Source organism: Diabrotica virgifera, chromosome 2 (assembly GCF_917563875.1).
Source record: "Diabrotica virgifera virgifera chromosome 2, PGI_DIABVI_V3a".
In the NCBI taxonomy this organism is placed as follows: domain Eukaryota; kingdom Metazoa; phylum Arthropoda; class Insecta; order Coleoptera; family Chrysomelidae; genus Diabrotica; species Diabrotica virgifera.
Window position 1 is genome coordinate 181,031,654 of NC_065444.1, and position 72,089 is coordinate 181,103,742.

Genomic DNA, 72,089 nt, shown 5'->3' on the forward strand with positions numbered 1-72,089 from the left:
ACAGCAAAGCTAAGCGAAGACCCAGTAGAGGGAGAAGATCAATGGAACTGTTTCGAATCGCAGCTAGCAAGGTTATGATTGCTAATATGATTTCCAACATTCGAAACAGATAGGAATCAAAAGAAGATGGCATGAAAGAAAATGAAAGTGTATTACCTAATACTTTTCAAAATCCACAAGGAAAAGAAAAAGTTTTCCTGTAGTTGGCTGTATACCATCAATCACAAAATTGGAAAGAAATCCTTTGTAAAAGGTATAAAATTTTTTATTAAAAAATCCCTTAAAAGGGCTACGTCACAACAAAACGTTTTCGATTTTTATAAAAAATCATCATCAGTGTTCGATAAACTGGATGCTAGCTGAGCCACAAAAGAAAAATATCTGGGTAAAAACCCTTTACATAAAATATAGATGCCTTAAAAGTGCAACTGAGTTGCCATTAAGTCATTGAAATGTGATCAACTCAATTTGGATCCCACGTGTTGGGAAACCTGTATACTTTACATTAGGGCATTATCCTGTTTGCCATGTGACCATCACAGGCCTTTTTATTGAAGTATGCACTTTTAAGGCATCTATATTTTATGTAAAGGGTTTTTACCCAGATATTTTTCTTTTGTGGCTCAGCTAGCATCCAGTTTATCGAACACTGATGATGATTTTTTATAAAAATCGAAAACGTTTTGTTGTGATGTAGCCCTTTTAAGGGATTTTTTAATAAAAAAATTTTATACCTTTCACAAAGGATTTCTTTCCAATTTTTTAATACTTTTCACTTAAAACTTTATAGATTCTAATCTATAAAAAGATTCAATTTTCAAATATAAATACTTAAGCCTTTGTTTTATTTTGTTAACCTGTTGTTATATATCTGTTGAATTGAACTCTATTTTGAATCTAGAATTTTAACGAATCCTAACCTTTATTAAAATTTATTGAAATTACCTCTTTATATCTATAATAAAAAATATTTATTTCTATACAAAAATGTAAAATATATTGAGTTTAATAAATGAGTTAATGATATTCTATGTCTGATCACTGTAAGTAGTAACACTTTAAAATTATTTACATAATATTCCTTTTTATAACTTTTTGTAATAACTCTAGCTTCAATAAAATGTTCTTTTTTATATTCGTTTGGGTCAAAAGTCAAAACATCAATAATCTATATCTGAGAATATTACTTTAGAGTTCTTTTTAATAAATAAAACCCAACATACAACTTTAATGATGAAAGTTTAATCAAATATCAATCCCACAATAATATATAAATTATTAATCCAAAGAAGCGACAACAGGATAAATTCAAAATACAAGTGAAGTTAGAGCTATCATATTCTTCTAAAGTGTCCAATAAGAGTATCCAAGCAGTTTAATTTGAGAATCGAACTTACAAAATTAGGAGTACCAAAGAATTCCAATGTTCAAAATATATTGCAACATCTTACCCATGAACAACTAGAGGCAATGCTTATTCATTTAAACATTAACAAAATGGTAAATCAAGGCAACATTTTTAGATTTTCATTTCAGTGTTGCAGCATTGATTAGACAAAGACGAGCTGCAATACAATCAAATGTACTGACAGATGCACAAGTATGCACGCCAAGAAAGAGAGTAAGAAGAAGAAGGAACTTTTATTAAAGGATCGATGTTAAATAGGGTTTCGATATCTCTCTATAATCTAATAAAGTATCATAGTATCATCATAGATTATAATTTATAAAAATGGATTTATCATCAAGTTCATCTTCTGATGATTTGGAAGATATAATATAATGCATATGCTACCAAATATAAGATCTGTAAGAAATCGCAATGAATTGTATAGTATAATAAGTATAATGAAGATGAATTTAAAACAAGGTATATTTTCCCATATAACAAGCTAATATTTTCCCATGCAATGGCTTTTTGTTTATTTGTCACACCATCTGTTTGTTTATTTTCTATTATAAATTTATATTTAATTGCTAAATCTAAAATTATATCTTTCTCTAAACTAGAGAAGTGGCTTCCTTTATTTTCCATCGTAAGTATGATAAGTATAATACACAATACAAAACAAAATTGCAAGAAAAAAATGTACAATCATTGATTAAAAACACCCATAGATAGCTCACCTCTTGGTAACCGAAAGACGTATCAACAACTAGATGGCGCTACTCGAAAACCGTATCGAGATTTCTCATTCTCTCTCTGACTTGCGAGGAGGTAGGAGTAGTGTCAGGGCCGAACTTACCCTATAGGTGTATTATCTGTGACAGGCAGGTGTTGTGACAAATTAGAGCGGAATTTTATAAAAAAAAAGGACTCATATTTTAGACAAAATGGCCTCTGTAACTTGTAACTTGTGTGTTTACGCGGGATGTTTTGAAAGAAACGATGGAACAAATAATAATATATCTTTCTTTAAATTTCCACTGAAAGACGTAGAGCGTACAAAAATTTGGCAAAAAAACTGCGGGAACATTGATGTTTTATTGATGGATATCACTGACCTTAAACAGAGGGTAATTTGCCAGCATCATTTTGCAGTGGAACATATTTACCAAAGTGGCCAAAGAAAGTTATTAAGGAAAAATGCTGTTCCTCTAAAATTTACACAGTTAACAACTGATTTAGGTGAGTACTCAATTTTATAAATATTTTTATGTTTGCCTAATGCGCTTTGTCAATGAGAATACTACTATTAAAATATATTTTATATAAAATCAGTGGATATTGAATGATTTAAATATTTTTATACAATTAAATCAAAAGAGATTTTTTTTAAATATGAATGCGTTGTTACTATCACTCCAGAAATAATGATGATGCTTGTTTTGCTTTAATTAAAATTACACATACATTTCAATGATTACACCTATTTTAGGTGATATCCCACCAGTATGCTCTACATACGTTTATTGCGGTACGAAACGTAAAAGATCTACAAGTGACGATTGTATGGTTAGGTCAACTCCATCGCCTAAGAGATCAAGTAGTAGTCTCAGTGATATTTCCAGTTTTGAAATTAATTTGCCCACAAAACTTGAAACTGAATTGACGGAGAAGGTAAAAAAATTGGAGTATCAAGTAAATGCTTTAAAGAAGAAGTGCCGTCAGAAGAACAGTCAGCGTTGTAGAAGAACAACAAAAAACAAAAAATCGGCAACCAAATTCATGTTACAGGTACTGTTAGAAAATAAAAGCAAATACGTGCACACATTTGTTAATATGCAGTTTTCACACAAAACTCGTTCACAATGGAGTCACAATGAAAAGGATTTAGCTCTGGCTATTTATTATAAGTCTCCTAGTTGTTACAAATTTTTAATTAGATCTCTTAACTTTATATTACCTTCAGTAAAAACAATTCAAACTTGGTTGCGTGTCATAAAATTAAGAACTGGTTTAAACACTTCCTTAATTGACAAGTTGAAGAAAAAATCAGAGACAATGGATGAGTTGGAAAAAAATTGTGTGTTAATGTTTGATGAAATTTCTTTGAAAAAAAAATTGGAGTACAATAAATTAGATGACATTATAGAAGGGTTTCAAGATTTAGGTGCTTTAGGAAGAACAAACAAACTTGCCAACACAGGTCTGGTTTTCATGATGCGCGGCTTGCTACATAACTGGAAGATTCCGATTTGCTATTTTGTTACAGGTGGTCCAATACATAGCGACAACTTAAAAAACATTGTAGTTGAAGTTGTTTCAAAATTACAAAATATTGGGTATATACCAAAAGTGTTAGTGTGTGATCAAGCATCTAATAATAGAGCTTTATTTAAGCTGTTAGGCGCATGTAAGGATCAGCCTGCAATAGAAATAGGAAATCAGAGGATTTTCACTGTTTTTGATACACCCCACTTATTAAAAAGTCTAAGAAATAATTTTCTTAACAAAAAGTTGACGTTTTTTGCCGATTCTAACCAGATATCGTGGCAAGATATTGAATACACATACAACATCGATAGAACCAATGTGACAGTACGATGCATGGTGAAAATAACAGACGTTCACATAAACCCTAATAATTTCCAAAAAATGCGTGTAAAATTAGCAGCCCAAATTTTTTCCAACTCAGTTGCGTCAGCAATATCAACAGCAAAATCTGTAGGCCAGTTACACACCAAAACGGCTCCTCATACTGCCGAATTTTTAAAAATTATAAATAATATTTTTGATGGTCTTAACAGCAAATATTGTAGTGATAGTAACCCAAACAGAAAGCCAATGTCAACTTTAAGCAAGTCAACTGAAAACTTAAAAGCAGGTTTAGAATATTTTAAAAAAATTAAAGTTTTTGAAAATCAGAAAGAGAGAAATAATATTCACTGTCTACACGGCTTTCAGTGGACAATTTTGTCACCCGTGTTGAGCTGCCCCCCCCCCCCACTTGCAAAAATCAAAAAACAAATAGCCCTGATTTATGAGCTATTTATGAGCTCTCATATTCCGCAAACTAAAAATTTTGAGCTCGTTCCACTGAGCAGGAATTTGATACCTTAGTGGGGGGGGCTGACTCAGCCCCCCCCACTACTTAAAAATAGGAATATTGAATCGGTGTTTGCGGCAGAATTACGAGCTATTTATGAGCTCTTGAAATTATATAGTTTCGATTTTTGAGCTCATCCCCTTCACCCCCAAACAACCCTTTAATTGATTTAACTTCAGAGAAAAATGCTGAGAAAACTTAAAATATATCGTATTGCGGATATAATTTTTATAGCTTGTATACTCTAAGAATAAACTATTAAATCACGTGCATTTAGATTATTGAGCTACAACCCCTTCGCAAGAAAACCACCCTATCTTTCCGGCTTAAGGAAAAGTTGTACTTAAAATGCATTAAACTAGTATTTGGCGAATACATATCATTGAATAATTTATAAGCTTCCAAATTACGCGCATTTAGATCAGGAAATTGCAATTTATTGTGTATAGTGCAGTCACTGAAGGTAAAAATCAACGATTATCTTCAATTTCGGTGAACGTTCATCGATTTTCACGAAAATTGGTCAGTGGTTAGAGGATACGTCAAGAAACAAAGGTGACATGGTAACACATTGCGCCTTTACCCTGAGGGTGGATACCGCCCCTTCTCGGGGGTGAAAATTACTTTATTAAAAATAACCCCACAAATCGAGAGAGGGACAAATTGTAAGCAAAATTTGTTATATAATGCGATTAAAATATATCAATACTTTTTGAGTTATTAAAGATCAAATATTTTAATTTTTGTGAAAGAAATTGCATGCTTTAAAGCGATTTTTCATAAATTACTCAAAAACTGTAAATTTTGACAAAAAAGTGTTCATGACTAAAATTGAAGCTAATAAAAAATATAATAAATTGCTTACTTGAAAAACCCTTTAATGTTAATTTAAAGTAAGTTATTGGTAATTAAATGCATATTTTTTTCTGCGACTGTTCAAATCTAAGGATTGAAGCTTAAATAACGCGAAAGAGATGCATTTTATAACACTTAGGTACTAAATACTTGTCAAAGTACTTAGAAGTACCTATCAAAAATTAGCTCCAGAAAAAGTTGATAGCATCAAAATCCGCTCACCAATTTTCGTGAAAATTAATGGAGATTTACCGAAATCGAAGCTCATAGTTGATTTTTACCTTCAGTGACTGCACTATAGAAAGAAAATGGCAATTCAATAATTGAGATGCGTATATTTTGCGAGCTCATAAATTATTAAACGATATCTAGTCGCCAAATAATTTATTTAAATTATTTTAAGTACAACTCTCTCTTAAGCCGGGAATATGGGATGGTTTTCTTGCGAAGGGGTTGTAGTTCAATAATCAAAAGGCGCGTGATTTAAGAGTTTGTTCTTAGAATATAAGCTAAACGAATAAAACTACTATTAACTTTTTTGTAAAAACTTACAGTTTTTCAGTGATTTACGAGAAACCGCTTCAAAACATGCAATAATTTTCACGAATAATTAAAATTTTTGATCTTTAATAACTTAAAAAGTATTGACTTATTTTAATAACTTTATATGATAAATGTTGCTTATAATTTGTTCTTTTATAGATTTATGCAGTTATTTTTTATAAAATAATTTTCACCCCCGAGAAAGGGCGGTATCCACCCTCAGGGTAAAGGTGCAAGGTGGTACCATGTCACCTTTGTTTCTTGAGGTATTCTCTAACCACTGACCAATATTCGTGAAAGTCGATGAAGGTTCACCGAAATTGAAGGTAATCGTTGATTTTTACTTTCAGTGACTGCACTATACAAAATAAATTGCAATTTACTGATTTAAATGCGCGTAATTTGGAAGCTTATAAATTATTCAATGATATGTAGTCGCCAAATAAATAATTTAATGCATTTTAACTACAACTTTCTCTTAAGCCGGGAAGATAGGGTGGTTTTCTTGCGAAGGGGTTGTAGCTCAATAATCGAAATGCACGTGATTTAATAGTTTATTCTTAGAGTATATAAGCTATAGAAATTATATCCGCAATACGATATATTTTAAGTTTTCTCAGCATTTATCTCTTAAGTTAAATCAATTAAAGGGTTGTTTGGGGGTGAAGGGGATGAGCTCAAAAATCGAAACTATATAATTTCAAGAGCTCATAAATAGCTCGTAATTCTGCCGCAAACACCGATTCAATATTCCTATTTTTAAGTAGTGGGGGGGGCTGACTCAGCCCCCCCCCACTAAGGTATCAAATTCCTGCTCAGTGGAACGAGCTCAAAATTTTTAGTTTGCGGAATATGAGAGCTCATAAATCAGGGCTATTTGTTTTTTGATTTTTGCAAGTGGGGGGGGGCCAGCTCAACACGGGTAATTTTGTCAGTTTTGTGTTTGTGGGAGGAACTTCAAAAATATAATGTGTCATATCTTTTAACATCTTTTCTGAACCAAGATCCTCTAGAAAATTTTTTCTCTATTGTGCGCAATCGGGGTGGTTACAATCCAACACCTAGTCAGGTCAGTTAAGAATTGCCATTAAGCATAACACAAATATTAAACTAAAAATTGCTTTAGACAATGGAAATTGTGAAATAGCACAAACTGATAATTTAGATTTAACCCACGAAGTAAACAGCGTCGAAATATCTGACGAGTCCATTGAAACCCAAACAGTTCATGTAGAACAATCTTTAGACATGCAAAAGGAAAATAATGACAACCAAATTTTAAGCAGGGCACATTCCAGCAAATGTAGCATAACAAATTTAGAAACGTGTGCTGTTACATATGTCGCTGGTTATATTTACTATAAGATTATAAAGAACTTGAATTGTAGTAAATGCCAGGAAGACTTGCTAAAAGACAACAAAATTCTATTACAGAAACACGAATTAATGTTACTTTTCAGAGATTATGGCGCAAATGAAGAAATAAAGTTTCTTCAGAGACCATCAGATTTGTTTGTTACTATTACTACAATATTGTTAGAAAAGTTTCACGAGGCTTTTAATTTATTTAAAGTAGATAATGCAGTTTTCGAAAAAATTGAAACCTATGTGACTAACCATATTTTATTAACTACTAATTGGCTTAAAAGCTGCGAAGACCATAAAAGGAAAATTATAAAATTTTTGGTAAAAATCAAACTTTTTAAAACTTGTCAGTGGTATAACGTTAATGAAAGCAAACAGAAAACTAAAAGGGAAAAGATTCACAGAAAATTACTTATTTTCGACAAAAGTAAAGGTAAACAAACATCAAAATGCAAAAATTCGACAAATAAACAGCAAAAAATTCAACAGACTGACAGCCACAAAAGTAAACAAACCAGAAACGTCACAAATTGTATTTAAAATATGAAAACGTCTTTTTTTCTACCTAGATCTTTTCAATGTACTGAGTTTAGTGCGTTCATAAAAATAACATGTGTTTTTACTTAATAGCAGGCGGTAGCTGGTTTGTCTTTAGTTTCATGCGTGGAAGAGAATGATGCTAGATAAAAAGTATATGTTTTATCTCGCCGGGTATGAATGACGCACGGGTAAATAACCGTGGACTTAACTGTATGTTAAACTACACTATTAGCTTTAGTCTCTATATACAGTAGATATTAACAAGTATTTTATAATATCAGGAAAACAATATCAGTATGTCTTAAAACCTTGGAATCATATAGAAAACTTTTTTATTAAGTTTAGGGAAAAATGTATTATTAATAAAAACTTGCATGTCTCAAAACTAAAAATAAAAGAATCAGATGTCAGATATTATGAGTCGTATACCAAGTTTGTTAAAAAATATTAATTCTTCTCAAGAGTCATATACCTTCATTTTTAAAGCACTTTCATATAAATATTAACGTGGTTTTTAATTGTTCTCAACAATGAAAGTACTTCTTCAGAAAAAGAAATAATAAATATATATCTTTTTTCCCAATATTTTAATTTTACAATCTTATCACAGTATATAAAGGTTCCCTCTTTATACTGTGATCTTAGTTTGAAAAGAATTAACATTCAAATATACTTATTTACTTTGTTTTTAAATATGATCTCCTTAGTGATGTTTTAAACTTTCTAATCCTGTCTGTTTAATCCAGCTTTTACCTATTGTTCCTAGGCAAATGGCCTTCAACTATTTATATGTTGGAAATTCAATGTCACTTTATCAAGATATGTATGTACTTACATTATTCATTTTGAACGTTGGGAATTTGTGGTATTTTTTCACAGAAAGATAATAATCTATTGTATTTGGTACTCACCACTACTTTTTTTTTTAAAACATCGATGTCTTAATTCTAGAAAGTCCTTAGATAATTTTTAAATGTAAAAAGTATGCGATCGAACAGTAAATCATATTGATTTTAGTTCACCTCTGTACAATTTCTTATTTTGCACAGACTTCTAGATTGCCTTTTCTAGATAAATTGTCAATTTTTTGTAGTACAATGTTACTATCAGAACAACATTTATATCCTCTTCTTCTTGTCGAAGTTCCTTCTCATATCGAAGGTTGGCCATCACTACAGCTATCCGTACCTTATTGGCGCCTGCTTTGAAAATATCTATTGAGCTGCAACTATACTACTCTCTTAAGTCTCTCAGTCAGGAAATTCTTCTTCTACCTATGGATCTTTTACCCTTAATTTTACCTTGCATTATGAGCCTAATATCTCATATTTCGCTCCTCTGGTAATTTGGCCTAAATCCAGCTTTCTTGTATTGATGTTCTTTATCACCTCGCAATCCTTTTGTAACATTGTAACCTTCTTAATACTTTTGCATTTGTAACTCGTTAGATCTAGGTATTTTCAAAATCCCTCTATAGCACTACATCTCAAATGCTTCCAACTTATTTATATTGTCTACTTTTAGTGTCTAGCTTTCCATTCCATGTAACAAAGTCGAGAACACGTAGCATCTTAAGGCTCTTATCCTCAGCTACAGAGGAAGATCTCGATTAACAAACATTTTTTTCATTTTTATAAATGCTTGTCTTGCAATTTCAATGCGTGTCCTGATTTCTCTAATAGATACATCATTGGCCATCGTTTTTATTTACCCAGGTTCCTAGATATTTGCAGTTATTTTGTAAAAATTTATAGCTATATATTAGGTTTTATTTTCGGTAAATTAATTATGTAGATATTTGAATACTTCAACTATTGCGATTAATTTAGCTGTAGTTATAGTAGAATTATTGTCTAGTTTTATAACATTTTTATTTATTTATTTAATTGGCATTGGTAAATGCCATACAGCCAGTCACAACATGATACAATTTTCTAAATATAATCTTAACTATTATAAAACTATAGCTAAAACTATTTTATAAAACTACAGTAGAAAACTATAATAGAAACCAATAATACCATTGAATCACGGTTTTTACTCCAAATTTTAAATAACCGCTTGGGTTGACACGAAATTTTGGAATACATATAGGAAAGAAGAAAAGTAATTCTAAGCAAGTTAATACTTTTCGAGGAATTTGCGAGTAAAGATGTTCATTTTTCAACAAAAAAAAACACTTTTTAGGTGGGTTTTTGCAAATAACTCAAAAAGTAAATATGTATTTTACCGAAAAAAAGGTTTCCAGTAAAAATATAGCTTCTAAAAAGAGAAAAAAATGGTGTATGTATGAACTCTCTAGACCCAGTAGAAGCAAAGTTGTAACTAATGAAAAATAGTTTCATATCTGTCAAATTTCAAAGCAAATATTTCAACGTGAAATAACCAAAAAAGTTTACACTTTTTGGGGAAAACTCAGTACGACTTTTTTAAAGTGTTCAAAAAAATATTCATTTTTGTTTTTTAATAAGTTTCTAGCATAAAAAGTAAGTTACGCTCAAAATAAAGTTGGTCAAAAAAACTCGGGAAAATCAGCCCCCAATTAGCATTTTAAATCAAATTAATCGTTACCGCTTCCCAAGTTACTTTACTTGTGTATTATTTATACTGATCTGTAAGTTTCATTTGTTCAAAGGGCTTATTTTTTAACAATTTTTTTTATTTTGAAAAAAATGTTTTTTTCAAAATAACTTAAAATTTATTAGTGACACCAAAAATCACAAAGAGTAAAAAAAATTTAGGTTTTGCTTTTCTGAATATTTTGGATTTTTTGTTTTTCTGTAAGGCAAAAATTGGTTAAGATGTGGCTGTTCAAAATTTGCATGCACTCGTGATTTTTGACTAGTTCAAGCCCTTTCAACTAGAGCTCCTTCAAAAATTTCCACTTTGAACCGATGAAACAATACATACACGAGTAAAGCAAGTTGTGATCTTGTGAAGTTGTAACGATTAATTTCATTTAGGATGCTAATTAGGGGGTGATTTTCACGATTTTTTAACAAAAAAATAGAAACCAAATATATTTTGATCATAACTTGCTTACTTTTGACGCTAGAAACTTAACAAAAATAATGTAAATAAACCTTTTTTAAACACTTTAAAAAAAGTTGTAATGAGTTTTCGTCGAAAAGTGCTTCATTTTTTTTATTATTTCACGTTGAAATATTCAACATGGAATTTGACGAAAAAGAACTTATTTTTCAATAACTCGAAATAAGTATTGACGTAGTGAAAAAACTCTATAGAACAAAAGTTGCTTAGAATTAGTGATTTTAGGCACTTCTGAACTTATCTTGAACATATATTTTTTCACTCCCGAGAAGGGGTGATACTGAACCATAGGGCCAAAGCATACATCGGTACATCATTTGTTTTTCTTTGACATCTTAGCTAGGCGTAAGCCAAATTTCATGTCAATCCAAGCGATTCTTTAAAATTAGGAGGTTTTTTGCAATATTTTACCGTGAGTGAATGGACTAAATCTGGAAATAAATTATGTATCTTAGCTTGAAATATTTTAGTTTGCATCAATTCTGGAAAATAATTTGTTTGAAAAGTTACAAAAAAGTAATTTACATGACATGTAATTTATCACTGCTAATTTTATTATGTATTTTATATTTTGTTATTCCTTTGTAGTGTATTGATAAATAAATAATTTTTAAAAATCCTCTACTGTTTTCATTAATCAATTTTTAGCGTTTTTTCTGAAGTAAAATCGGAATTCCATAATATAGATTACAAGCACGTTAAAATTATTTGTGAAAATGCTGAATGCCACCCTTATATTGTCGTCTATTGCACTGGACAATGGCTGGAGCAGGTAACTCAAATTTATTTTTCAATCTTGGCAAAGATTTCAATTAATGTCGCCACCATACAGTCAGGTAGTACTTAGGCTTGAGGGGTAAAGAGGTGTAAGTAGGCGGAGTTTAACACTGAATTCGTTTTTACCTTAGAGTGAGGTATCTATGTGTGTGTTTATAATCAATGGTACAATGTAGTAGTTAAATTCAATTGACATAACCTTACAAACTACAAACAAAAGTTTCTTTGACAATCTTTTTTGACAGACGACACTCGGATTCGAATGAAATAATCGAATGAAGTCCGATGTTGCCACTTATATATTGTCGGTTTGCAAACCAACAGTTTTTTTGAATGGTGCAACCCGTTTGAAAAATAACCATTGATCATTGATTTAAATCGTCGAATTGACGGTTAGCAAATCAGTTGATTTACAGTCTGTTGGTGCAACTGGGCATTAGTGTGCATCCAATGAAAGATACAACTACCGGTGAAGACTTCTTTAACGCTGTTGAAGAGTGTTTAGTTAAAGTAAATTTACCTTGGAACAAAATAGTAAGCATCACTACGGATGGCTGTCCTAGTTTAACAGGGAAAAATGTGGGCTTACTAAAACGAATCAGCGACAAAGTAAAACAGTTGCAGCCAGAACAAGACATATTATTTTTACACTGCATTATTCATCAAGAAGTGTTATGTAGAAAAGTTTTAAAATTGAATCACATCGTTACTGTTGTGACAAAAGTTGTAAATTTTATCCGGGAACGTGCCTTAAATCATCGACAGTTTGTTGAATTTTTGAAAGAAATTGAAAGTGACTTTTACGAAATTCCTTACTACACTGAGGTGAGATGGCTTAGCATCGGTAAAGTTTTGGACAGATTTCAATATTTGCTTGATGAAATAGTATCCTTCTTGTCGATAAAAGAAAAACTACATGATTTTCCTGAATTGCAAAATGAGGCATGGCTAAACGATTTGTCGTTTTCTGTAGATATTGTAAAATATTTAAATGAACTTAATGTAAATTTACAAGGGAAAAACCAGTTCGCTTTCAATATGCACTCAAATGTCAAAGCATTTATGATAAAACTAAACTTATTTGCTGAGAACTTTAATAAAAAAATATTAAACCACTTCCCATCATTACAAACACGACGAGAATTATTGAAAAATTCTGATTTTCTTAAATATAGTTCAGTAACACAAGACCTGCATACTGAATTCCAAAGAAGATTTCAAGATTTCAAAGCTATTGAAAAACCTTTGTCATTAATTAGTCAACCTTTCAATTTCGATGTGCAAGAAGCTCCTGTTGAAATTCAGCTAGAATTAATTGACTTACAGGCAAATAATTTATTAAAAGAAAATGTTCAATCAAACGAATTGAGTGCTTTCTACGGTGCTTTGAATACAGAACATTTTAAACATTTTTTAAACTATGTTCAAAAATACCTAGTCTTATTTGGTTCGACATATATTTGTGAAAGAACTTTTTCGTTGATGGTTTCCACGAAAAATAAATATCGATCACAAATTACTGACGAAAATCTACACTCGGTATTAAGGATTGCTACAAGTGATTTGGATCCCAATTTTGAAGAAATAATATCACATGAACATTCGCGATTTCACGTTTCGCATTAACTATTATAGAAGTTATACTTATAATGAGTATTCTATTAATTTTAACGTTTAATGTTTGTCTTTTTTTTTATAATTTTATTTAATATTAGGTATATTTACAAAATATGTATCAATATAAATTAATTTGTATCGTTAAAATATAAATAAATAAGAAAATAAAATCTTTCAATAACTGATTTATTTAATTACCATTAATTTATTATTATTCTTCTAACGCCGACTCCACTAATGAAGGTTGGCTAAAACACCATTGCAAATTCGTCTCTATTTTCTGCTTTTCTTAAAAGCGTCTGTGTGTTTAACCCGGTCCAGTCTCAAATGTTTTCAGTCAGAATATTTGTCGTCTACCAGGACCCCTTTTTCCTTCGAACAACTCGTACATATCATTTCTGAGCATGTGCCGTAAATATGCTGTCTGTCTCCTTTTAATGGAGGTCAAAAGTTCTCTGTCTCTTTCCATTTCGTGCAACATCATTTTGTTCGTATATGATCGGTCCATGGTATTTTCTAAATTCTCCCAAAAAGCCACATCTCAAAAGCTTCCGGCTTTCTCATTAAGTCAGCATTAACAATCCAAGCTTCGGCACCATAAAAAAGAATAGAGTGGATATACAACATTTTATCAACTAATATCAGATTTGCAGATTGAGTCTTTGGTGACTCAGAAATGTCCTCATCTTCAAAAAGTCTACCCTCAATTGCTCTATTCTTGATCGAATTTATGATTTCGAATTTAAATCTTCCGTAATCCAGACTCCTAAGTAAGTATTTCATTTTGTCCACTTGCTCAATATCTTCATTTTTTATCTGGTTCTTTTTCTGGATCTTCTTATGATTTAATATAATGACCGATTTTTTTTCAATTACGTGACATATTTTACTGGGCACAAGTTTTTCGCATGTATTCCCAAGTAGGACAATTTATTATTACCATTTTCTAATTATTAACAGTCAAATTTTTTTGTCCAAATGCTTTAAAATAATACTTATAGTATTTATTTCTTGGGCAGGGAATAAACTACACCAAAAAAATTCGCGTGGGCACAGCGTACATATCCGGTATAGTCCTCCGGCCCGAGAGACATTTTGAAACTTTCATTTTGGCCCGCGCTTAAAAGTAACTGCCCACCCCTGATCTAAGCGGTTTTTTAAAATTTATGGGTTTTGCAATATTTTACCGTCAGCGAACGGACTAATAATAGAGGATCCGATATAAGGCCGATCTGCATCGATCTATTTAATGGATAACGTGTGCGTAAAGTAACAATGTATTTTAAACGGGATTTACTTTTTCGCACTGTTTTTGGCACACTTTCATATAATCAAATATCCTTAACTTTCGCGTTGTCATGGTGATGACATAATGAGCAATAAATTACAAAAAAAATTTGACAGTTTTGTGGTTTGAAAGAAATTAGAATGTTTAAATAAGTTCTAAAAATTGTAGAATAGGAATGAATTCCAGTGATGAAGAGTTACAGTTTTTTTATTTGTTTATCGTAGATAAAATATTGTATGAAACTGTGCGTGAAGTGCTTTTTGCGAACTTAAGCGATGTATAGCACTCGCTCCGTTGTCGCTTGTGCTTAAACATCACGTGCATTCGTAAAAAGCATACTTCACGAACTGTTTCATAAATAACTATTTTCATATATTAAAAAAAATATTTCGACCCGGGTAGATATTATTCCAGATTTTCAGATTTCAGCACAGTGTTAGATGGTTGGGGCATATATGGAGAGCAGGTAGCGTAACAACTATAAACTCAATTTTACAATGGAAACCCGGAGTTAGAAGGAGACGCGGAGGAACTAGAATAAATGGTTACAGGAAGTAAAGGAAAATTTATATAGGGCAGGAATTAGAGACTAGCAGAAAAAGACAGAGGATAGAAAGAACTGGAGAAGCACAGTCAATAGTATCGAGTAGCAGACTGGGACTAATCTGCTCTAAAAAGATGGATCTAGATAGCTTTTTAGCAGCTCAACCCCACCTGGTGTATTTAGCCATTTAATTTTCTTATTACACATTATTATTGGTACATCAAAAATTAAAAGGACGGTGCCTGTAATAAAATCTAAAATTCAAAATTTAATCAAGAAAAATAATAAATATTAAAATTTCCTATAAGTTCAAATTTATTAATTAAAATTTTTGATATAATTTTCATAAATAAATTACTTACTAATAACACTTTTTTAATTAATTCCAAAAAATCCATTTTGCAGCAATAATAAAATATTAGTATTTATAAAATAAATATCAATCATATCATAAATAATACAGGTTTACAAAAAAAAACTAAATTTCGGACTATTTGACGAAACCATGTTACAAGGGGGTTTTTGGGGTGGCTGATCACGAATCCGGGGTCCGCTCACCTCTTTCACGCCAGGTAAAGGTCATTTCAAGGTCAAATCAAGATAAATCGACAGTCGCTCTGAGAAAGCATATTAGGGCGTTTTTGGTGTCGCTGATGACGAATCATTAGTCCGCTGACCTCTATCACGTCTAGTTCAAGGTCAAATCAACATAAATCGACACAATCGCTCTGAAAATATAGGGGTTTTGGAGTCACTGATCATGAAAACTGCGGTCCGTTGAGCTCTACCACGTAAGGTAATGGTCATTTCAAGGCCAAATCAGGACAAGTCCACAAAACTGATTTGACCTTGAAATGACCTTTACCGGTCGCGGTTGAGCTCAACGGACCCCAGTTTTGTGATCAGCGACCCCAAAAACCCCCTAATATACTTTTTCAGAGCGATCGTGTCCATTTATCTTGATTTGACCTCGAAATGACCTTGAGCTAGACGTGATAGAGGTCAGCGGACACAAATTCGTCATCAGCGACCACAAAAACCCCCTAATATACTTTTTCAGAGCGACTGTCGGTTTATCTTGATTTGACCTTGAGATTACCATTACCTGACGTGATAGAGGTCAGGGGACCCCGGATTCGTGACCAGCGACCCCAAAAACCCCCTAGTCATATGGTTTCGTCAAATATTCCGAAATGTATTTTTTTTGTAAACCTGTTTAATCAAAAGAATATCAATCTTTTAATTTAAATAGACAACTTTAAAACATAGAACTGCATTCACAACTGTATTCACAGTAAAAGTTTCAAAAGATCACACATTACGCTTAAAGTAAGAGGTAAATCAGCAGACGAGTCGTTGTGACTTCCAAAATATGACAACACCGCTGGAAGTGACAACGCACCTTGAACTACCCTATATATGGAAGCCATAACGTATGCTGTACGCTTCGGTATATACGTATATATATACAAAATTTATTTTGGTAAATCCTTTCCCCTCAATAGGTAGACCCATTTTATAAGCCCCCCTTTTACCAAATACACAATTTTTAAAAAATAATTCCTAGTAGAAAAGGTGGAAGTCGGACAGCCTCTTCTGTATACCGGAAGTCACAACTTAACGTGCATCAATATATATATATATATATATATATAGACCGGTCACTCTAGTATAGAGTATAGGTCGCTCAGGTTCATGAGCTCTTTTAATCCATTTCATGCGGTGGATTGGTCCGCATAATTCCTCTTCATTATCCTTTATAGATTTTCGTGTTTTTTTGCTTTTTCTGTAATCTGTTTCCATTCTTTCCTATTCTGTATTTTTTCTCTCCAGCCTGTAATTTCCATATTGGATATATCCTCTCGCAGTTGGTCTTCCCATCTTATTTTCGGTCTTCCTCTAGGTCTGTTTATTACTGGCGTCCAATTTGTTATCTGCCTAATTAGTGCATCTGCTTCTCTTCGTTGGATGTGGCCAAACCATTTTAGCCTTTGTGCTTTAATGAATCTCACTATATAGATTTCTTATTTCGTGATTCATCAGAATTCGTATTTCTCCTTGATCTGTTTTGATTGGGCCATGTATTCTTCTAATAATTTTTCTTTCTATTATTCTCAGTTTTTCTTCATCTTTTTTTGTAAGGCACATTGCTTCTGCTCCATAAGTGATGACTGGTCTAATGGTCCGCCACGCGTGTAGTTATGTTATATTTTGATGAGCGGGTAGTTAAAGGTTAAAATTCTAAATATTAATTAATTATGACAATAACAAAAAATATTATCAATCATTTAATACATGCAATAATGTACATGATATTTTTCGTTAGTTCATCTAATAAACATAAATAAACTGGATGGTTTGCCAAGGCGAAGGCAAGATTTTTGAAAATTGCGTAAAATTAAAAATTCATATTTTATCCAATTTGAGTGCAAAAGTTGATCTGTTGCACTTTTCTTTTATGAAATTTCCCGTTAGTTCTTCTGTGCGCAGAATTTTGCTACGGCTTACGGTAAGCTATTTCGGAAACGGACTGCGCTAATTCAGCAGGGAGTCTACCTGCCAAATTTCATAAAAATCGGTCAATTCGTTTCGGAGAAGTATGGCAACAAAGATGTAAAATATTTAAATGGCTTTTAAAAAATAACGGTTGAAGATAAAAAAGTGAAAATTTAGGATTGTATGTACCTTTTGCTTCTACATTATACAAAATAAAGAAAAAACGGTTTATCAAAAAATTTAAAAAATATATCAGGGGGACAAGCCCCCTTATGACGCACGGGCATGAAATCAGAGCTATGCCTATTCCCAGTCCGGTAGAATATACGTGTAAAATTTCATTAAAATCTGTTCAGCCGTTCTCGAGTTATAAATGGCGTAACTAACATAACTCGACTTTCTTTTATATACATAGATATGTGAAATATTTAAATGACTATTAAAAAATAACTATTAAAGATAAAGAAGTGAAAATTTAGGATTGTATGTATATTTTGGTTCTATATTGTATAAAATTAAGAAAAAAGAGTTTGTCCAAAAAAATTTAAAAAAATTTCGGGTGGGCAAGCCCCCTTTTCACTTAGGTAGACTTAGGTAGCCACTTCAGAAACCATCCCGGGTTAATGCACAATAACTTTGATTAAGGTCATAATACGATCAAATGCATAGTTTGCGAGTCTATAAGGTACATACATACATACATACATACATACATACATACATACATACATACATACATACATACATACATACATACATACATACATACATACATACATACATACATACATACATACATACATACATACATACATACATACATACATACATACATACATACATACATACATACATACATACATACATACATACATACATACATACATACATACATACATACATACATACATACATACATACATACATACATACATACATACATACATACATACATACATACATACGTACATACATACATACAAACATTCATTTTTATTTATATAGATTCTCTATCTGGAACAATCCTATTTTCTTAAATAGACGTCGCGGTAGTGTCCTAATGGCAGATTCCAATCTATTTTTAAAATTCTCATTAAAAAGACAATCTCGTTTCGTTTTGATTTAGAGGCGGGCACGCATCTACACTGATGAAGTTCTAAACAGAAACAGCTGTCTGTAGATTGTGCAGATATAATTTTTTTTTCAATTCACTTATTTTTGTACTTATACCGGATGAAATAAAAAAATGTTTATCTTATGAAAGTTTGAGATACTCTGTAGGGAGGACGAGGTACAAATATACATCGGACGAGGTATACATCGGAATCGCATTGTACTCTTATGTTTTGTGAACATTTTGTTTTTGAGTATCCCTGATATCTTCAGAAACAAAGAATATAGGTGGTATTAGTTATTGACGTGTGCTTTGACTGAAACCAAATTAAATTAACAATAAAAAAATAAAAGTTAACAAAAGTTTAAAAACAGCAAGGCACATAACGTAAACAGTTTTTATCGACACCTATAAGAGTTATTTGTTGACCAGGTAAACGGTATGCACAGCGCAATATAAGAGATACGAGATTGTTTATTGGAGGCTGTGTGATGTTTTGAGGTGTAATTTCCTTGAAAGTAAGTACGGATTGGTGTGTACGTGGAGGCTGTTTAAATAACAAGAGGGACATTACACAGATTTTTTTTCTTTGAACACTCTGGTCGTTTCGCACTATATATAGAAAATAATTTCATTTTAGTGGTATGATAAGTCATGGCCTCCTCACGTATCGTCCGTTAACAGACATTAAAGAGTAAATCCGTCTAGTTTCTCTGTTAAAAGATATCAGCGAAATTAAAAAAATTAAATGTTCACATAAATGAGACTACAACATAATATCGATGTATATTGTATAATACCTATGTACATTTTCCTCCCTACAGGGTGTCTCAAGCTTTTGTTTCGGTTAAATCCGTCTTTCAACGAAATCTATTCTTTGTTCTTTCATTATTCTATTCATTTCATTTTTGTACTATCTTCATTTAGCGGAACTCATTCAAATGTTAGAAACGCCCTTGAATCATTCAAAAATAAATAAATGTTATTTATGTGAAGTATCAGTTTTTTATTAATAATTTACAACCAAGTTAGTGACAATTTTTTTACATACATACATACATACATAATCGAAAAGCTCTTATACCCATAGATGTCGAGGTGTACAAGCTTTCTTAAATTTTGTCTACAAATTTTGTCACTCTCTTCTGTCTCTAGCTAGTACGTTCTCCTCACTCCATGTCTTCCCTCTACGGTTTTTTCCTATTTTTCTCGCTTCCCATATCTTCTTCACCTGTCTAGTTTCGTTCATTATGATCATGTGTCCCCATAATTTCAGTTTCTTTCCTTATGCTTTAACCTTTAACCTTTAGTGATTTCGTTTCTAATTCTTGTCTAATGTCTTCTTTTTTTCGTCTATCTGTTTTCTAACACCCAGCACTTTCCTCAAGTATTTCATTTCACTTGCTTGCAGTCGCTATGTTTGTCTTTCGTCAAACACCCAGTTTTCTGCCTCGTAGGTTAATACAGCTTGGTACACTGTTTGGTATACGATCATTTTAGTTTTTGTTGTTATTTCTTTTCTGTTCAAGAAGTTTTTGTATAGTGCATGATATAATCTAGTTGCTGAGTTTTTTCTTGCACCAATCTAGTCTTCTTGTGTCCCTTTGTTATTCAAACCCATTCCTTAGTACTTGAATACTTCTATCTGTTCGGTTATATTTCCTTCAATGTTATTATTTATTTTTGTGCTGTTTTTTGTTACTACCATCACTTTAGTTTTCTTGGTGTTTACTCTTAAGTTGTATGGTTTTAATTCTTCTGTACACATTGTCATGTTCTCTTGAAGGCCTTTTCCTGTTTTTGCTATAAGAACTATATCATCTGCAAATACACATGCTTCTAATTTGACTACTTGCATATTTCTGTATCCTGCAATATATTTTTTTTTGTTTTTGGTCAGCAAGCTTTTATTAATTTGTCCATAACGCTTATAAAGAATAGTGGACTCAATAGACCACCCTGTCTGACTCCATCGTTATTTTTGGAGATTCTTGAAGTTCTGCTTCTTGTTCTTACTTGGTTATTTGTATTTTCATGCAGACTGCATACCACCTTCAACAGTTCTTTATCTACATTATTGTTCTCTAGGCTCTTCCAGATTCCTGCCTGTCCACCATATCCAACGCCTTTTTCATATCTAAGAGTGCAAAATAGATTTCTTCTTTTGAGTCTAGAACTTTTTCAATTATTTGTGGCAAAGTAATATTGTGGTCTTGTACACTGTGCGCTTATCAAAATCCACTTTGTGCATCTGTTAATCTAGGTTCTACCATCTTATGTAATTTACTTTCTATTATTATTTCGTATATTTTTAATCCTGCGCATAATAGAGATTCCTCTATAATTTTCGCAAACTGTAGTATCTCCTTTCTTATGTATTGGCAACATTTTTGCGATCTTCCACTTCGATGGAATCTTTTTAGTTTTCCAGGCAATATTTAGTATTTCCAGCAATTCTTTCTTTCCATCTGGTCCTAGGAATTTTAATAATTCTGCATCTAGCTGATCACATTCTGGTGCTTTACCTACTTTAATTTTACTCAAAGCTTCCTCGAGTTATTCCATATGTATTCCGGATTCATTTCATTCGCTTATGTTGTCTGCCTCATTTTCTTTTCCTTTATCAATTTTTTATTTTCACTATTTAGTAGCCCTGTAAAGTATTCTTGCCAACGCTCGATAATTTTTTCTTCGTCTGTTATGATATTTCCCTGTTGATCTTTTATTTGATTAAGATTTACTCTTTTTTGTTTTTTCATGTTTCCCAGTGTTCTGTAAAATAATTTTTTTATTTCCTTCACTATTTTCCTGCATTTTTCTTCAAAACTCTTCCCAGTTTTGCCTCGTTGATCATTTCTTTACTTTATTTTTTTGTATTTTGTACATATCATATGTTTGTTGACTTCTACTTTGTAAATAATTTTTCCACAATTTTTTCTTTTCTTAAACTTCTTTCTGGATATTTCCGCTCCACCAGCTTGTTTGTTTCTTGGTATTACTACTTTTACTATATCCAAATATTTGTCTTGTCACTTTTAATATTAAATCTTTGAATTTATTCCATTTATCCTCTTAAATTCGCCTTTTGTTCCTCTCTGTTGCAGTTTTTGTATTTGCTTTTCCGTTTTTTCCACATATCTTATTTTCTTCTATATATTATAAGATTTTTACAACAAAAAAGAAGTGTTCACTGTTCTACATACAAACAAGCAGTAAAGGGTTAATATACTAAAATTGTAATCGAATATCTTAGCACAATAATTAGAGACAAAGTGTGACGATTCAATCATCATAAGTAAGAAACTAGCAAGGAGGTTCTCTTCAAAACTCTATTTGTTTTCTTTCACAAAGTCCACAAACGAATTACCTTGATGAATAGCAAATATTTTCACAAATATTTCTCTCGAAGTTCCTATTCGAATCGGAATACGAGAATACGCTGGAAAATGTTTTCGGTTACTTACTTCTTGTTTTTCTTTCATTCAGATGGATTTTAGATAAAGTTAGTGACAATTTTTTTACCAAGTTTTACCAATTTTTTTACCAAGATTAGCCAATTAGCTTTTCTTAATTTCCGTGTTAGCAATTAATGTTTAAAGTATAAGTGTAATTGAATAAATGCATATGTAAGTAAGCAACGGAAGTAAGTAAAGAATATTTCTAAAAATATCTAACGTTTCAGACTCCACATTTTGCCAAATATTGCTTTGGGAAAAAAATTTGAGTTTGAATTAAATTGTAATTTTAAAAATTAAACAAACTATCTTATTAAAAACCACCTTAAAGACATCAACAGTAAAGTTACAGATTACAACAAGTCATTGGTATTAATATTTTAGTCTGGGCAGATTATCGGAGAATAGGCCGTTTTTGGGAAAAGTTATTTACCAGCAATTTTATTGCTGGAATTACTGGTATAACTGTCAAGTGTCAAGTATAAGTCAAATTATTAATGTAAACATTGTTAAATCAAAAGAACAATTTACTGTTTTTACCATTCTGCAAAGTACAGGGTGCTCTATAAATAAACGTTATAATTTATAGATACTTACGTAATAGATAATAGAATATTGTATAGGGCGTCAATAAGTTATTTTATCAATGACATACCATGACATCACTTTTATTTTTCCTCCCTAAGGAGGAAAAGTACTTTTCCTCCCTAGAGAGGAAAAGTACGACTTTGTTCCCTACAATCAGGTCAGGAAAAGTATACTATCGGTAGAGGTAGGTGGAAAAAATGTTACCAGACCTTGTTCACTCGGCTAGAAAAACGCTATGGGGATACCCATCTATAACAAGTATACAAAGCACAACTGCGAAGTAGAAGTCAACGATCAAGTGAGAATCTGCAAGAATTTGAAGCAGATGTAGCTCGTGTGGTGCGGTTGGCTTATCCGGAGGTGGAGGTGCCAGACAGCGTTTCAGAAGAAATTGCGGTAGACACCTTCGTCACAGTATAAAGAGGGAACCTCTATATACTGTGCCTTCGTCAATGGGTCGATAGAGAGTGAGCTACAGAAAGCTTTACGACTAGCAATACCGAAAGTTTTAAATGAAGCACTTGCTATTGCCTTGAATTACGAAGCAGCTAGCCAAGCTTTACGAAACAATTGAGTACTAGAAGAACTTGAAGTGAACTAGAAGTACTTGAAGGCGATAAGAGAAAAGATGAACGTTTGGAAAAAATTGTACAGAAAATGGTTCGTGAAAAGATGCCGAAGAGACGCGTGAAGAGGGCTGGGAGAGTTAGTTCTAATACAGATGCTCCCTCGAGACGGCCATGCGGTGAAAGTTATAATCACCGGCTTAAATTAGAGGAACAACTTTGCTCTGTGAGACGAACCACCGTAGTAATAAGCAATGGCACCCCAACAGTTACAAGACGCCCAAGAAAATGATTCATGTATAAAGAGAGTATTTGATTGGATGCGTCGATGTAAGAGACCTAGTTGGCAAAATATTAGTGCATGTAGTCCGGAAGTCAAGGCCTACTGGAGCCAATGGAATTGCCTGGTACTAAAAGATGATCTTCTGTACAGAACCTTTGAGAACGATGATGGTACAGAATCTAAGCTTCAGTTGATTGTACCTAAAATAAAGTGTCAGAAGTGTTGCGTTAGTTGCATGACGGTACATCAGGTGGGCACTTTGGTATTACAAAGGTAATGTAATGTAATGTAATTTGATGATACCGGAAATGTGAACTGTGTGCATCCAGTAATGGTCCAGTTGGTAAAAAGAAAGCACCCATGGGACAGTACAACGTTGGCAGTCCTATGGAAAGAGTAGCAATCGACATTGCATGTCCATTTCCAGAAAGCGATGCTAGAAATAAATACATCCTGGTAGCCATGGATTATTTTACGAAATGGACCGAGGCCTATGCATTACAAAATCAAGAAGCTGCTACCGTTGCAGAGGTAGTTGTTAAAGAATTCTTTAGCCGATTTGGTATTCACTTGGAGATCCACTCAGACCAAGGGCGAAACTTTGAGTCAGACCTTTTCCAAAACGTTTGTAAATTGATTGGTGTGAATAAGACCAGAACGACACCCCTGCATCGTCAATCAGATAGAATGGTCGAGAAGATGAACCGAACTATGAGTAAACACTTGTCCAAAGTTGTATCTGAACATCAGCGAGATTGGGTCCAGCACATTCATTTATTTTTGATGGCCTACCGCTCGGCCGTGAATGAAACTACAGGTCAGATACCAACCTGCCTGATGTTGGGTCGTGGAGTTCGTTTGCCCTGTAACCTGCGTTTGGCTGCAGACCTTCCGAGGAACATGTTGCAGGCGAAGAATATGTCGACCGTCTGAAGTTACGAATGAACAGCATTCATAAACTTGCCCGACAACACATCCAGATAGCCAGTGACAGAATGAAAGGGCAAAATGATTCTCGATGCAAGAATGAAAGGTTCGAAGTAGGTGATCTTGTCTGGCTTTATAATCCACAACGTCGTCGAGGCTTATGTCCTAAACTACAAAGATAATGTGAAGTGCCGCATGAAGTTAAGAAGAAAATAAATGACGTAATATACAGAATTAAGAAGTTGCCAAACGGTAAACTAAAAGTTATTCACGTAAATCGTCTTGCACCATATGCAGACTCGAATGAAACAGAAGAAGCACGAGTCCTCCAACAGGAGATGAAAGATGCCGCACAGCCAACTTTCAAGGAATTTATGTATAATTACGCCGAGAGCAAGAGTACCAGATTCGGCGTGACCACAGAAGTTCAGCAAGATCTGATTAGTGTCCCAGAAAACGTCTCTTTGGCCCACTGCGTTGCCCAAGACCTCGAGATGACTAAAGGAATCTGATCCGTATTCAATAGAAAGTTCGGCCACCTGGACGAGTTAAGAAATCAGCAGCCTAAAATCGAAAGAGTACTGCGATTGGAAGATGGTCCTCGATATTTGCTGTGTATGGTGACCAGAAAGTCTTATACGGACACGCCAAGCTACGAGAACATATGGCGTGCTCTAACTAATTTGAAGAAAATCGTGTGTAATTATGACATCAAAAATTTGGCATTACCAAAATAGGCCATGCAGTAGAAAATATGGATTGGAAGATTGTGAGAAGCATGCTTGAAGTGATCTTCAGAGAAGCCAGCCTACGAATTACTGTGTGTTGCATTAACCCAAAGATGTCATACCCTTCAAAGACAGTAGACTGTTATTTTTACTTAAAGGGTGTATGCAAAGCTGTAGAGTCCTGTAGATTCCGCCATCCTGGGTCTTCGTCTAGAGTTGCTGATCGGGACGTTCAGATCTTAAGAGGGGAGCAGTGTAACAAAAGAATTAATCACCGATCGCAAATAATAGCTCCAAACGGTTCCACCTCGACGTAAGTCGAGATTGTTCTAGCGAGAGCACGATATGGATGGAAGTAGTGGGGAGATACGTGCGGCAGATGTAAGTTGGCACAATAGCTAGAGGTGCCGAAGTCTAGAATACTCGAGAATGACGTTATTATATATTTAAATAGCAAATCGCGGTATAAGGAGTTAGTCTGTAAAATAAATTCGTTTGTACAGTTATACAGTATGTCCCTGTAAGTTGTGTCCATATGGAAAACTTTTTTATTATTAATTTTACGAAAAAAAGTTATTCTTTATAAAAAGCTCTGCATGGTCCAAAACCTAAGATTTAACCATCAAATATCAAATTTTTTGAATATTATACGAGGTATGTCAAAAAGTTTCAATTTCACTCAAGAGTAAAGTAGCTTTATTTTTTGTAATATTGGAAATTGCTATTATGAAAAGTTGTTTGGAATTAAAAACTATATTCTAATATGTAATTACATCCTTCTAACTGAAAAATTTATTTTTTGAGAAATTATGGATAACTCATTATTTTTTCAGTTATTTCAATTCTGATAATTCTTTTATTATTAATTTTACGAAAGAAAATGATTCTTAATAAAAAGTTCTGGTTGGTCTAAAACTTAAAATACAATCATCTTATATCAAATTTTATCAATTTTATACGAGGTATGTCAAAAAAGATAAATTTAGATCAAAATAAAGTACCTTTATAGTTCAGAATATTTCAATTAGAAGGATGTAATTACATACTGAAACATAGTTTTTAATTCTAAATAACTTTTCATAATAACAATTTTCGATATTGTGAAAAATAAACGTATTTTACTCTTGAGCGAAATTCATATTTTTTGACATACCTCGTATAAAATTGATAAATATTGACAAACGATGGTTGTATTATAGATTTTAGACCATGCAGAACTTTTTATTGGGAATCACTTTTTTTCGTAAAATTAATAATAAAAGAGTTATTTGAATTAAAATAACTGAAAATAATGTCAGTTATCCATAATTTTTCAAAAAAGTATTTTTCAATTAGAAGGATGTAATTGCATACTAGAATACAGCTTTTAATTCCAAACAACTTTTCATAATAGCAATTTTCAATATTGTGAAAAATAAAGCTACTTTACTCTTGAGTGAAATTCAAACTTTTTGACATACCTCGTATAATATTCAAAAAATTTGATATTTGATGGTTAAATCTTAGGTTTTGGACCATGCAGAGCTTTTTATAGAGAATAACTTCTTTTTGTAAAATTATAATAAAAAAGTTTTCCATATGGATACAACTTACAGGGACATACTGTATAAATAAAGTCGTATATAAATACGAACCGCTAGTTTCATTGTAATTAAAAGTTATTACAGTAAAAACCGCTACAATATGTTTTTTTTTTGTTGAAAAATGAACATATTTACTCGTAAATAACTCGAAAAGTATTAAGTACGTGAAAAAACTTTATAGAACAAAAGTTGCTTATAGTTAGTCTGTTTATCCATTTACAGACTTATTTTGAACATGTATTTTTTTACCCCCGAGAAGGGGTGAAAGTCACCCCCACTGCAAAAGCACACATTGGTACAATATTACTTTTCTTCTTTGACATGGTACCTATGTTTATGCCAAAGGCTATAGCGGGATAAGATGGTAAAATCTGCACTCGGCTGGATTCTTAGTTGGGATTGGGCAATCGAAAGTACATAATTCAAAAACCCCCTAACCAAATTTTTAGCTCCCTATGTGACCCCAGGTGTCCCCTATCGAAAAAAATGTGTTTTTTCGAAAAACATTTTTTTTGAGCGATCTTTTGCTTTAAAAAATGTGAAAAAAATTGTGAGTGTACATTATTATACCCAAAATCACACTGATTTTTTTCAGATTTTTTGGATCAAAATTGACGCCAAAAAAAATTTTTGAATTTTTAAAAAAATTTTTAGGTTATGTAGGTAATTTTTGGCTAGCGCCGACAAAATTTTTTTTAGTGTATTTTTTTCCGTTATTTTGAATGGCAGGGATAGTTTTGCCATTTTCTCGCCGGAAATTGCTCAAAATTCGAAAAAACCCATTTTTTTGGTTCCCCCCTCATATTTTTAGTGTTTACTGAGTCATCTTTTCTTTACAAAATCTGAAAAAAATTATGAACATACATTGATGCCCAAAAATATACTGTTTTTTTTTTCAGATTTTTTGGATAAAAATTGAAAAATTTTGAATTTTTCAAAAATTTTTTAGATTATGTAGGTAATTTTTGGCGAGCTCCGACATAATTTTTTTTAGTGTATTTTTTTCCGTTCTTTTGAATGGCTGGGATAGTTTTGCCATTTTCTCGCCGGAAATTGCTCAAAATTCGAAAAAACCCATTTTTTTGGTTACCCCCCTCATATTTTTAGTGTTTACTGAGCGATTTTTTCTTTAAAAAAACTGAAAAAACTTATGAACATACATTGATGCCCAAAAATATACTGGTTTTTGTTTTTCAGATTTTTTGGATCAAAATTGAAAAATTTTGAATTTTTCAAAAAATTTTTAGGTTATGTAGGTAATTTTTGGCTAGCTCCGAAATAATTTTTGTTAGTGTATATTTTTCCGTTCTTTTCAATGGCTGGGATAGTTTTGCCATTTTCTCGCCGGAAATTGCTCAAAGTTCGAAAAAACCCATTTTTTTGGTTCCCCCCCTCATATTTTTAGTGTTTACTGGATTTTTTTTGGAGTTTTTTTGGATCAAAATTGAGGTTAGAAAAAATTATTGAATTTCTCAAAAAAAATTTAGGTTATGTAGGTAATTTTTGGCTAGCTCCGACAAAATTTTTTTAGTGTATTTTTTTCCGTTCTTTTGAATTACTAGGATAGTTTTGCCATTTTCTCGCCGGAAATTGCTCAAAATTCGAAAAAACCCATTTTAGGTTATGTAACCCAAAAAATTTTTAGGTTATGTAGGTAATTTTTGGATAGCTCCGACATAATTTTTTTTTAGTGTATTTTTTCCGTTCTTTTGAATGGCTAGGATAGTTTTGCCATTTTCTCTCCGGAAATTGCTCAAAATTCGAAAAAAACCATTTTTTGGTCTCCACCCCTCATATTTTTAGTGTTTACTGAGCGATTTTTTCTTTCAAAAATCTGAAAAAACTTATGAACATACATTGATGCCCAAAAACATACTGGTTTTTTTTTCAGATTTTTTGGAGCAAAATTGAGGCCAGAAAAAATTATTTAATTTTTCAAAAAATTTTTAGGGTATGTAGGTAATTTTTGGCTAGCTCCGATATAATTTTTTTTAGTGTATTTTTTCCCTTCTTTTGAATAGCTTGGATAGTTTTGCCATTTTCTAGCCGGAAATTGCTCATAATTCGAAAAAACCCATTTTTTGGTTTTCCCCCCTCATATTTTTAGTGTTTACTGAGCGATATTTTCTTAAAATAATCTGAAAAAAATTATGAACATACATTGTTATGCCCAAAAACATACTGATTTTTTTTTAGATTTTGTGGATTAAAATTTTACCCATGGAAATTTTTTGAATTCTTCAAAAAAATCGGTTATGTAAGCCATTTTTGACAGACTTCGAAATAATTTGTGTATTTTTTTTTCGTTCTTTTGAATAACTGGGTTAGATTTGCCATTTTCTCTCCGGGACTTCCTCACAATTCGAAAAGAGCCATTTCTTTGTGTCCCCCTATGTGTGCACATAAACTCAATTGCATGTCAATAAATAACGATTTTTGATGTCAATAAATAACGATTTTTCGTTATTTTGAATAGCGTGATCAGGTTTTTTGAGAAGAGAAGGTAGCCATTTTGAGAAGAGAATATGCATAAAATACGACAAACTCCCTTTGTTGATATTTTTGCTATGTATTTAGTAGACAACCTTAACCCCTTAACTATAGGTACATGGCTACCTTAATTACATTATGTATTTGTATAGATCAATTCATAGATATTTCTTCGTCTTAGTTGTGTTTTCCGATTTCTCAATTGAAACTACCATATTAATATTACCTTTTGCGTATTTATTAATTAAGTTAGGTAATTGAAAGTTAATTTTTTGATACGCTAGAGTACCTATTTTAAAAAATATATCAATATTAAAAATATCTAAATATATATAGACATTATTAATGTTATTAATAAGTAATTATAAGTAATTAATAAGTAATTATTAAAAACGTTTTCACATCATGAAATATGCCATACATCTATAGGCAAACGTTTATTTTCAACTTATTTTGTTTTATTAATTTTACTTTTCAAAGGTGTAAAGTAAATAAAATTATTCGTTAAAAGTTACATTTTAAATAAGCAAACACGTTTGCACCGTAATCAAGTTATTTCCATAAATGTAGCTTACTAAATAAGTATGTGAATATCTACATATTACTATTTTCAATCCATAATATACATAGATAGAATAATAATACAATAATACTATATACAGTATATTTTTGGGCATCAATGTATGTTCATAATTTTTTTCAGATTTTTTAAAGAAAAGATCGCTCAGTAAACACTAAAAATATGAGGGGGGGGGAACAAAAAAAATGGGTTTTTTCGAATTTTGAGCAATTTCCGGCGAGAAAATGGCAAAACTATCGCAGCCATTCAAAAGAACGGAAAAAAATACACTAAAAAAAAATATGTCGGAGCTAGCCAAAAATTACCTACATAACCTAAAATTTTTTTGAAAAATTCAAAATTTTTCAATTTTGATCCAAAAAATCTGAAAAAAAACAGTATATTTTTGGCATCAATGTATGTACATAATTTTTTTCAGATTTTTTTAAGAAAAGATCGCTCAGTAAACACTAAAAATATGAGGGGGGAACCAAAAAAATGGGTTTTTTCGAATTTTGAGCAATTTCCGGCGAGAAAATGGCAAAACTATCCCAGCCATTCAAAAGAACGAAAAAATATACACTAAAAAAAATTATTTCGGAGCTAGCCAAAAATTACCTACATAACCTAAAAATTTTTTGAAAAATTCAAAATTTTTCAATTTTGATCAAAAAAATCTGAAAAAAAACCAGTAAATTTTTGGGCATCAATGTATGTTCATAAGTTTTTTCAGTTTTTTTAAAGAAAAAATCGCTCAGTAAACACTAAAAATATGAGGGGGGAACCAAAAAATGGGTTTTTTCGAATTTTGAGCAATTTCCGGCGAGAAAATGGCAAAACTATCCCAGCCATTCAAAAGAACGGAAAAAAATACACTAAAAAAAATTATGTCGGAGCTCGCCAAAAATTACCTACATAACCTAAACAATTTTTGAAAAATTCAAAATTTTTCAATTTTGATCCTAAAAATCTGAAAAAAAAACAGTATATTTTTGGGTATCAATGTATGTTCATAATTTTTTTCAGATTTTTTAAAGAAAAGATGGCTCAGTAAACACTACAAACATGAGGGGGGGAACCAAAAAAATGGGTTTTTTCGAATTTTGAGCAATTTCCGGCGAGAAAATGGCAAAACTATCCCTGCCATTCAAAAGAACGGAAAAATATACACTAAAAAAAATTTTGTCGGCGCTAGCCAAAAATTACCAACATAACCTAAAATTTTTTTGAAAAATTCAAAAAATTTTTCTGGCCTCAATTTTGATCCAAAAAATCTAAAAAAAAATCAGTGTGATTTTGGGTATAATAATGTACACTCATAATTTTTCACATTTTTTAAAGCAAAAGATCGCTCAAAAAAAATGTTTTTCCAAAAAACACATTTTTTTCGATAGGGGACACCTGGGGTCACATAGGGAGCTAAAAATTTGGTTAGGGGGTTTTTGAATTATGTACTTTCGATTGCCCAATCCCATCTAAGAATCCAGCCGAGTGCAGATTTTACCATTTTATCCCGCTATAGCCTTTCATGTCAATTTAAGCGGTTCTTTAAAATTTATATAGACCAGGGCTGAATTGTGAAAAAACGTCTGGTTTTGGATGTGAGAGGTGGCATTCGGATTTTTGCAGATAAAGTTAGGTGACAACTTCAATAATAATAATTGACTTATTCTCCTTCTCAGATATGCCCGGAACATAAATAAAAAAACTAAATGTATTTAAAAATTTCGAAAAACATCGCTTTTTCCTAATTTCTTTGCTTATAACTTTAAAACTATTCGTTTTGGAACAAAGTAATACAAAAATAAAATAAAGATAATTGAGTTTGGTATGATATAGAACTGGTTAAAAATATCTTAAAGATGACCCTTTCTGCACAATAGCAATAAATACAAAATAATGGGGCAAAATAAGCCTGTTGTTTTTCAATGTTTTTAACCACTTTGATGCAACTTAGAAACTTAGTAATTCGCTTAGAAAATGCATATGGCATATTTAAACCTTCTACCAAATTTCATTAAAATCGACCTACAGTAGGAAAAACGAAAGAATACCCATGAACGAACATATAAAACACGTTGCATTTTCCTGTCACGGTGTCACAAAGAAAATTGCCCAGCGCAAGTACATGTAATAATTATAATTACATGTACTTGCGCTGCCCAATTCTCTTTGTGACATGGTGGCAGGAAAATACAGCGTGTTTTATGTGTTCGTTCATGGGTAGTATTTCATTTTTCCGACTGTAATAGATTTTGAATACTAAATTTGCAATCTAAATTTTTTTAAAAATTTCAAATTTTTTAAAATCTTTCTGAACACAAAGTAGACCATTTAGAAGTTGGCTAATTTTTTTACATATGAAGAGGCGCTCTACCTATCTAACACACTTCACAGAATTAATTTCAAATTATTTAAGCGGCCTCAGCAATTTTTTTTTAAATTACAAACAATTTCTTGGCTGATAAACAAATAGTTCTGTTTAAAAATAAAAAAATTAATTTTTAGCAATGCAAATAATTAAGACCGGTATAATTTGACTTAAGCTTTCAATTTCTGAAAGCAGAATTGCTATTTTATTTTTTAATCAAAAGATATTCGGGGTCAAAAATTGTAATTTTTCGATTTTTTGAAAGTTTAACCGCGTTTATCTCGAAAACTATGCATCCTACGAAAAAACTCGTAAAAACATTTTTTGCTTGGAATTACCCAAAAAATAGAAAAAAATGTTTTATTTTGCGAAAAATTGCTGTTATGCAATTCCTCAAGTTTTTTGTTTATAACAATCTTATCGACATCCGGATTAACTGTTACCAAAAAAATTTGTGTTGTACTGGTCAAAATACGTATAAGAACTTGGGTAAGACCATTTAAATAAAGGAGGCCGTTGTACCCACTCCCTGGCGACAGCCCTAATTTGTTTATGAGCCAAAAAATTGTTTATAATTTTAAAACATTGCTGAGGTTGCTTAGATAATCCGATTTTAATTCTCTAGGGTGTATTAGATAGGTAGGGCGCTTGTATATATGTAAAAAAATTAGCAAACTTTTAAATGGTAAAATTTTTGTTCAGAAAGTTTTTAAAAATTTTTTAAAACTTTTTTAAAAAAATTTAGTTTGAAAAATTATTATGCAAAATCTATTAGGTCGATTTTAATAAAATTTGGTGGACTGTTTTTTAGCGAATTACGAAGGTTTTAAGTGCAACCAAAGTGGTTGAAAAATGAAAATCAGTCTTATTTTACCCCCTTATTTTGTATTTATTGCTATTTTGCAGAAATGGTAATAATTTAAGACATTTTTAACCAGTCGTATGTCATACAAAATATAATTATCTGTATTTTACTTTATACGACTTTGTTCCAAAATGAATCGTTTTAAAGTTATAAGCAAAGAAATTTAAAAAAATTCGATGTTTTTCGAAATTTTTAAATATGTATTTTTATTTTTTTTTATGAATGTTTCGGGCATATTTAAGAAGGAGCATAATAAGTTCATTATAATTATTGAAGTTGTCACCTAACTTTATCTGCAAAAATCCGAATGCCACCTCTCACATCCACCTCAAAACAGATCAGCCCTGGTCTAATAGGCTTTGCAATATTTTACTGTCAAGGAACGTACTAAAAGTAAAATGATACAAGAAAAAAGAGCTTTGTCGAAATTTTTCGTAGGGTTTTACTCGTAATAGTCTTTTATTTATTTTTTGTTGCTAATATTAAAGATATTACTTATATTATTACTTACTTAAGCCGTCCTCTTGTACCTTACGGTGTCGAGGTACTTATATTATTTTAAATAGTAAATTGTGTTATCCAAATGAAGAAAAAAATTGACATGCTTCTTCAATAGATTTATTGAAATATATACACAATGGCGAATAATACGCAAATTAAAATATTAATCGAGGCACTGAACTGCACCTTATTTGTCCAGCCCTAGCAAACAGATATTCGAATTCTAATTTTGAGTAATTGCAATTCAAAATGAATTTTCCCTGTCAGTCTGCCGACGAGACAACTGAAGGGCCAAACAAGGTCCGGCGAAGGGCCAGAGTATACTCGTCCTTCAGTAGCAATCAAGGGAACGGATCCCAATCAAGTGAGCTCTAAGACCTTGGCGGAAGGTGTCGGCAGTAGATCAAAGGCGTAAGCAATAAGGGCGTTAAAGGGCGGACAGAGGGCATCATTAGTCTGCCCTCTGCCGGCCACTGCGCTAAATGCCGGCCGTTTATCATACGGCCACCTTGACTAGCAATTTGTCATAGGATGCCGGACTCTACAAACACTGACCGGGTGGGCCAAAAGATGCCAGCGATACTCGACCATCAGTAGCGGACACAATATTAACACCAACTATAAGCTGACTGAAATTCAAATATAAGCCAAGTATGGATCGGTATATTTGGAAAAGAGGAAAAGAAACTTAGAATAAAGAATAGGGAATATTAAGTCAAACATTTAAATTTCACAGCCGTTATTATTTTAGTATATTAGTTTTTTTTATGTGATATTACAAAAAACTTAATAACTATTATTATTACCAGAGAACGGAAGTTCTCGCCAGTGGCGCACACCCACACCCCCTACACGGGACACTATATATACACGAAATTTTCGATTTTATAAATCTGACTGAATTGAAAATTGGGTCAACTCCCATCTTAAAGTTCAGGAAAAGACTCATTTACTCGTATGTCAACCATTCATTTTGGTCCAAGGGTGTGGATTTTACGGCCCTTCCTATTTAGGGTCTGTTTTTCGTTCTCGTCCCCAAAACTCCCAAAAACTTCGAAAAGTTAAGTCCGACCTTTGCAGAAGTCTAATAGTACTGATCATTACCTTTCCAACGCATGTCTAATTTTGAAAATCGGTTATACCATTCACAAGTTACCGAGCTCAGAAATATGACTCAATTTCTATTTAAAAAAGGGAAAACGTTTGTGGATATGTATGTATGTTTGTATGAGTATGTATGTATGTATGTATGTATGTATGTATGTATGTATGTATGTATGTGTGTGTGGAAAAGTTATGCCGATCTGATTTTTTTTGTGTTTGAAGAGGGGGTTAGGGCCGATTCAGAACCGGTGTAGTTTGTGACTTTTGACCACCCATAAGCCAGCTATAGGACTTGGTAGGTACAAAACGGAATATTTTTTTGGGGGTATATATCTTCGGATCAAGAAGAGACAGGAGAACCAAAAATACACCAAATCAATAGTGTTGAGTTAAGCTTTCAAATGATGTATAAGCCGTCAGGATCAGACATATATGCGGCTCAGTATAGCCGAAAAACTGAAAAACTAAAGTTTGAAAATTTTGGTTTTTCGACAATTACTCAAAATTTCAACCTACTAATTGCGCCAATAACTTAGCGTTTGTAGAAGTATTCTAGACGAATCTAACGGTGTATACCTGATATCCGGGAAATTCGAATTTTTTAGTTATAGGCTTCATAAATATGATCAAGTCTATTATCTTTGGGAAACAACGGTTTTTCAAGCTCAATAATTCCCGTAATAGCTTCAGTAATCATACTTGACCTTAGATGCCTCAGATACTAATTGTCAATACGTTTCAAACTCATGTTTAGTGATCAAAATCGGTTAAGCCGTTTAGAAATTATTAAGCTGCAAATGTATAATCCAATTAACGATTATTACTGAAATGGTTTATGTAGTTGTAGTGGTTACGACGCTTAATTTGATCTGGCAACGGGCAATTCGAGTTTATTTACCGACCATCCCAATATTTTTTTCAATCTATTTCGAATAGAAAAAAATCTAATGTACATTCGATGTACACTAGATCATTTGGGAGGTAATGCGACAAAGGCGACCATGTATAAAGCTTAACGTGTAATCGAGAAACATTGCATTCAGATTTATACATTTAATTTATAAATAACTTTGAAAAACTTCGGATACAAGAATAAAAAACCGCTAAACGCCGGCGCCGTAAAAATGAGTGGCGCATACAATATTCTAGCTACAAAAGATCTGATATGAATATTACGTGGCGCAAAAATGTATTTTCATTTTGATGCAAAACAAAAATCTAGTTTAATTATTTTAAAAGATTTTTCCATAATATTTGCTAAATTTGAAGTAAACGTGCCACAAAAGTTTCTCCAAATTCAAACTGTGTCAAAATTACTCTTTTGTGACGCGGTTTACTTCAAATTGAGCACATATTATGGAAAAATATTTTAAAATAAAACTAGAATTTTGTTTTGCATCAAAATAAAAATACATTTTCGCGACACGTAATATTCCTATTAGATCTTTTGCAGCTGGAATATTGTGTGCGCCACTCATTTTTACGGCGTTTAGCGGTTTTTTATTCTTGTTTAATATACATAATAATGGATTTTACATACAGATTATCTTTTTCTGTCGTTGCCATATTAGATCCCCCTAACGTCGGCAATTACATTGGAAAGATGTTCACCGTCTTCAGGTAATCGGAGTAGTTGTTGGGCATTGCGTATTCCTGTCCTGCGAGTGTTTTTGAGTCATGACATCTGCTTCCTTCCAATTTCTCTAAAGCCACCGATTCTACCTTTCATGATAAACTGATGTATTACGTACCGCTTTCTTCTAAGAACATGCTCTAGGTATGAAATTTTTCTTATTTTAATAGTTTTTAGTTATCCACGAACGGCATTTAAACTATTTAGTACAGCTTCATTTGTCTGCATCGCTCTCCAGGATATTTAGAGCCTTTAGATTCCACGTCTTGGTACCATGTATGAATAATGTCCAATTATAATATTCGATCATTCTTTTAAGTACTTCTAGGTTTAAAATGTGGTACAGAAGAATGATTTCATTTTTAGAAATATTATTCGAGCTGCTGCAGTCATGGATTTGGTCTTTTTACTTGAGTCTAGTTGGTTAGTAATGTATTATCTCAGATGTTTAAAGTGAGTAACTCTCCCAATGTTTTATTGATCTACCTGTAGGGAAACATTCTCTTGACATTGGCGACTAACTATCGTAAATTGTGTCTTAGAAACATTCATCTTTAGACCCATTTCTTCCTATCGTGTTCAGGCAATCCAGTAACTCTGAAGACTGCCGCATAAAATAACAGTGTCGTAGGGGTATCGTTGAAAATTATATATGAGTAGGCATTAACTAACAGTAGAGATAGAATCCCTGCCTGACGACTATTTGAAAGTAATATTCGTCTTTTAATCTCTCACTGACTCGTACGGGGGCTGCATTCTGCTTCCAATACAATTTTTCTATGCTACGTAGGTCTCTACCATTAATGGCTTTGCTTCTTAATATGTTCAAGTGGAATAATTGAATTCAAATAAAAGGACATTGCCAGACAGGCAAAGACGCATCCAGGTTTATGATGCCAAGAGAAGAAAAAGAAGTAGAAGATGCTAAAAAGCATTCCATTAAGTATGTACGCTAGCAAAAGCCTTTTCGTAATTGACGAAAGCCACATAAATATCTTTACGCTATTCGCGGAATTTTTTCATAAGTAAATTTAAGCCAAAAGTGCCTCACGTGTATCCAGCGCATTCCTAAATCCAAACTGGGTTTCATCTGGGTTTCCGCCGAAATGACTTATTATTTTTCAATATTATTATCTATACAGGGTGGTGAAACGTCAAACGGGCCATAGGAAACTCAATGGGAAATTCTAAACTGTTGAATTCCTGCTTCCCTAAATATTTTACATCAAAAGTCATGGGAAACTATTTGTAGAGGACTGAAATCTGTATCGAACACAAATGTTATAGTCTAAGAGCTGTGAGCGGATTTTGTGCGTGATAAGTAATATGGAAAAACTATATGGGGATCTATTGAATTAGTTGTGTACATGACTTTCACCAACGGCTGGAAACCAGAGTGGGGGCCGAGGGTAGTTATAAGGGGTCAAAGTCGCGGTTTTTATTATTTTTTTATGACGCTCATGATCGAGATAGTGCATCAAAATTTGGGAATAAGTAGGTCATGGCGTACCTAAGTAAAATCTCTAGGGGCGCAACGCTGCGTGGCCGACAAAGGCTGGGGGTAGGGGTGAATATAAAAAATATAAGGGGTTTTTTGCGAGGTTGGTGATTGAGATAGTGCACCAAAATTTGGGTATAAGTAGACCATGACATAAACAAGTAAAATCCCCAGAGCCGGAAACCAGAGTGGGGGAGGAAGGTAGTTCTAAGGGGTCAAAATCCCGTTTTTTATTATTTTTTTTTGTGACGCTCATGGTCGAGCTAGTGCACCAAAATTTGGGAATAAGTAGACCATGACATAACTAAGTAATATCCCCAGAGGCGGAAACCAGAGTGGCGGACGAGGGTAGTTATAAGGGGTAAAAGTCGCGGTTTTATTATTTTTTTTGTGCCGCTCATGATGGAGCTAGTGCACCAAAATTTGGTAGTAAGTAGGCCATGAGGTAACTAAGTAAAATCTCCAGGGGCGGAATGTTGCTTGGGGTACAAAGGGGTGGTAGGCAGGGGTGAGTATAAAAATATATGGGGGTTTTTTTGCCGTTCGTGATCGAGATAGTGCACCAAAATTTTGGAATAAGTAGATCATGACATCACTAAGTAAAATCTCCAGGGGCGGAACACTGCGTGGAGGACAAATGTTGTGCCGGGTCACAAAAAAAATAATACACACTGCGATTTTGACCCCTTAAAACTACCCTCATCCCCAACTCTGGTTTCCGGCTCAGGGGATTTTACTTAGCTAAGTCATGGTCTACTTATTCCCAAATTTTGAGGCACTATCTCAGTCTAGCACGTCGCAAAAACCCCTTATATTTTTTATATTCACACCTACCCCCACCCCTTTATCGGCCTCGCAGCGTTCCACCCCTAGGGATTGTACTTAGTTAACTTATGACCTACTTATTCCCAAATTTTTGGTGCACTATCTCGATCATGAGCGTCACAAAAAAAATAATAAAAACGGCGACTTTGACTCCTTATAACTACCCTCGTCCCCCACCTCGGGTTTCCGGCTCTGAGGATTACGCGTAAATAAATCTTTTTGTTGAATTTACGACTCTATTTTGACTTAAATCGCTTCCCGTATCAAGCTATTTTTATATGGGCTCATTGTATTTTTAATTTTGTTATCTTAATTTGCATCTTAACCCTTATCCGGGCAAGGTGGGTCCAACGGGCCCGAGACGCCAATTCTTTTATCATAAACTGATCAAAAATTTTTATTGAATTTTATGCATCACTGAATTTGTTTAGAAGTATGTTTCCTTCAACATAGTCATGAGCTATTCAAAATATTCATTATCATTTTTGAAATTATTGCGTCGAAAGAATTTTGTCACGTAAAGGGGCAACACGGGCCCGTCGGACCCTATTTCTATTTATACCTAAAGTCTAAATCTTTGTTACAGAAGTTAATCTGGCAGTCAGGTAATGTTTTTGTGGATTATATAAACGACTTTTATGATTCCGGAAATCCACTAATAGAGTCTAAAGGTGTAAGAAACAATGTAAAAATCTCTTTGATGTCCACATCAAAGAGATGCTTACAATAGGTGTTATATCTATTCTAAATGAATTTTAACTGATAATCATTATTAGAATGCAATAATATTGTTAGGTAGGACCTATACATATTTTGAAATAAATAATGCATCTGCTATCAGTCGTTCGATATCGATGTTATTGTCGACAACTAAGCTCCTAAAAATAAATAAATGACAAACAATTTTTTTATTTTTATTGCTTTTTTTTTACCTCATACTTAATAATAATTTAATTTGTCATATTAATTTGCTATTCTAGTTGGGAATAAGCTAATCTTGTGGCTTGGTCCCAATTAAAATAGAAAATGGATATGACAAAGTATTAATTTGTAAAAGTAAAATAATAATATTCTCCTGACTTATGCGTTTTATTCATTTTGTAAAGATTGGTTTTGTCGGTATTTTATACATGAGCTGCTAATTACCATAATATTTTCTCAGATGGGTTTTCACACAATAATAAAAGGCAACAACACCGTAATCTTTTTCCAGGGTATGCGAAAACATCAACACCTCTTTTCAAATAAAATGGCCTGTTAGATTTACAACAGTTTTTATTTATTTATTAATTAAGTCTTTATTTGGCTCCAAATGTTTATTACTTGTGAATAAATATTTTTTCTACAAAAGTTTTTTGTGCACCATCGCACCCTCGGGGTAGACCGCATACTATAGTGGCACCTTTTTTTAATGTAGACAATTTAAATTTAACTTTAATAAAAAATTAAAAAAGAATATTAGAAATATATGGGTACTTAAATATGAATAGTACATTCAAGAACAGTGGTGGACCCAACGGACTCGAGTTGCCCGGTTACGTAAGTAAAATGTGTTGCCCGGATAAGGGTTAATTACATTTCGAAAATTAATCTGGAATCTCATCGTAATTGCATTATCTCGCCAAAAAAAGTATATTATCTGCTAAATGAATTATGTTTCAAACTAGTTTGACAGACAGTTTAAATTTTCAAACCTGTAACCATTGGGCAGTTTGAATTATTTGTCAGATGGATTGACTTGAGTTGGACTTAAATTTAAGTCAAACTCAAGTCAATTTCAAACATTCAAGTCAAACTTGTGCAACTCTACGTGCTATTCATGGTTAGGTACTTACAATTTCTGATTCTAAGGATAATAATAAACTCTTATTCACATCACAGCAGTTTGATAATACTAAGGGGACAGTTTTAAAAAAATATTTCATTCAATTTTTTCTAAATATATTAAATCGGTTTTATAGCGTTTTACGCCTGTCCGTTCCTAATCGCCACTCTTTTCTATTGTGGGTGTCTTTCTCTCTATTTATTTCCAACATCGCCTTGGAGATACCCTTTATCCACGTAGTTGCTGGTTTTACTCGTTTTACTCGTTTTCGTTTTTCTGTGGTGGTCCATTCTTTTTTGGGATTCTTCTTTTCTCCATTCGTCTTATGTGTCCGTACCATACTAGCGGTTGTTTTTCGATGTCATCTATGATTGTTCTTTATATTTCCATTTGTTGTCTAATGCGGTCGTTTCTTATGTCTTCCAGTCTAGATCTTCTTGCTTACCTTCTTCAAAAATCCATCAAAAATCCAATTATTCCTTTTCTCTAAAATTCATTCTACCAGCACCTACAATATATTGCCAAAAGTTACAGCATTTTGTTAAGCCTGTATAAGGTTCTTGTTTGCTACTTTAATGACATACTGTACATTTAGCAATATAAGTGAGTGTATAATAAAAAACTTAATGACAATTTGATACGAACACCACTGTTTTCGCCTGTTTGCGAAATGCCGCTCTTACCCTTAACCCAACAGTAAATATGTGCCCTGTACGAGGTGGACAAGGTCTGGACTTTAATAGGAATGTAACTGGAGTATAAGAGTGGATCGGGGACGTGCAGAGCTGGAGGGGTGTAGGATGAGATTTGATGAAGGTAACCAGATATTCAGCAGGTTATTAAGGGATTTAACGAGATTTTTTAGGAGGAATTTCGAATTTCCCTTTTTTGATTATGTTAAATTGATAATGTTAAAGGGTTTAAATACTTTTTCAGCGAATGCAGTTAAAGCAATTTTGTGTTAGCCTGTAATTAATTTTGTACTTTTAATCCACATTTTTTGTATTTAAAGCATCATAAGCCCATAAAAATTAATTTGTATTTTGACTATATTTTTTCTAAAATAACTTGATAAATAAGACTTTTTCGCTTGTCAATGGCAACGAAAAGTTGAAGTTTACTGAGTACCATCACTTTATCGCTCTAGCGCAATAAAGTTTGATTACCGTGCGTCGTCTGTAGCAATCGTACAACCATACAATACAAACACATTGAATATTCAAACCAACAGATATAAAAGTTAAGGTTATGACGTTATAATGACAGATATAAAATATTTACAATAAAGTTATTAATGATTTAAAATTAGTTTCATTTTATTAAGTGATTGTAGAAAAAATGTTGTACGTATTACAAGGGCAAAGTGACATTATTACTTTCGAGTAATTACCGCGTTCCGCTTCGCATCACGCGGTAACTATTACTCTCAAGCAATATTGTATCACTTTTCGCTCTTAATACATAATAGTTATTTATGTATTAAGAACGAAAAGTGATACATTATTGCTTGAGTGTAAGAGTTATCACGCGACGCGTAGCGGAGAGCGGTAATTACTCGAATGCAATAATGTCACATTTTGCTTTTAATATATACATCATTTTTTCTACAATCACTTAATAAAATGTAACTAATTTTAAATAAATAATTTTATGAGTTTGAATATTCAATTTGTTTGTATTGTATGGACTATGGATGTATGGATGTATTTGAACGAAGGATCCTGAGAGGCATATTCGGTGGCATCTGTGAAAATGGTATTTGGAGGAGGAGGTACAACTACGAGGTATACCACAGATATAAACATATATTTGGTGGAAAAGACGTAGTATCTCTTATAAGAATAGGACGACTAAGATATGCAGGACATCTAGCAAGATCACAGCATAACAACCCTCCTAGAAGAATCCTTATGTCACAACCTGTGGGAAGTAGAAATAGGGGTAGGCCAAAACTTAGATGCAAAGATGGTGTAGATGAGGATGGGAGAAAAATAGGCGCAGCAAACTGGCAACGGTTGGCAATGGATAGGACTGACTGGCGTAATAGACTTGGGAAGGTCGAGGCTCTTTCATAGGGCTGTAGCACCATTGATGATGATGATGGATGTATGGTTTCTACGGACGACGCGCGGTAATAAATATGAACGTTCAATTTGTTTGTATTGTATCATGATATGGTTACTACGGACGACGCGCTTTTTTTAAACTTTAGCGGGCTAGAGCGATAAAGTGATGGTACTTAAGTAAACGTCAAGTTTTTGTTGCCATTGACAAGCGAAATAGTCTTTTTTTATCAAGTGATTGTAGAAAAATAACTATTAAAATAATAGACAAATCTATTTGGTTGAAACTTAGCTAAATATTATTTTGTTAATTTTACAATCTTAGTTTTTAAAAGTAACATAACTTTTTTCCTATTGTATATTTTGACTTAAAATTTTTCAGAAAACTTCTTCATGAATTATATTTTATTTTTGTGTTGGTTAAAATTATAAACTAAAAAGTTTGTCATTCAACTTTTTTAAGTAAACATGAAACTAACGAAATATAATGCCAAAATATTTAAAAACTAACAACTCCTTTTTAAATGTGTTTAGATATTTAGAACAAATCCCATTGTTATCTACATACTTTACAGATTAAACAGTAAAATTTTCAAAAGGAAATATTTACAGCGACCAAAGATCCAGCGAGGTAAATTTGAAAAATCATCAAAATTGATTTTCAGCATTTTTGTATAAAATTTGATTTTTGAACATGTTCCACCAAATCTAGATAAAAATAAACTTCATATTCGGATTCAGCGACCTCGAAAACATAAAAATAGACCAAAATTGGTCATTCGCCTTAAATTTGATTTTCGTGGTCGGCATAAAGATTGCTGCCGCTCGACTAATATATTATTATAGATAGAAAAGTATTTTTTTTTATTGTATTCCTATGAGAATTCGAGAATCTGGTCAAGATTGGAGCGCTGTAAAACCTAGATAATAAATAAAATTAAACAACTTTATAGCGAAAATGGTTCATTGAACAATCCTCTACAAAATCTCTATGATGTTATTTTATTGTGAAATGAACGGAATAGCTATTTGTATAACAAGGGAGGAAAGTGTAACTTTTCCTCCCGAGAATGAAGTTTACTGCCCGACGCGTAGCGGAGGGCAGTAATCATTCAAGGGAGGAAAAGGCACTTTACTCCCATGTTATACATATGGTTTTTCCACCTTCCTCAAATAACAAGTAATTTTGTCATTTTTACTTAATTTATTTATGTAACTAACCAACAAAATTTATTAGAACTAAAACAACAAGTAGGTACAATATAACTGTCAGCTGTCAAATATAAGTCAAATTATTAATGTAAACATTGTTAAATCAAAATAACAATTTACTGTTTTTTACCATTCTGCAAAATATAGGATGTTTTATAAATAAACGTTAAAATGTATAGATACTCCGTAATAGAAAATAGATATTATACAGGGCGTCAGTAAGTTATATTTCATGAATGAAATATTATGACGTCACTTTTACTTTTCCTCCCTAGGGAGGAAAAATATTTTCCTCCCTAGGGAGGAAAAGTACCGGGTGGCCAACTAAGAACGGCCGTCGGCTATATCTCAGAAACGGATTATGTCAGAGCTTCGGGATAAAAAATTTTATAACAAAAGTGACCTCGAGAAAAGCCTGGAAATTATTTTTAGAATTGTAGGTCTACCGCTAGATGGCGCAATTTAAACAGAAAAATTTAAAAAGGAAAATTTGACAAAATTTTACCAATTAACAGGCATTCAAAATACGATCATCTTATTCTTCATAAAATTATGCGTATATTTTGTAATACAAGTTTTGGTCAATCTTTTAAAATAAGAGGTAGGGGAGAGTGGGAACCTTGTTACGGAAAAGTGCTTGTAAGTCCGGTTCTGCTTAACCGATCTTTACAAATTTGGTCTTGTTGTAAACAGCTCTTTACTGGCAATGTAGGAGTTATAATGTCGAAGCAACCTAATATGTTTGGTACCTGCTAGAGGGCGCTATTTAATTTTTATTTTAAATCTAGTTTTCCTTGAAAAATATTAAATAGAAACATACCGTTTTATTATCAGATTATAAAAGAAGAATAAATTAGCAATAAAATACCGAAAACAGCATGTCGATATCTTCTTCCAATCCGGAGATATCTTAAAAAACGTGTTAAATGGGAGAAACTTTTATGCTTAACTTAACAGTAGTTATAAACCCACTAACTTAACTAATAATTGCATAGGTCTTACAAATTACATTAATTTACAATAACAATACATTGTAAATCATAAATTATAAAAAAAAATGCTCAGATACAATTGGCTTTTAACTACATAAATTAAAATTTATACTTACCTACTACCAATAATACACAAACTAAGTACCTAAGTAAATTCCAAAATAGTAATTACTGAGAAAAAACTAAGACTAATGGCGCCCAAGGTGCTCAAAATGTTGTCCATCATTTGCAATACAAGACAAAAGTCTCCGACGAGTGGATAAAACGGAAGCTTCAATTTCTGCTACTGGGATGCTTTGTATTGCATCTCGTATTCTTTGAATCATATTATCCCTTGTCGTAGGTCTATTAATAAAAACTATCTCTTTTATTCTTCCCCACAAATAAAAATCCAAACACGTTAGGTCGGGGGACCTTGCTGGCCAAGCAAATAGGCTTCCACGTCCTATCCACCTATCAGGATAGGTTTGGTCTAAGAAATTCCGAACACCTCTATAGTAATGTGCTGGGCACCCATCATGCTGAAAAATCATGTCTCGACGAGTTGCTAATGGTACGTCTTCTAAAAGTAGTGGCAATTGGTTCATTAGAAAATCTAAATAATTTTCTCCATTCAAATTTTCATTAAAAAAATATGGTCCAATTATTTGTCCACCTAGAATACCGCACCATACATTAACAGACCAACGACCCTGATGCCGAACCTCCTGCATCCAATGGGGATTCGTTTCAGACCAGTAATGCATATTATGGCGATTTACATGGCCATCACTACGAAATGTAGCCTCATCTGACCACATAATACTTGAAAGTAATTCGGGGTTGTCGTCTATCATATTTAGTAGCCAGTTACAATAATCCAGCCTGGTATCGAAATCTTCAGCATTTAAATGTTGGTGTAGGACAAGGTGATATGGATGCAATCTAAAATAGTAAATTTTGAGATAATTAAAATTTTGCAAAATGTGGAAAATATAAATATTTACAAACTATCATTCAAATATTGGATGAACTATAAAAATTATGGCGTATTCTAATTGCGAATAAAGTAAACGAATATGATTTACTAAAGTTACCTGTGGTCTCTTAAAATATTTTGGACAGTGGTTCGACTTATTCCCAAACTTCTGGCGATAGCTCTTGTGCTTAAATGGGGGTTTACATTTATAAACGCTAAAACGTTTATTACATTTTCCTCAGTGCGACCTATACGACGTCTTCGATGCAAAGGTAAATGCACACTTCCTGTCGTACGTAAACGTTGTGCGATTCGAATAAAAACTCGTCTACCGTGATGTCGTCTGTTGGGATACTGCTGTGCATATACTCTAGCAGCAACAGTGGCATTTCTCATACATTCAAAATAAACTGCCAACATGTCAAAAGCTTCTTCATTTGTAATAATCATATTTTTATATTTATATTAACGAATGTAATTAATTAAAAAGGTAACAACATAAACAATAGACACAATTACAACGCCATTAAAAGTTTTGACATTAGAAGCGATATTCATTTGTTAATCATAGCCTTGCTTGTAGGTATGTAAAGGGCAATTTATTTTATACTTATTACTGAAGTGTAATAATTTGACTGTTACTGATTAATCGACTTAGGTAATAGTTTCCTAATACTTTTCATCAGTCCTTGATTCATAAGATAAATGGTGGTACAATATACCTACTTACCTAATAATATAGTAACATAATAAGTCGAAATTAGAATATGCATAAAAGTTTCTCCCATTTAACACGTTTTTTAAGATATCTCCGGATTGGAAGAAGATATCGACATGCTGTTTTCGGTATTTTATTGCTAATTTATTCTTCTTTTATAATCTGATAATAAAACGGTATGTTTCTATTTAATATTTTTCAAGGAAAACTAGATTTAAAATAAAAATTAAATAGCGCCCTCTAGCAGGTACCAAACATATTAGGTTGCTTCGACATTATAACTCCTACATTGCCAGTAAAGAGCTGTTTACAACAAGACCAAATTTGTAAAGATCGGTTAAGCAGAACCGGACTTACAAGCACTTTTCCGTAACAAGGTTCCCACTCTCCCCTACCTCTTATTTTAAAAGATTGACCAAAACTTGTATTACAAAATATACGCATAATTTTATGAAGAATAAGATGATCGTATTTTGAATGCCTGTTAATTGGTAAAATTTTGTCAAATTTTCCTTTTTAAATTTTTCTGTTTAAATTGCGCCATCTAGCGGTAGACCTACAATTCTAAAAATAATTTCCAGGCTTTTCTCGAGGTCACTTTTGTCATAAAATTTTTTATCCCGAAGCTCTGACATAATCCGTTTCTGAGATATAGCCGACGGCCGTTCTTAGTTGGCCACCCGGTACAACTTTGCTCCCTACAATCAGGTCCGGAAAAGTATACTTTCGGTAGAGGTAGGTGGAAAAAATAGTTATAACCTCCAAAAGAAACTTGTTAGAAAATTTTCTCATATTTTTATTTATAACTTTTTGTTGGTCACTTATAAAAGATATAAAAATATGAAAAATATAAAATGTTGAATAAAAAGTAATAGATATAAAATTGTCGAAAATTTAATTTGCTACATTTTATGTGAAATTAAATTTTCTGTAGGATTGCTAGTTTAGAAGATACAGCGCGAAAACCTTTTGCACCCCTTTTTCCAATATGGCGGCCGGGGGACAAGGGTGGCGACCCCAAAAACTTGAACTTCTACTGATCCCCCCTACACATTAAAAAAATAAAATTGACTCCTCTAAGAAATGCAACCTAAATATAACATTTTAATGGACCTACTATGAAATACTAATAGCCCAGTCGGGATAGCATTTGACCTTGCATTAGGAGCTGCCCCAAATTTTATTTTTTTAATCTTTAGGGAGGGTCAATATTAGTATAAATTTAAAATCTCGACTGAATTCCACCGTTGCGTTAGCCGCCATCTTGATTTTAAACGAGAACCGTTTTTGCTCAATATCTCCGCCATTTTCATTTTTTTTACAAAAAGTGTAGAAACTGAAATTGTTGAAAACGCGATTTTCTATAATTTCATTTATAATAATTTTTTTCGTGCGGTCGATATTTTCCGAGTTATGAGGGGAAAATAGTGACAGTTGTAGCATAATTATTGAATTATTGAATTATCTCAATTATCTCGTTTATTATTAGTTTTACAACAAATATTTACCTATACAAAAATGAAGAGAATTAAATTTTGTACAATTTTCAAACCGTTTATTTTTTTGGTAAAATCAATATTTAAGGTAGTACGTATGTGGTAAAGGTGCGAGCGTAAGACCTGATTGATTTTGTAGCAATTGTTTTTGTTCAATATCTCCGCCATTTTCAACTTTTCGACAAAAAGTGTAAGAACTGAAATTGTTGCAATTACGATTTACTACAATTTTTCAAGAGAACCAGTGGCGGGTCTACAAGGGGGGGGAAATGGAAAAATTCCCCCCAATAGGGTCCAAAATTTAAAGAAAAATTATTGGAACATCACGATATATTAGCTGACATAAAACTTAAAATATCGACAGACAAATTCAACCAATAAAACTCGCTAGTTAATAAAATTAAGTGAACTTAATGTATATAATGTCTTTTTATGTCTTTTATATACTTAGGTTGGTTGATGTTTCATTGGAAGTTTCAAAAATTGTATAAAATATAATTCTCTTTATTTTTGTTTATCTACAATTATGTCGTAAAGTTAATAATAAATGAGACAATTCAATAATTATGCTTCCCCTCCGCTTCCAGTATTTTCCCCCTTAACTCGGAGAATATTGACTGTATAAAGAAATTGTGCCAAAGAAATTGTAGGAAATTGTGTTTCCAACAATTTTCTTTCCCACCATTTATGTCGAAAAGTTGTAAATGGCGGAGATATTAAGCAACAACAGGTCTCATTTAAAATTAATATGGCGGTTAATGAAACCGCGGAATTCAGTCGAGATTTTAAATTTACACTACTATTGACCTCTCCTAAAGGATATAATTATAAAATTTGGGGCAGCTCGGATACAAAATTCAATTCAATAATTATGCTCCCCCCACCACTTTTTACTATTTTCCCATGTAACTCGGAAAATATCAACAGCATGAAAAAAATTGTTAAAAAGAAATTGTAGGAAATTATATTTTGAGCAATCTTAGTTGAAAACGGCGTAGATATTGAACAAAAACAATTGCTATAAAATCAATCCGGTCTTACGCTCGCGCCATTACCGCATACGTACTACCTTAAATATTAATTTTAGCAAAAAAATGAAAGAGATCAAAATTGTGTAGAATTTAATTCTCTTTATTTTTGTGCAGGTACATATTTGTTGTAAAACTAATAATAAACGAAATAATTCAATAATTCAATAATTATGCTCCAACTGTCACTATTTTCCCCTCATAACTCGGAAAATATCGACCGCACGAAAAAAATTATAATAAATGAAATTATAGAAAATCATATTTTCAACAATTCCAGTTTCTACACTTTTTGTCAAAAAATTGAAAATGGCGGATATATTGAGCAAAAACGGTTCTCGTTTAAAATCAAGATGGCGGCTAACGCAACGGTGGAATTCAGTCGAGATTTTAAATTTGTACTAATATTGACCCTCCCTAAAGATTAGAAAAATAAAATTTGGGGCAGCTCCTAATGCAAGGTTAGGCTTGTTATTCGTCTAACCCGACTGGACTATAAGAGGAATTTAGAACAAGAACTAGAAGAGGGGAGACAATCTCTTTAGGTAAAAAACTTAATAGAACAAAGACAGAGTTTTTGGAATATTCAGTTGATGATAGACTTCATCGTCATCATCCAGCGTTCTGCATCAAAGTTGACCAAATGCCTCCTCTAATTTCTTCCAATTTTGTCGGTCTTGGACTTCCTGCAACCAATTCCCAACAATCCTTGTGACGTTGTCTGTCCATCGTGTCGGTAGTCTACCTCTCCTTCTTCTGTCTGCTCGTGGTCTCCACACTGAAATTTTTTTGGGTCCATCTCCTGTCCTTCATTCTGGCTACATGACCCGCCCAATTCCACTTCAGCCTTGCTACTCGCTCTTTGACATCTGTGACGCCTGTCCTTCTTCTGATTTCTTCTATTCTAACCCTGTCTCTGAAATTCAGTCCAAGCAGTGACCGTTCCACTCTCCTTTGGGCCACTCTAAGTTTAGTTTGTGTGGCCTGGGTTAAAGATAATGTTTCAGCGCCGTCAGTCATGACTGGAATCACATATTGATCGAACGTCTTCTTTTTCAAATGCTATGGTAGGTTTCTCTTGAATATGTCTGATATACCTCCATATGCGATTCATGCTAAGGTGATCCTTCGTTGTACTTTGACAATTTGATTGTCCCTGGCAATTTGGATTTCATCCCCTCAGTATTTATATTTATGGACCAATGCCATTTAGTTAAAATCTACTTTTGGATTTTCGCATGGTACCAGGTTTGTCACGTAATGTGTCTTTCTAAAATTAATGTTTAAACCAACTGTCTTACAGGCGATATCTAACTCAGCAAGTATAGTTCTAATCTCTTTTAAGTTGTCTGTTGTAAGAACTATGTTGTCTGGGAATCATTCGCTGTCGACGTTTATTCCTTTGGCATCCCACTCCAATTTTTTGAAAGCATGTTCAAGTACTGCCGTAAAGAGTTTGGGAGATGTGTCTCCCAGTCTAATTCCTCTTTTGATTTTTATAGATTTGGTATCTTTGTGTAGTCGGTTGATCATGGTTGTATTATTGTATATGTTCGCTATTAGTTTGGAGTACCGATAATCTATACGATTTTCATCCAATTCTCTTGATGCTGTTAATTGCTACCGTATCAAATGCTTTGCGGAAGTCTACAAAGGCCACGTCTTATGAGAAACTTAGTGTACTTCATACAAGTACGAACAAGTACGTACTTGTATGGAGTACGTTAAGTTGATCCTTGGTATGCTTTGTTATGCTCAGATTACAAAAAGATTAAATCCTTCTACAGAAACTGCTTTATTTGTTGACCTAAAAAATTACCGTGACATACCTATATAATGGTGGATATAACTGGGAAACAATTGGGAAATAATTATGTTGAGTGTGATTTTTGAGCTGTTTTACAGTTATTTAGACATACTGGTATATTTGTCAGGCTAACCTATTTTCATCATCATCAGCTTCAATTCCTTCCTATCCTTGGCCTTGGTTTTCCAATTTTGTACTCCTAACACTCGAAAGTCGTCTTCCACCTGGTCGTTAAATCGTGCTCTGGGTCTGCCTTTTCTCCTCACTCCATCCGGTCTCTGGCTATAAATGTGTTTCAACGGCTCCACCTTATTCATTCTCTCTAAGTAGCCTAGCTACCGCAGCCTGTTTATTTTGACAGATACCTATACTAGACCTACTATAAAGGCCGTAAAGCTCAAAATTTTAGCGTATACGCTTTACAAACGAATTTGGCAACTGTCACTGTGACAGTGACAGTCTACTCCTCGGATACGTCTAAAGGTGGGAAACAATATAGAATGTAAGTTTACATGTTTTCATCGCTAAATCTCCCACCTCCACTAGTTTTATTTCTTTTTATCTTACAACTTAACATGTTTTCCATCCTTTGCGTTATTTTGCCGCATTAGTGCGCTTATCACTGTATAAAGTTGTAAACCTGAACTGTTAATTTATTGATTACTTTCAAGGAATTGATACTTTTATTGTATTTACGAGCTGAAGGTTTTTCCATTGATTCATAACTTTAAGTTTATTTTCCATATCCATTGAGGCAAGGGGTTGGTTGACTTTCTTGTCCTATTATCTTATTCGCCCTTTATATCCTTACATCCTTTCTGGAACGTTATCCAGCCACCCTTTAACGCACCGCAACAATGCATCAGGAAACACCGTAGAAATAGACGTTGGCAAGTGCATTGTGTCCGATATACCGCGATGTAGATGTTCTTTGTTTCTGGAAAGGGCGGCCAGGCGTGATCTGCCCATGGAAAAGGAAATTGCGCGGCCGACGACGGGACGATACACAAAAGCTGGGAAGGACGAAAGGACGAAGGACGACGTGGTAATTAAAATTAAAATCCTTTGAGATGACGGTGTAAAGTCTTAAGGCTAAAGATCAAGTTACGGTTGACAGTAAAAGGATTGTGTAATTTTATTGTCTCAAAAAAGCTTATCGTGTGAGCGAATTCAATTAAAAGGTGCAACATCTTTTATTTATTACCACTTTTTTTAATGTATAAATAAGCCCAAAACACTCCTTATGGAAAAGTGGACCTGGTCAAATTTAACGAAAATTTGGTGAATGATAGTCAACTCAGTGCGTAGATTAAAGTTCATAAGAACTAGATCTAAAAAATTTGTATGTTGAAGCTATAGCCTTCTGAAGTTATTCCATTCATGTGCTCGGTTTACGATAAGTGTAGTAAATCACGGTCAAGTAAACGAAAATATCTACTATGTATTCAAAAAAGAGAGACTCAGTTTCTTCATGCATATTTGCATGAATTCCTGGTTAAAAATAGATGCATCGTATTTTATTCTTCAAAAAGCCTCCGAAAGTCATCAGAAAACTAAAGAAATGCGATAGAAAATGTGCTGCTAGAGCGACATATAAGAACTGTCTTGTTTTCATGAATGATTCACACTTATCGAATACCAGCATCGTCTTTAGAAAACTACTAAACACTGGGATATTTACTGAGGGAATGGGGAATTCTCCCCATAATACGGTCCAGAATTAAAGAAAAAATTATTGTTGAAACAAAATATGCATTGGAATATTTTGACACGAAACAGACAGAGAAAATTAATCCAATAGACTTGATAGTTAGAAAAATCAATGGAACTTATTACAAGTTATTATGTTTTATGTAGTTTGGGTTTATCTAGTTTGTCTTTTTTTTTGATGGTTTATTAGAAGTCCCCCACCCCCAATGCAAATGTTGTGTATTTTTGCTTTTGCCGCCCTCTCATAATTTGCCGCCCTAGGCCACTGCCTATATTGCCTAATGGATAAAACGGCCCTGGCCACCGTTACTGAAGCGCCTTCAGAAAACTGAGAAACAACCACAAGTGCTGCTAGAGCAGTACGAGACATACGTTTTTACGCATGCAGAATAGAGTGCGTCTAAAAAACATTAGATATGCCGGCGAAGCCATAGTTTTTGCAAATAGCTTAAATGATTTGATAAGAATAATGTCTCACATATCAGATATAGGTAGAGAACATGGACTTGATCTCAATACGAAAAAAAATAAATATTAATTACAATCGTTTATGAAAAAATCGGGTTTCTATCTGCATATTAAGGTTTTAATGTCATCAGTGAGATGCGAGTTAACTAATGACCCATCAGGATACTTAACATTGGGTTGATGTTAACCTAATTAATGACAATTAAGAGAATTGACTTACTATGACGAAAACCAAAGAATGTTACATAAACGGCCCAGACAGCAGTTAGCCGGATATAGAGAAAACCCTTAGGAATGAAGAATTATTGAGATCGCCACAGGATTGTCGAAACACAAACATCGCCCTTCAGGCACTAAATATCCTTCAGGTAGGTCAAATGGACCATAGTCGCGGAAGTTGAGCATCGAGGTCACGTACCGACAGACGTAAGCTTGATGGCCACACCTTGCGGGCGCTCAGCCGTCGAGGAGAACAAAATTTATTTTGCAAATTTAGCGGCTGAGTGACGGAGCACATACGATCTGGACAACAAGACATCAATTTAGATCGGTGCCTTGATGTCCGGAACACATTTTTTTAGGACATTAGTTCAAAGTAAAGTAAAAAATTAACTTAGTCATTAATAGGGAAAAAGCTCTTCTAGCTACCCCTAAAACTAGGTGGCCTAACCACATAAAGTAATACAAAGGATGTCCCATTACCCAGGGCATCCAAAGTAACGTTAAGATCAACGCCTCCCCATTCGGTATGTCCTTCGATGGGGAGGGGTGGAGGTATATCTTGGGGGTCAGATAGGTATCACTCCATTACGGGGTGTGACCGGTTTGATCTTCGGACATGTGGGTTCCACTTTTCCATTGGGACACATTTGTCCCCCAAGGCTGGGGTTGATACGAGCATGTGTGTGTGGGTTTATTTATTTTATGTCTTTTGCTTGGTGTTTTATTGAAAGTTCCCCACCCCCAAGGCAAATGTTTTGCCACCGTTACTGAAGCACCCTCAGAAAACTGAGAAACAACCTCAACTGCTGCTACAGCAGCACGAGACATACGTTTTCAGGAATGCAGAATAGAGTGCGTCTAAAAACATTAGATATACCGGCGAAGCAATAGTTTTGCAAATAGCTTAGGTGGTTTGCCAAGAATAATGTTTCGAATATCAGATATAAGTAGAGAACATGGACTTAATCTCAACACTATACGAAAAAACAAAGTACATGGTAGTCAGTAAACGCGTAATATTAATTACAATCGTTTATGGAAAAATCGGGTTTCTATCTGTGTGTTAAGGTTTTGCTGACTTCGGTTAGATGCATCATATGTCGTGTTAACTAATGACCCATCGGGATACTTAACATTGGGTTGGTGTCTAGCAAAGCCTAAAACCGAAATAAACAATGCACAGGAAAATTAAGATCAGCGTTTGTAAAGATTAAGTCTCTTTTCAGAAGTCTTACCACTTGGTATCAAAATGCGATATACCGCGATGTAGATGTTCTTTGTTTCTAGAAAGGGCGGCCAGGCATGATTTGCCCATGGAAAAGCAGATTGCGCGGCCGACGATGGGATGATACACAAAAGCTGGGAAGGACGGAAATACGAAGGACGACGTGGTAATTCAAATTAAAATCCTTTGAGATGACGGTGTAAAGTCTTAAGGCCAATGATCAAGTTACGGTTTTACAGTTAAAGGATTGTATAATCTTATTGTTTAAATAAAGCTTATCGTGTGAGCGAATTCAGTTAAAAGAGGCAACATTTTTATTTTTTACGACTTTCTTTTAAATTTAGACTAACTTTTAATTGTATAAAGTGTTATCTTTTCACATTATTAGCTTTTGCTTACTACTATTACTAAGTGATATAAATGGCTCGTTTAGAGTTAAACACTGAAGACGACGTAAATTTAATTTTAATACATTGAGACATCTTTCACCTAAAAAAGTAGTTTTAGTCACCTTTATAAAAGTGGAAAGCTACAATCTGGTTGTCCCTGATCGCACAAAAGACATTAAACTACCGTTTTTCCTGAAAACCGTGTACTCTTGCTAAATTGATTTTTACATGCTATCGGTATAAATTCTGCAAATTCTATTCTTTTATTATACTCTGTTTCCTAAATTTTTAAATGGGGTATAAGTGGAAGATCATGTAACAATGCAGTTTTTGTAATAAGTCAAATAGCGGAGAAATCAGTAGAATACAACAAGCCTGTTTCATAGACCTAGAGAAAGCGATTGATAGAATACAATTAAAAGATGTGATAACGCCAACCATACGATAAAAACTTACCACTGTATGTCAAAAAACTGATACAAAACATATATGTAAGAAATAAAATAGAAACGAATGTCAATGCAATAATAACAGGACCCATAGAAGCAAACACAGGAATGAGGCAAGGATATTCACTAAGCCTTCTACTGTTTAACATAATGTTGGATGCAATAATAAAACAAGTAAAGAAAAGAAGACTACAAAATGGGCGATAGGGAGATAAAAATACTCTGTTACGCTGATGACACTGTGTAAGTAGCAGAGTGCGAAGACGACCTACAAAGATTACTGCAAGAATTCAACATTAACGCAAAAAAAACGAATATGAAAATATCAGCCCAAAAAACAAAGAGCTTAGTAATAGCCAAAGAAGCAATAAGATGCAAATTGGAGTTAGACAGTCAAATTCTACAACATGTAATGACTTTTAAATACCTGGGAATTAATCTAACATCCGGAAAGAATATCGAAGAAGAAGTAAAATACCAAATAATTAAAGCCAGTAGAACGGCCGGATGCTTAAATGACACAATTTGGAAAAACAAACACCTAAGATGGAAACAAAGGCAAAAATGTGTGTCAGTTATCAGGCTAGTTATGACTTACACGGCGAAACAAATCCAAATACAAGCAAAACACAAAGACATCTAGATACCAACGAAATGAATATCTTAAGAAGGATTGCTGGAAAAGGACTACACAGGACAGGGTAAGTAGTGAGGAAATTAAAGGCATATATGGGGTATACAAGAATAGAAGAGAAGAGTGGAATCAACACATAAGCAGGATGTCTGAGACAAGGAGAGTAAGAATAGCCAGGGAAAAGTCACCGTTAGGCAGAATAAGTATAGGACCCTCAAGGAAAAGATAGAATGACAATTTAGGGACAGAATGAAAGGCACCGTTGAAGAAAAACAGCCAGTACTGCCCATATAAAAAAGAAAAAAGGAATAGAGATGAAGTTTTTATCTTTTTTTAATTCGGTGAATAGATGGCATTGGTATTAGGCAAGCGGCAGGCACCCCCAAAATGACACGGTACTGACCAGGGTGTCGTGAGTGGCTAATTTTGGTGATACTTTATATCTTTGATGGTACTGAAAAGCAAATTGAGATTAATTTTGAATTTCAAGTCGGTAATATCGTCAAAAAAAAAACAGCAATTTTAACCCAAAACTAAAAAAAAAGAAATCATGTTTTTCTGCGTTTAACTCGCTACAACTCTGTTCGTTTTTATATTTTTTTCTGAAATTTTTAAGCATATGAAGACTATCGAATATTTTGTAAGCTTTCAGTCTTATTTTTGTAAAAGTTATGAATTTCTTAAAATAAAAGATGCAGATTCGTGAACTGCAAAGTTCAATCTCAAAAAATGTAGTTTTTTTACCACGTTGACGGACAGTGCGTTAAATGTATAAGCAAGTGTTGTGCCACTATATGTATTTTGCAACGTAGAATAGGGAAAATGCAACGTCTATAGACGTTGTATCACATTAGATCAATCGAAATTAGACGTCTTTAGCCGTTCTGTCCGTCAAAGTGTTAATCAAGTTTGCTTTCAAATAAAGAGCTCAAATTTTCAAAGTTTCCTGGGGAGTTCTGGATCAAAATGTTTTATAAAAACTGTTGCAACTTTTAATACCGACATTATACACCCCCCAAAATAACGCAAATTTCTCGAGATAATGACCACGGGTGATGAATGGCTCATTTTGGTTTTGCTATGCTTTGATGGTACTGAAAAGGAAAATGTAGTTTATTTTGAATTTAAAGTGGGGGAACATGGTCAAAATCGCAATTTTACCCTAAAAATAAGAGAAATTAAAGTCACGTTTTTTTTTTTAAATTAAAAGTTTTTCTGTTCAAAATTTTGATCTAAAACTTCCCAGAAAACTTCTTTGTACTGTACATTTTAACATAAACGTGCTTAAAAAGCTGTATTTTAAATTCTTATTCACTTTAGTCATTTATCTTTTATGATTTGACTTTGCAATTCACAAATCTTCACCTTTTACTTCAAAAAATTCATAACTTTTATTGGAATAAAACTTAAGGTCTGCAGCGTATCCCAGAGTCTTCAGAAAGGTGAAAAACATGTGCTGTAAATACTTCAGAAAACATAATAAAATGAAACAGAGTTGTAATGAGTTAAACACATAAAAACGTGATTTTTTGCAATCAAATGCTGACACAGCTCAAACATCACATTCAACATATTTTTTTCAAATAGTTTTTATAAAAAAATAAAGCAGTTTATGTAGAAGAATTTAATCTTTTTGTAATCTGAGCATAACAAATAATAACAAGGTCAACTTAGCGTACTCCATACAAGTACTGTTCTTACGATGTCAGTTGGACCAGTATAAAAACAAAATTCGACACCGATTGTCCGCACCGTTTGTAAAACATAGGCGGCGCAATAGAAATTAATGAGTAAACTTTTATTTTTAAATTATGGTTCAATATTTGTTAAACAGTAATAATGTTGTTAATTGTTCACATTTCTTTATGAAATTGACACCAAAGATAATTAAAAATATATAATACAAATGAAATTTAACGTGCTTATTAATTTGAGAACTAAAGAAATAAGACTACACTTTGAATATATACATAAAATACATGAAAACGAACAATTCGTCTTCCAGTCGAATTGTCTTAATTCATGACTAATGGAGAGATCACTTTTACTACTGTATAGTATTTTTACTACAAAAGCGATATTACGTATGTCAAAATTTTTGACGTAAGAGAACTGTCAAAACATTAGAATCTGACTCTTCATTATATCCATGTTTATAATAAACATGGCAATAATGAAAATTCACATTCTAATGTTTTGACAGTTCTCTTACGTCAAAAATTTTGACCTATGTAATATCGCTTTTGTAGTAAAAATACTATACATGGGACACATTTTTCACAAGTTAAAATATATCACTATCCGTGTGTTCAGAACTTGATTCGACACTTGTTGTGTTTATAACTACCACACCAATATTGGAAAAGAAGTGAAAGGCGCAATTTACACAACAGTTATCAGACCAATAATGACATAATTACGCTGCAGAAACACGACTTGATACAGAAAGGACAGAAAGAATGCTACAAACAGCAGAGATGAAAATACTTTGAAAAATCGATGGGATATAGGAAGAGCTAGAAGTGCAGATATACGAAAGATATGCAAGGTGGACAACATTAATAAGTGGGTAAAAAGCAGAAGAGTATAATGGAACAACTACATGAGCCAAATGACAAAAAACAAAGTAGTAAGGACGGCGAGAGACGGTTCCCCAAAAGGAAGACGATCAGTTAGGTCTGTATCCCGCGTATGAAAAAAAAGTTGATTAATAGTAAGCTGAAAATTTGTTAATAGCTTAAACGGTGTCTAGTCGGATAAACTGTGATATATGAGAACACTGTAACAGGGGCAGTTTTAATTGTGGAACAGGTTAAAAATTTGGAACGGTCAGACTTAAACTCTACGAACAGAGATTAAACTCTCATGCAAAAATGAGACTGCTATTTATCACCTGTCATAATTCCTGTCATTTGACATATTCTACATGTTCCACTCATTAAAACGCCCATTTGGTGATAAATAGTAGGCTGATTTTTGCATGAGAGTTTAATCTCTGTTCGGAGAGTTTAAGTCTGTTCTGTCGGACAAAATACATGTGCCGTTTTCGTGGTCTGGCCGTTCCAAATTTTTAACCTGTTCCACAATTAAAATTTCCCTGTTTCAGTGTTCCCATATATCAAAGTTTCTCCAACTAGACACCCTCAAGCTATTAAAAAATTTTCAGCTTGCTATTAATCAACTTTTTTTTCATACGCGGGATCCAAAACTAAGTGGGAAGACCACGAAAACGATGGAATGACAACTTACTGGAGGCACATTGAAAAACAGACAGTCATGTCTACACAAGAAGAAGAAGAAGGAAAAGAAGAAGAAGACATTAATATTGGTGACAAAGCAAGATAATATTTTTATTTTACTTGAACATGAGCTACACAATTTTTCCAAATGTCACTTTTGACTTGTAAGTATATATATTGTATTAAAACAGAAAATAGTGAAGAATTACAAAGAATAATGGAAGCACTAGATAGTGAATCGACAAAGATGGGACTGAACATTGCTTACAGTAAAACAAAAGCCATGACCAATCAACAAAGGAGAACCAATAATTACAGTGGGACAAACAAGAATAAAGCAAGGAAAAGAGATATTCTAGGAAATCACTAAATTAAATAAAAAAAATCAGACCGAAGAAATAAAAAAAATAATAAGATTGGCCTGGGCATCACTCGGAAAACTGTCTTTTATTCTAAAGAAAAAAAAATACCCCCAATACCTAAAATCAAGAGTCTTCAATCAATGTACACTCCCTCTCCTCATATATGGCTCTTAGACATGGACACATACAAAGGAAAATATGTAAAAAATATAAATATGAAACGTGAAAAATTCCATTAATTACATTATCCAATCAGCGGACTGAGCAAATTGACGTCATTAAATCTCGCATAATATATGGGACATCCTGTATAAACAATACAGTTATTAAAATTTAAAATTGATCATTAAAAGTATATAATACTTACAAATGTAATTTAATGTGCTTATTCATTTTTTAAGTACTAAAGAAATGAGACAAAAAATGTATTATAAAAATAAAATCATTGTAAGTTATGACGACGACACTGTTTATTTAGTGTTTATATTGCTTGCCGCCTATGAAACATGAGAAGGTATTTTGACCAGATAACGATATGATTTGAGCCTAAGCACTTCCGAACAATTTGACCAATTACTCTTCAGTATTGCCCAATAAGATACGTTAGAAAGTAATAAGCCACACCCGCGTCCATGCGGACTAATACAAGGAGTGATCAATTTTGAAGTAAGCAAATGTTTATATGGTTTATCTTTATTTTCTATGCTCTTCGTAGAATTACTGACCGGACCCCAAAAATGCTTCTGGTCCAACTGACATCGTAAGAACTTTACGTCTTAGGTTTCACATATAATCTGATTTTTTATTTTGTTTATTTTTCATTAAACATGTTTTTTACACGAGTGAGTAATATAGCTGTAATCATAGTATATTATTCAACGAGCATGTAATGATGGCTATTACTAACGATGATGAAGTTTGCGTAATTTATCAGCATGAGTAATAGACATTACATGCAAGTAAAATACTATACTTTTTCTACGGCCATTTTTTATTTAATTAGTAAAACAGTATAATTATCAACTACCCGAGATTATCGTTTTAATCCCGGGTGATATGTAATAATTTACAGAAATAATTTTTTTTGCCAATAGTACACGGCTGAATAATTGGTTGCCTACTATAAGCAAATGCTGTCTTAACTATTTATTGTAACAAAATAAGAAATAGTCAATTCAAATTACATTCACTTCTGAAAAATTATAAGTGCAAATTTGTACGTCCTGTCATTGTAATAAATAGGAAATGGCTATTAACGGGGGACGTATTTTAATAATTTATAATGTACATTTATGTTTAACTATATTATATAAATATAATATAATAATAACAATATTATGTTATTATATATTTTTTCTACAACTGTGTTAAAAATGCAATTTTTAGCACTCCATGCGAGCGTTTAAAATGCTACTTTAAGGCACTAGTGCTTTAAAAAAATTTTAAGGCACTGCAGTTCGTATTGACCGTATATGCAATTTTGATGTAATGTCAAAAAAATATAAAATTGGAATGTCAGTTAAGTTCAAGTAAAAGTTTTTGTAGATATTGTCCTGTAATTACGTTTGTAGAAAAAATATTGTATGATATGCTTGTTAGAAAGTACATGTTTAAGGCACTCATGTGAATTGCAGAACTCGCTTTCGCTCATTCTGCAAACTTTCACATGCGTGCCTTAAACGTGTACTTTTAACACTTATATCATAAATAACTATAAAATATACAACACGATATGACTTAAAGATATATAGTTAAAAAGTTAAAGTTATATTTTAAGTACAAAAATAAAATAAACACAATTTAAATTTGTCACTGTCAATGAAAAAAATGATAAACGTCAAAATTCATAATGTAGCGTGATTAGTGTAATTACTTCTAATTACAATAAAACTAGCGGTTCGTAATTTATATACGACTTTATTTATATAAGTTACAGACGAATTTATCTTATACACTAAACTTATTCACAAAATATGCCCGTATTTATACCCAGTTGTTATTCTGGAACAATCGACTCCCATCTCGAGCTATCGGCTTGTTCCGCCTACGTGACGTACCTTCCAGAATTCTCCGGCGAGGCCTAGCACATCCGATTACGTCATTCTCGAGGTGTTTACTGTTATACGGGGATCGGCCAAGATTTCTCTTCCGCTACACTGCTCCCCTCTTAAGATCTGAGCGTCTCGATCAGCAACTCTAAATGAAGGCCCAGGATGGCGGAATCTACACGACTCTCCAGCTCTGCATACACCCTTCAAGAAGAAATAACAGTCTACTGTCTTTGAAGGGTACGACATCTTCGGGTTCATGCAACACACAGTGATTTGTACACCAGTTCCTCTGAAGACCACTTCAAGCATGCTTCTCACAATCTTCCAATCCAGATTTTCTACTGCATGGCCTATTTTTGGTAAAGCCAAATTTTTGATGTCATAATTACACACGATTTTCTTCAAATTAGTTAGAGCACGCCATATGTTCTCGTAGCTTGGCGTGTCCGTATAAGACTTTCTGGTCACCATATACAGCAAAGATCGAGGACCATCTTCCAATCGCAGTACTCTTCCAATTTTAGGCTGCTGATTTCTTAACTCGTCCAGGCGGCCGAACTTTCTATTGAATACGGACGATATTCCTTTAGTCATCTCGAGGTCTTGGGCAACACAGTGGGCCAGAGAGACGTTTTCTTGAACACCAAACAGATCTTGCTGAACTTCTGTGGTCACGCCGAATCTAGCACTCTTTCTCGCTGCGTAATTTGACATAAATTGATTAAAACTTGGCTGTGCGACATCTTTCATCTCCTGTTGGAGGACTCGTGCTTCTTCTGTTTCATTTGAGCCAGCATATGGTGCAAGACGATTTATGTGAATAACTTTTGGTTTACCGTTTGGCAACTTCTTAATTCTATATATTACGTCATTTATTTTCTTCTTAACTTCATATGGACCTTCCCATTGTCTTTGCAGTTTAGGACATAAGCCTCGACGACGTTGCGGATTATAAAGCCAGACAAGATCACCTACTTCGAAGCTTTCATTCTTGCATCGAGAATCATATTGATCTTTCATTCTGTCACTGGCTATCTGGATGTGTTGTCGGGCAAGTTCATGAATGTTGTTCATTCGTAATTTCAGGCGGTCAACGTAGTCTTCGCCTGCAACATGTTCCTCGGAAGGTCCGCAGCCAAACTCTAGGTCGCAGGGCAACCGAACTTCACGACCCAACATCAGGCAGGTTGGTGTTTGACCTGTAGTTTCATTTACGGCCGAGCGGTAGGCCATCAGGAATAAATGAATGTGTTGGTCCCAATCTCGCTGATGTTCAGATACAACTTTGGACAAGTGTTTACCCATCGTTCGGTTCATCCTCTCGACCATCCCATCTGATTGAGGATGCAGGGGTGTTGTTCTGGTCTTATTGGCACCAATCAATTTACAAACGTTTTGGAAAAGAGCTGACTCAAAGTTTCGCCCTTGGTCGGAGTGGATCTCCAAGGGAACACCAAATCGGCTAAAGAATTCTTTAACAAGTACCTCTGCAACGGTAGCAGCTTCTTGATTTGGTAATGCATAGGCCTCAGTCCATTTTGTAAAATAATCCATGGCTACCAGGATGTATTTATTTCCAGCATCGGTTTCTGGAAATGGACCTGCAATGTCGATAGCTACTCTTTCCATAGGACTTCCAACATTGTACTGTCTCATGGGTGCTCTCTTTTTACCAACCGGACCATTACCGGATGCACACAGTTCACATTTTCGGCACCATCTTCTTACATCATCTTTACAGTTCACCCAATAGAACCGTTCTCGAACCTTTTGCAGAGTCTTCGTAATACCAAAGTGTCCACCTGATGTACCGTCATGCAACTGACGCAATACTTCTGACACTTTACTTTTAGGTACAATTAACTGAAGCTTAGATTCTGTACCATCATCGTTCTCAAAGGTTCTGTACAGAAGATCATCTTTTAGTACCAGGCAATTCCATTGGCTCCAGTAGGCCTTGACTTCTGGACTACATGCACTAATGTTCTGCCAACTAGGTCTCTCACCTTGCCGCATCCAATCCAATACTCTTTTTATACATGGATCATCTTCTTGGGCGTCTTGTAACTGTTGGGGCTGCCATTGCTCATTAATTACGGTGGTTCGTCTCACGGGGCAAAATCGTTCCTCTAATTTGGCACAGTGATTACAATTCGCACTGCATGGTCGTCTCGAAAGGGCATCAGCATTTGAGTGAACTCTTCCGGCCCTGTGTTCTATCTCGTAATCATATTCTTGTAATCGTTCTAACCATCTTGCCATCTGGCCCTCTGGATTACGGAATTGTATGAACCATTTTAGAGCAGCGTGATCGGTGCGAAGAAGGAACTTTCTGCCATACAAGTATTTATGGAAATGTTCGCAAGCCTTCACTACACCCAGCAGTTCTCTTCTGGTAACGCAATAGTTTCTTTCCGGTTTCGACAGGACTTTGCTGAAATAAGCGATGACTTTTTCCTGTCCGTCCTGGATTTGGGAGAGAACAGCTCCTAGAGCACTGTTGCTAGCATCGGTATCCAAAACAAATTTTCCTGCCTGCCCCGGGTAGCTTAATATCGGTGCACTGATCAGAGCCATTTGTAGTTGTTCGAAAGCTTTTTGGCACTCTTCACTCCATGTATATTCTTTGCCCTCCTCCGTCAACTTTGTTAGGGGCTTGGAGATATTGGCAAATCCTTTGACAAATCGTCGGTAATATGTACATAGGCCAAGGAAACTTCTAATTTCATGTTTATCTTTTGGTACTGGCCAATCTTTAATTGCATCAATCTTTTCAGGATCAGCTGTTACACCATTACTCGATACAATATGTCCTAAGTACTTAACTTCTCGTCGAAACATGTGACATTTCTTCGGACTTAACTTCAAGTTCGCTGCCCTCAATCGTTGAAAGACGTCTATTAGATTCTTGGCATGTTTATCAAAGGACCTTCCAACCACAATTACATCATCCAAGTAAACCAGGCATGTTTTCCATGTTAGACCTCTTAAAACGGCCTCCATTAATCTTTCAAATGTGGCAGGGGCATTACATAAACCAAACGGCATAGCCGTGAACTGCCAAAGCCCTGATCCTATCGAAAATGCGGTTTTCTCCCGATCGGCTGACTCCATGTCTACTTGCCAATATCCACTTTTTAAATCGAGTGTGGAAAACCAACGAGAACCGGAGAGAGTATCCAATGTATCGTCTATTCTGGGCAAAGGATAACTATCTTTTTTTGTTACCGCATTGAGCTGGCGGTAGTCGATACAAAAACGCGTTGAACCATCTTTCTTCTTTACCAGAACTACTGGTGATGTCCATGGACTGTTCGATGGTTCAATTACTCCTTGTTTGTCCATATCCTTGATAATCTCTTCGGCCTCATCTCTTTTCGCAAATGGAAGTCGTCTAGGCCGTTGTCTGATTGGCTGAGCGTCTCCGGTATTTATTTTATGCGTTACTATGCTTGTTTTGCCCTTATCCTTCTTATCAATAGCAAAAACATCTTGATACTCTATCAGCATAGACCTTACTTTTTCCGTTCGTTCATAGTCAAGGTCTTGGCATCTTTCAATGATCATCTCGACAAGGTCTTTTGGATACTTTGACTTTGATGATTTCTCATTGGTATTCATAGAGCAAATTGAAGCCACGGGAACACACTGTCCGATCAAAGCTCCTCTACTTAACTTAATAGCAGTTTCCCTTAAATTCATAACTCTTACAGGGATGACATCTCGAACTTTTACCAAAGTTTTCGCCGTTAGGAACTCGACATTTTCTACATCTTCGACCATCCTTAAACTTCCCTCTCGGCAGTGTCCATCAAGCATGGTCATCAGAATTTTCTCACTATTACCGGGTATGGTTACGTCGCATGTAGTTAGTAAGCGGATGACATCTTCTTTGTCGTCGTGAAAGGGCAACTCTTCACCGTTGATCCTGAGAACTCCATTTTGAACATCCAATATTGCCCCCACTTTTCGTAGTACGTCCATCCCCAATATGAACTCGTCGGAGATCTCGGCAATTAATACTTGATGTTCAACTGTGGTCTGGCCAATGGATACTGACATATTAGCCTCGCCATATGTATTAATTAGCTCACCAGTTGCTGTTCTAAGCTTTACTGTTGCAGGTGATAATTTATTATGGTCTCGTACTACATCTGGACGTGCGATAGTTCTCGTTGCACCTGTATCCACCAAAAATGATCTACATCTATTATTGATACGACCTTCGATGTATAAGTTGTGGATTCCACCGGAGGACGTAAGGTTGACAGTTACTATGGGGGCTCTAGTTCTCGAGGTCGGCAGTTGCCCCTTGGTGTCGACCCGCTCTAGTTTTCCGACGGCTGTACGATCTTCTTACAATTACGTCGAATGTGGCCTACGTCTCCGCAATTCCAACATCTAGGCTCGCGTCTCTTTGGCATCTGATTACTCAATACTCTCCGTATCATTTCCTCCAGACGTTCATCGTTGTGTTCGTCACTTTCTTCAATGGTTCTTACTCTATGGCTTCGTGAAGTTTGACTAGCCGTTTCGTGTTCCAATGCAATAGCAAGTGCTTCATCTAAAACTTTCGGTCTTGCTAGTCGTAAAGCTTTCTGTAGTTCACTATCTTTCAGCCCATTGACAAAGGTATCTACCGCAATTTCTTCTAAAACGCTGTCTGGCACCTCCGGATAAGCCAACCGCACCACACGAGCCACATCTTCTTCAAATTCTTGCAGATTCTCACTTGCTCGTTGACTTCTATTTCTCAGTTGTGCTTTGTATACTTGTTGTAGATGGGCATCTCCATAGCGTTTTTCTAGATGAGTGAACAAGGTCTGGTAACATTTTTCTTGACCCTTAGGAATTGATCTTAATATATCTGCAGCATCACCTCGCAAAGCAGCAGTCAAGGAAACAGCCTTTTCTTGTTCGGTCCAATGGTTGGCGGTCGCAATAGCTTCGAATTGTCTAAGGTATATGGACCAAGAGGACTTCCCATCGAATGGTGGTAATTTAAATCTCATATGATGCGATGTTTCGTCTCTCAGTGTTTCATCCTTCACTACAAGATCTAAAGCTACTGTATTAACTGATGGTTGTACTTTTGTATCAGTTATCATGCTCTCTAGTTGTTTGATCTTCTCTTCTAGCATTTCTTTATTGTCGTCTACACTTTTCTGTATCTTATCGAATGTTCTGGAAACTTCTTCAAATTTCTCGTCGGTCTGTCTACAAACGTCTTTTATTACTTGAGAAACTCTTTCAAATTTCTCATCGCTTTTTCTAGAAGTTTCATCGATCTTTTGAGAAACACTTTCAAATTTCTCGTTGTTCTGTCTAGAAGTTTCATCGATCTTTTGAGAAACACTTTCAAATTTCTATAAGATTACTTCCTCTGCTGACTGGAAGTGGAACGTCTCTGGGTCATCTCCGTTCTTCGTGAGGACTTCCTTGAGTCGTGCTTGTAGGACTTTCTTGGTACCACTGCTGTCTAACTCGTACTCTTCTAATTGTTCACGGAGCTGTTTTATGGTCAGTTATTGTAGCAACATCTTTGGTCGGCACACACGTACTTTTCACAATGTCTTTTAAAAGTCTTTCCGAATACCGAACAATCAACGCACTTTAACTATTCCCGACGAATAAAGTCCAAAAGTCTTTTAAAGTCTCTCTGTAATTCACTTATTTATATCGCACTAAGTTTACCGAACACCGACACCAACTGTAGCGTGATTAGTGTAATTACTTCTAATTACAATAAAACTAGCGGTTCGTAATTTATATACGACTTTATTTATATAAGTTACAGACGAATTTATCTTATACACTAAACTTATTCACAAAATATGCCCGTATTTATACCCAGTTGTTATTCTGGAACAATCGACTCCCATCTCGAGCTATCGGCTTGTTCCGCCTACGTGACGTACCTTCCAGAATTCTCCGGCGAGGCCTAGCACATCCGATTACGTCATTCTCGAGGTGTTTACTGTTATACGGGGATCGGCCAAGATTTCTCTTCCGCTACAATAATATTAAACAAGGTATAACAGAAAAAAATATACTGACCCATTTTTACAGTTAAAAATCCTTTAAAAATGTTTAGAAATTAATTATTGATATAAATTGCAATAATTACTTTGTTATTAAATATACAAGTTTGAGTAATTTTATTTGCAGTTCCAACTTTTTTTTAACCCAGGAGCAGTCGCGCTCACTTCTGTAACGTAAGTAGTCGCGCGTAGAGAAAAAATCTCACAATATAGATTTAAATACGAATTTAAATCAAATTTCTATTTTATAATATTTTTATTTACTTGTTATGTTAAAAATGTCTATTTCTAAAAATTTTAAAGCTAATTAGTCCTCACCAAAGCCATAAATTCCACAAAAAAGTAAAAAAAAATTTCGACGCATTACTACGATCTTCCTCGAGGCACTTCCGAGTGAAAAGCAATGTTAAAAAAATTTTCATCAAGTTATCACAGAAAAGGATAAAATGTGAGATTTTTACTCACGGTGCGACTACTCCTATCCCGGTTTAAATTAAATTTTCAATAGCTTGATATTGTATGACTTTTCTTATTTGCCTAAATTCGGTTTAGCAAAATTACCGTCTGAAATATACGTATTATTTATAGACTTACACAGACATTGTACAAACAGTAAAATTACCCATCAATTCGATTTTTACGACACTTGGGAGAGGCCGTTTTTCCCTAAAGCAACACATTAAAGGCCTCGATAATCCACACATTTAGCCATTAAAACAACATAAAATTTTCATATAAAGCGCTTATTTTTGTAGGTATACGCCGCAGCCTTATTATGATAAGGAATTTACAAAATATTTAGTAGATTATTTTAAGATTACTCCGAGCATAAACACGTAATTTCAAAGTCAAATCGAGAGGGCTCTGCTTCGGCCCTATATTCTGTATGGTATAGCCCTTGGTGATAATAATATAGTCTGGGAAATATGACATGACGTTAAGGTTTATTGTAGAGGCGAAACAATATAAATATTTCGAATATATTTTCGAATAATATTTGATTAAAATTCGTTCGTGTACCAAAGGAAAAGGACAACCAATCTATGTATGTACTAAAACCACCTCAATAATGTAAACGAAAAAAAAAAACTGAAACATAGGAAGTTCTCGTATGGATGAAAATAATATTCTAAAAACACATACGAAATTGCGTTGGTTTGGAAATAATACAAAACAAAACAGAATACGTACATACTGAGTGAAAAAAAAAACACTTACGTAACTTTATTCATAAAATTTTTACATATCGGCTTGAGCTCCTATTGTTTTTCAAATGTTCGTTATCTCTAATATTTCACCTTGGTTAGAGTATTATCTTTCCACATCCTCTGGTATATTTTACTTCACCCCTTCCATATCAAACTATTTTTCATACAGTATTTTATCAAGATACTTTTTCTATCTATCAATTGTAACATAGTCGTCATCTATTAGGTGTCAAGTTTTGGTTATACAGTAGAGTGAAGAAGTCTTGAAATAGATAGCTTATCTAGATAAAGGCATTTTTTTATTTTCAATTCAGAGATCATTACCCTCTTTCTATGGCCATTTCGAACCCCTTAGTTCTCATCAGGAAAGCTACCGTAATGATGCTCTGAAAAGAAAATAAAAATCTTTGCCATTTCTGTCAATTATAAAATACAATTAACATTCAGACGCTATAGCGACATCTATTAACAACTTGTCCAAACCAAAAGACTCCATTTTCAAACAAATAAATGTTTAAAAATAATAAAATCTTTGGATTTCTTAGTTCGGAAACAGATTCTCTCTTATACCTATTCCCCATCCTTCTAAAATTTGCCAGGAATAAAGGGTGATGAATGCAGAGACGTGGGGGTCTATATAGTTGCACTCCACAACACATCAATTCATCGAGGAAAGATCAACGAAACTGTCTCCTTGTACTCAATACGTGAGTAAGAACGTAGGTAGATAAAGGCATTATTTTTATTTTCAATTCAGAGATCATTACCCTCTTTCCATGGCCATTTCGAACCCCTTAGTTCTCATCAGGAAAGCTACCGTAATGATGCTCTGAGAGTTTTATTTTCTTTTCAGGGCATCATTACGGTAGCTTTTCTGATGAGAACTAAGGGGTTCGAAATGGCCATAGAAAGAGGGTAATGATCTCTGAATTGAAAATAAAAATAATGCCTTTATCTACCTACGTTCTTACTCACGTATTGAGTACAAGGAGACAGTTTCGTTGATCTTTACCTCGATGAATTGATGTGTTGTGGAGTGCAACTATATAGACCCCCACGTCTCTGCATTCATCACCCTTTATTCCTTGCAAATTTTAGAAGGATGGGGAATAGGTATAAGAGAGAATCTGTTTCCGAACTAAGAAATCCAAAGATTTTATCATTTTTAAACATTTATTTGTTTGAAAATGTAGTCTTTTGGTTTCGACAAGTTGTAGATAGCTTATCCTTCTTGCTTTACAAAAGTTCCTTACTTTCTATTTCCTACACTTTACTTCAATGTCTTTTAATTTTTTTGTTTATACTCTTACTTTTTATTGAAAGTGTTTTTTTACCTTTGTTTTGACAGTTGTTGTTCTTATGTTTCCAACTTCCTGTTTTTATTTAAAACTGAGTATTTTTCTAAGTTAAAGTTGCGTTTTACATTAATGTTTTGGTGTATTTCTTTGTATTTCTTGAGTAACCAGTATCTGTACCTTTTGAGTTTTTGTTTCTCTATAATTGGTGTTGATTTGTGTTTCATAATTTTTCCTCGCGTCTTGTTTCTGCAAGACTTGCTTATCATATTATCTGTAGTATTTTAGCAATAGTTATTATGTGCATCTAACCTAATTTTTCAGTAGTAGAGTATTTTGAAAGTTGGAAAGGCCCTTTAAATTCTTAAAATTTTCAAAACGGGTTGCCGATGTGGTGTTCAACTTACCACATTATAGTCCAGGGCGGATCTGTTTTGAGATGGACGTTGAGAGGTGACTCAAATTTCTTTGCAGAAATTGCTTGAAAATAAATCAAATAATAATATTTGAGTTATCCTCCCTCTCAAAAAGGTCCGGAACATTGTTTAAATAATCAAAATGTCAAGAATTGGAGGAAAAATTCGACTTTATCCTTCGTTTTTTGATTATAACTTTAAAAGTATTCATTTCCGAGAAAAGTTGTACTGACATAAAAGTTGCATAATTCAATTTACTACAATATAGAATTGGTTAAAACTTTAAAAAATAGTCACCCTAGTTGCAAAATAGCAATAATTGCGAAAAAAACATACAAAAACAAGTATTCGCATTTTACGTTTTTCAACCATTTATGCTACACTTAGGACCTTCATATTTCACCCAGAAAAACTTTATGATACAGTTAAATAATACTGTAAATTTCATTAAGATCGGTTTAATAAATTTTGCAAAATAAATTTTGCAATACAGCTTTCGCAAAAAAAATTCATTTTTCCAAAATGTTACAGGACTGAAAATAAAGCAGATAGCAAGTTGAATTTTTTTTTTGCTTATAGAAGTGTACTGTACCTTTCATTTGCAATTTTCAAAATTAAAATCGAGTAATTACCACGGCGTCAGAAAATTTTTGAAATAAACAATAATTTTTGGTGCTACGCGCAGGACAGCGGTGTTCGATTCACACAGGTTGATTTCCACCAAAATTTCTCCCAATCTTTATCTAATATATTATTTTCTTACTCTATATTTTGTTGTATTTTAATTTTTTAATTCCACAAAAATCAAACTAATTTTATTATTGTTTGTGAAATATTGTTTAAACAATTGCATATGTTTAAAAATAATAAACTTTTATTATTTAAGTTAAAATATATGAACAAAGAAAGTTTTTGCTAATAAAAGTGTTATTTCAAAGGATAGAGTATGGGTTTTTAGTTTGTAATAAACAAATTTATTTATTTATATCGAAATATCATAAAAATTAAAATGTATTAATCATTATCAAAGGTCATTGGAATGCCCAATCAGAGCAACCTATCCGCTGTCCTGCGCGTAGCACCAATAATTAATGTTTATTTAAAAAAATTCCTGACGCCGTGGTGTTAAGCGACTTTAATTTTGCAAAATTGCAAATGAAAGGTACAGTACACTTCTATATGCAGAAAAATTTTCAACTTGCTATCTGCTTTATTTTTAGTCCTGTAACATTTTCAAGAAATGCATTTTTTTACGAAAGCTGGATTGCAAAATTTATTTTGCAAAATCTATTAAACTGATCTTAATGAAATTTACAGTATTGTTTTACTGTATCATAAAATTTTTCAGGATGAAATATGAAGGTCCTAAGTCTAGCATAAATGGTTGAAAAACGTAAAATGCGAATACTTGTTTTTGTATGTTTTTTTCACAATTATTGCTATTTTGCAACAAGGGTGACTATTTCTTAAATTTTTAACCAATTCTATATTGTAGAAAATTTAATTACGCAACTTTTAAATCAGTACAACTTTTCTCGGAAATGAATACTTTTAAAGTTATAATCAAAAAACCAAGAAAAAAATCGGATTTTTCCTTAATTTTTTGACATTTTGATTATTTAAAC

At 33.5% G+C, this 72,089-nt stretch overlaps 1 protein-coding gene across 1 annotated transcript; it reads left to right on the plus strand.

The window, feature by feature from the left end:
• The first annotated feature begins 2,422 nt into the window (after window positions 1-2,422).
• Window positions 2,423-34,011, plus strand: LOC126880875 (uncharacterized). Its single transcript, XM_050644947.1, has 4 exons — window positions 2,423-2,629; window positions 2,880-3,305; window positions 7,015-7,399; window positions 33,864-34,011. The coding sequence occupies exons 1-4, from the start codon at window positions 2,491-2,493 to the stop codon at window positions 34,009-34,011; spliced, it is 1,098 nt and encodes a 365-aa protein (XP_050500904.1). The 5' UTR covers window positions 2,423-2,490.
• The last annotated feature ends 38,078 nt before the right edge of the window (window positions 34,012-72,089 follow it).

Excerpts from the sequence above, each read along its gene's own strand:
- LOC126880875 (XM_050644947.1), top strand. The coding sequence starts at position 2,491 with ATGGATATCACTGACCTTAAACAGAGGGTAATTTGCCAGCATCATTTT. Across the intron at positions 3,306-7,014 it reads TATTTATTATAAGTCTCCTA|ACAATGGAAATTGTGAAATA; the intron begins GTTGTTACAAAT and ends AAATTGCTTTAG. Across the intron at positions 7,400-33,863 it reads CTTCAGAGACCATCAGATTT|TCTGCCGACGAGACAACTGA; the intron begins GTTTGTTACTAT and ends TTTCCCTGTCAG.